We start from the raw sequence: 72089 nt of genomic DNA on the forward strand, positions 1-72089 counted from the left end.
GGGTTGAGTGGATCGGTTATCGATCACCTCGCGGGAGAATAACGGCTGGTACGTCGTTCGGATCTGTTCCCAAAATCCGAACGTTCGGCAGTTACATATCTCGTTTCTCTTTATATGAAAATAATAATGCATTGTTTTCTTTTGCGGGGAATAATGCATTGTTGGTGTAATGAAAAAAAAAAATCATAACTTGGCACTATGCAAATCGATGAGATTGCCGAGTGTCCTGCTCCTTGTTGAGTGTCTGCATTCTGTCGGGCACTCAACAAAGGCCCTTCTAAAACTGAGTGCAGTGGAAAAAGCACTCGGCACAAAGCCAACACTCACCATAGTCTTGCCTTTGCCAAGCGCAGACTAGAAAACACAACAAAGAGTCGGGTACTCGGCAAACACATGACACCTCTCCCAGCTCACGGCGGTTGACGGAGGGTTGACAATGTTATCGTGTCTGTCGATACAAGGTTTACATGGGAAACCCAGACACATACAGCAAATAAAAAACAACGGCCAACTTTTGATCGACATTTAAGCCGCACCTGAGGACTGAGTGCTGGACTATAAATTTTCACAAAAAAGAAGGACCATAAATATGTTGTGCACCTTACTGTATCAGCGTGATCTTTTGCATGAACTGGATTCAAAATTTAAACCCTTTTTTGAAAAAAAAATTGAAAAATCCAGCACCCCAAAAAAGGAGCTGGACAGTGGTATCCTTGGCCCGCCAGAGTTCAAGTTCTGGTGCTCGCATTATTCCTGGATGAGGCTTGCTTCGGTAGACCCCCCCCCCCCCCCAACAAAACGTAGAAGGGCAGAATGGGCATACGGAAGAAACGTATGCCCACCTCGTATTGTACGGCTCTGCCGGGCATACGTATACGCGGTTGAAAAAAAAACTACCCATCTGGTCGCCCGCCCGCGAAAACTACCCACGATCTAGGCCCGCCCCCATCTTCTCGCCCGCCCATCTGGTCGCCCGCCCGCCGATCACGGTAGTTCCAAAGTGGCCGATCGCCGCCACCGCGGATCGCCGTCGTCCGAACCCCGTCCGAGGCCACCCTCGCCATCCCAACGTCGCCCGCCGCCGCCCTCGCCGTCCCAACGTCGCCCGTCGCCGCATCTCACAGTCGTCCGACGACGCGGACGTGAAGGGCCCAACGTCTGACACCGCCCTCGCCGCCCGAACCCCGTCCAACACCGCCCTCGCCGTCGCAACGTCGTCCATCGCTGCATCTCACCGTCGTCGTCCTACGCCGGGGACGTGAAGGGCCCGACGTCTGACGCCGCCTCCGCAGCACTGTCGTCGAACGCCGGCGACGTCTACACCGCGGGCCAAGGTTTGTCATCTAAACCTAGCGGGCATGGGGCGGGCATGATGGATAGAAGTGAGGGCTAGTTCATGCATGTACTGATTTAGGGTTTAGGGTTCATCAAAACCTCCCGCCGCAGCGCCTCCTCTACGGACTAGGGCATGATTTACAGAACTAGCGTTGCTTTGGGCATGATGCATTGTACTAAACCTAACACACGATGTTTTGCAGTTCTGTGAGTTTGGCGTGTTGACATGGACGAAGAATCAGCATTCGGGAGGGACGAGAATGGTACTGATAAGGTGACTAAGACCGATAACGATAATTTGAACGAAGATGATGACAGCAGCGACAACGATTCCGTCTCGTCATATGATATCTTACCTCCGGAGGATTTTGATAATAATGAACATGGCGCAAATAGCGACAACGTAAGTGGCGTATATTTTGTTTTTATTTTTGAATTTGCAAAGTATGGCATGGCTAACTATATATTTTGTGTACAAATTTACAGGAAGATGTGGATGTTGACAATGTGCAACATAGTTGGCAGGAATCATTTGCAGATAACTTGAGCCAGGTTAGTTGTTAGATGTTGTACATCGATCAATAGTATGATTTAAATGATAGTAATTGACATATATATTTTCAAATGAATGTTGTAGGAGGAGTCAGATGGTCCTGTACTTGATGACGATGAGGGAGAGATTGATATTGAGGAGGCTCAAAGGGAGCAGAAGATGCTTGAGACACATTGGAAGGTCATGGCTATGACCTTTCGGTCGCAAGGAGATGCATACATATTCTACAACAATCACGCCAGAGAGCACGGGTTTAGTATCAGGAAACAGAAGGTGAAACGAGGTGCTTCGGGAATGATACGGTACCGGCGGTTTCTTTGCTCCAGGGCAGGGAGAAGGCAGAGCAAGTTCATAACCATGGAGGGCCGCAAGCGCAGGCTTAGACCGGAGACTCGTTGCGACTGCGGTGCACATATGGTGGTGAAGCTGGACAGAGGACGTGGCATTTGGTTCGTCGCATCATTCGTGGATGATCACAACCACGCGATGGCTCGGCTCGACGAGGTTTGTTTTTTGTGGTCACACAGACGGATTGGAGATGGCCAGAGGGCGGAGATATTGGCGATGGAAGCAGCCGGGATAAGAAAGCATATTATAATGGACAACTTCATCAACAGATACGGTTCGTACGATAAGTGCGGGCTTATCAGGAGGGACATTTACAATCTTTGTTGCAGAGAAAAAACGAAGCTCATTGCAAAGGGAGATGCAGAGACGGCAGTTGGCATTATGAGGAGCAGGAAGGAGAAGGACCCTGAGTTTTTTTTTGAGTATGTGCGTGACAAGGAAGGGCGATTGAAGAGTATGTTCTGGTGCGATGCACAGTCGCGGAGGGACTATCAGGACTACGGAGATGTGGTCATGTTTGATAGCACGTATAAGATGAACAGATACGGTATGCCGTTCGTCCCCTTTGTCGGAGTTAACAACCACTGTTGCACCACAGTGTTTGGTTGTGCCATCATTGCTGACGAGACGGAAGGGACATACGTGTGGCTGCTGCAGACATTTATGAAGGCAAACTGTCAGGTGAAGCCAAAGTCAATAATCACAAACGGTGACGCTGCAATGATCCGGGCTATTCGGACTGTCCTTTCAGATGTTTTCCATCGTCTTTGCTCCTGGCATATCGAGAAAAAATATGCAAAGGCACCTGCATTACAAGTCACTGGATGAGTTCAGATCGCTCCTGTACTATGCCACCTCTCAAGCGAACTTTGAGCAGAGATGGAAAGCTTTCTATGATAAGTGGAAGACGGATAGAACCGAAGAGTGGCTTGACAGGATGTACAGGAAGAGGAGACTTTGGGCAGCTTCATATCTTTCCGATGGTTTTTCCTTGGTATGCGAAGTAACCAGAGGAGTGAAAGCCTCAACTCCTGCCTTCACCTTCACCTGGACTACGGTATGACAATTGTTGATTTGGTGGTGCATTACAAGAACTGTATAGTTCGCCTGCGTGAGAACGAGGCGTACGATGACTGCGAGGCATTCCAGAAGGAACCACCGCCGGTTACTGAATATAAGGCCCTTGAGGAGCATGCCGCCAAAGTATTCACACCTGCTAATTTCTACATCCTGCAAGATGATTTGCATAAGATGGGTCAGCTGGAGATATTTGAGACGCTCGTGGGAATTGGGCGTCAAACATTCATGGTGACATGGAAGGATAACCACAAGTTCAGGTACAATGTTGTTTATGAACCAGGTAACTCAGAACAAACTATTACATGCAGTTGTCTTAGGATGGTTCGGAAAGGGCTGCCATGCAAACACATTCTGTTTGTTCTCCATCATCTGAACTTAACTGAAATACCAAAGTGTTGTGTCATGCATCGGTTGTCCAAACATGCGAGAGATGGGTTGCCTGTGCAGGGAAGAGTGATATGTTTGGATGGGGTTGGTCAGGGCCATTGGAGAGAGAACGGTATAGTGCAATAACCATTAAAACCGCAGAAGCTGCTCATGTTGCAGCAAATGATCCCTTCTTGTACGACGAGTTGATGAAGTGTCTGGACAACATAATAGCGCAGAAAAAGATTTCAGAGGAGGAACTTATAGGAAGTAGAAGGTATGCTATGCTGAAGAAGGAGGCAAGTCGGGCGCAACAAGTTAAGCTTGGTATTGGTGATCCTCAGAAAGTTTCGACGAAGGGTGCACCTAAGAAGGGGCGATCGAAGGGGGGCCCCGACGTTACAAAGAATGGTAGGCCAAAAGATTTTACAGAGAAGAAAAGTGGTCCTTTGTGCAGTTTGTGTGGTCTCCCAGGTCATAACAAGGCTACATGCAGTAAGAACGAGAAGTGAGTTGCAACTTTTTTATTTTTGTTATGTTGCTACTTTGATTTTACCAACTATATTTGCTCACCCATTTCTTTATGTTTTGTTCAGGAACTGGGCGTAGAGACGCAGCTTGGTTTGTAGGAAGAATAAAAGTGATCGCACAAGTCATATCTGAATAACCTATGCTATTTTTATTCGCACATGTGTGCCAGAAAACTTGATTTGTACTGTTACGTGATGATTTGTACTGTTATGTCTGAATAACCTATGCTATTTTTATTCGCACATGTGTGCCAGAAAACTTGTTTTGTACTGTTACGTGATGATTTGTACTGTTTCTATATGAAGTTTCGAAATTCTGTTTATTTGTACTGTTTGGAAATTATGTTTATTTGTACTGTTTGGAAATTATGTTTATTTGTACTGTTTCTATATGATTCCTAGGTGCATGCATGCAAAGATTGCGTACATTTTTTTAAATGAGTATATTTGTTCTGCACTTTCATAAAAGTAAAATAATATTTTTTAAAAATATTCAGAAAAAAAATATGCCCAACCACCGCAGCCGGGCCCATAGTGGGGAACAAATCATACACCCAAATCAAGCCCGAAAGGGGCGACTCGGGCGGCTGATAGAGCCCACTAATGGGCCCGGCAACGGGGTCCAACGGGGCTGCGGGCAGAGTGATAAGAGAGGAGTTCGAAAGAGGGGGCGGAGGCAGCTATTTAAGTCGCTCATCGCGCCCCTCCACTTTCGAGGTGGGACTAAACTGGCGTGAGTTCGGCAGCGCGCGGGGGAGGGGAGTGGGCGTGGGCCGTGGGAGGGGGCGAGTGGCGCCCTGCCTCTATGGGCCGAACTAGGCCGGCCGGTGACAGCGCCGAAAACGGCCTCATGAGCCCTGCGGCGGCCGCGTGCACTGAGGGAGGGGAGTGGGCGTGGGCCGGGGGAGGGGCCGAGTGGCGGCGTGCCTTCATTGGGCTGAACTGGGCCGGCCCGAGACAGTGCAAAATAGGCCTCCTGAGCCTTGCGGCGACCACGTGCAGTGTGGGGCGCGATGGGGACGCCATTTTTAGTCCCACCTCGGAAGCCGGGGGGCGCGAGGAGCGGCTTAAATAGCTGCCTCCGCCCCCTCCACCAAGCTCCTCTCTTATACATGCCCGCAGCCCTGTTGGACCCCGTTGCCGGGCCCATTAGTGGGCTCTATCAGCCGCCCGAGTCGCCCCCTTCGGGCTTGATTTGGGTGTATGATTTGTTCCCCACTATGGGCCCGGCTGCGGTGGTTGGGCATTTTTTTCTGAATATTTTTAAAAAATATTATTTTACTTTTACGAAAGTGCAGAACAAATATACTCATTTTAAAAAATATCATCACTCACAATGATGCAAATAAGAGTGTCACCGACAATGATGCAAATAAAAGTGACATTGAAAAATAGATATTGTAGCAAATACCGACCACGGCACATTTATTTAGTTGCGGAACATGCTAAACCATGCCACATTACAATATAGAGATGGTGTCTTAATATGAAAATTGTATCAAGTACCGACAACGACACGTTTATTTAGTGGAGATAATAGCCAACACCTCATCCTCCGACTCATTTCTTCTCCATGATCTTGAGGATCTTCTCTTTCACTACTTCCTTCGTGTTGCATTCTGAAAAAAGTATTTCAGCTAGAATGTGTCCCCTTGAAGCATTAACCTCATCTTGATCGAACTCAAATGTCCAATCATCTCCGTCCCAGCTTTGAACGCATTTCACCATGAAAAGACCACAAGAGACTCTGCAAGAAACCACAAGTCAATTATTGATGGATCATACAAGTACATACTAATTCAACATTTGCAATATACCCGTTTGTTTGTGATGGCATATCGTACTCCCTTATTGGCCAGGAAGATACGTCAGGATGTTTCGTTCCAATAAGAGCATTCACCTCGTTTGTATCATTAGCTATTTCTGCCCTCTGAAATAAAAATGAAAAATCCATATGAAGTACGTTTCGAATAACTATATATTGTTTTATGTATCGTTGTAAGCTTACTAGCTTAGCAATCTTTGCAAGAACTCTTTTGTTGCATTTACCAGTAGAGTTTAAAACTTGAAACTCTTTTTTCTTGTTGTGCATAAGAACTGTTATCCAATGACTTTCGTCCACATGAAAAGGAAAGTATGCCTACAATAAAGTTTATTCATGTTGGTGTACACATAGATGTACTACGAATGATCATACTAAACTGAAGTACCTTATCTTTGATGAAATAATCTTCAGTAACTCTAGACACCATTTTAGTTTGGTTTGTGAAATGATCCATAAAATGCCTCTTAGAGTTGTTAACCTTTCCATCACCATGAAGAATAAGCCAGTGGGACACCCAAGATGATAATATGTGACGGTCAGCACGAGGATTATGGGTCTGCATATGGTTGCAATAACTATTGATGACCTACAAAATAACATAACAGCAATACGCCTATTAGATAATTTATGTAAATGACATGTACAACTTAATAACTTAGTGCTAATACTTACACCGCCATGCAACCACTTTTTTGAAATGATGGCTTCAAGCATATCAGGTGTACATGTTTCCCCACCAATTCCCGTCATGTGCACAACAGTTTTTCTGCAAAGCTTCTCCGACTCTGCCAGTGTCCGGATATAAACCTTCGCGGCCTCTATGTGATCCTCATTAATGTAATCAGTACTAATCATAGCAGCTCTTATACCAAATAGACCTAAAATAGTAAGAAACAATGAGTTAATAAAGTGTGCATGCAAGGACAGAAGTATGTTGCAAGAATAAATTACCTAGCACTTACTTTTCTTTGCACGTTTACGTCCACCGTTCTGAAGAAAAGGTGAAAGACAATATTTTGACCATTTCCTCTTGCGTTTCCCATCATTCTCCTTCCCATCATTCTCCTTTTCATCATTCTCCTTTTCATCATTCTCCTTCCCATCATTCTCCTCAGTGCCATTTTCTTTCGCATTTTTAATACGGGTGTTCAGACTATCCATACTAAATTCCTCAGATTTATCGGCGCTAGACCCGTCTGACACTTCATTCATATTCTTGGGGGTTGAAGTAATAGCTGGAAAGTCATTCGTGTCTACCGTCGCAAGAGATGGGTTGGGAGAATTACCATTATCCTCAATAACGAAGGGGTCGCCTTCATCTCCTGTACCAGGTGTGTTGTGATGCACACCTTTCTCACGCGCCAATTTATTCCCGTTCCCAGTGGTGAAGGATGCGTCCACCCTGTTGTCCATATCTTCTTTTGCAGGAGTTGATTGTACATCTGGCCAATATTTTGATGGACCATACTTCCCCACCCAGTCTTCACTATGCTCCACATACTCAATGTCATCATCAGACCCCTTGTTTGGCTTGAAGACAAGACCTTTCTTCTCCAGCTTCTCCACTACTATCTTCAATGACACATTAATTGCATTAACTACATGCATAAATTATGAATAATCCAATGTAAACTGAAGTACACATCACTCATATTACCTCAGCACATTTTTGAGGGAGAAGTCTAATTTCTTTTTGCATATCTTTGATGCATTTCATCACCTGATCTAATGTACTATCCCTGCTCGATGAAGCCTCATCTCTATTATCTTTCTTTTTGTGGGCACGATCTTCCTGCTCTAATTCTTGCTGTAATTCTTCCTCCGCCTTTCTTCCTTGTTGAGCAATTAATGTCTGCCTGTTACTTCTCACTTATCACGTCATCAATCTGTAACAGGTAAATCAATTAAATTTTCTCAACATATAAATAGTAACTAAAGTGCATGGCTATTGTTGGGGAACGCAGTAATTTCAAAATTTTCCTACGCACACGCAAGATCATGGTGATGCATAGCAACGAGGGAGAGTATGATCTACGTACCCTTGTAGATCGCAACGGAAGCGTTGACACAACGTAGAGGAAGTAGTCGTGATCTTCTTCCCGATCCGACCGATCCAAGCACCGTTACTCCGGCACCTCCGAGTTCTTAGCACACGTACAGCTCGATGACGCTCCCCGGGCTCCGATCCAGCAAAGCTTCGGGGATGAGTTCCGTAGCACAACGGCGTGGTGACGATGATGATGTTCTCTACCGACGCAGGGCTTCGCCTAAGCACTACAACGATATGATCGAGGTGGAATATGGTGGCAGGGGGCACCGCACACGGCTAAGGAACGATCACGAGGATCAACTTTGTGTGTCCTAGGGTGCCCCCTGCCCCCGTATATAAAGAGCCAAGGGGAGGGGGCGGCCGGCCCAAGGAGCGCGCGCAGGAGGAGTCCTACTCCCTCTGGGAGTAGGACTCCCCCCCCCCCAATCCTAGTTGGAATAGGATTCCTCGGGGGGAAGAGAGAGAGGGGGCCGGCCACCTCTCCTAGTCCTAATAGGACTAGGGGAGGGGGGAGGCGGCGGCAGCCCACCTTGGGCTGCCCCTTTCTCCTTTCCACTAAAGCCCACTAAGGCCCATATGGTTCCCGGGGGGTTCCGGTAACCTCCCGGTACTCCGGTAAAATCCCGATTTCACCGGAACACTTCCGATATCCAAACATAGGCTTCCAATATCAATCTTTATGTCTCGACCATTTCGAGACTCCTCGTCATGTCCGTGATCACATCCGGGACTCCGAACAACTTCGGTACATCAAAATGCATAAACTCATAATAAACTGTCATCGTAACCTAAGCGTGCGGACCCTACGGTTCGAGAACAATGTAGACATGACCGAGACACGTCTCCGGTCAATAACCAATAGCGGGACCTGGATGCCCATATTGGCTCCTACATATTCTACGAAGATCTTTATCGGTCAGACCGCATAACAACATACGTTGTTCCCTTTGTCATCGGTATGTTACTTGCCCGAGATTCAATCGTCGGTATCTCAATACCTAGTTCAATCTCGTTACCGGCAAGTCTCTTTACTCGTTCCGTAATACATCATCTCACAACTAACTCATTAGTTGCAATGCTTGCAAGGCTTATGTGATGTGCATTACCGAGAGGGCCCAGAGATACCTCTCCGACAATCGGAGTGACAAATCCTAATCTCGAAATACGCCAACCCAACATTACCTTTGGAGACACCTGTAGAGCTCCTTTATAATCCACCCAGTTACGTTGTGACGTTTGGTAGCACACAAAGTGTTCCTCCGGCAAACGGGAGTTGCATAATCTCATAGTCATAGGAACATGTATAAGTCATGAAGAAAGCAATAGCAACATACTAAACGATAGGGTGCTAAGCTAATGGAATGGGTCATGTCAATCAGATCATTCAACTAATGATGTGACCTCGTTAATCAAATAACAACTCTTTGTTCATGGTTAGGAAACATAACCATCTTTGATTAACGAGCTAGTCAAGTAGAGGCATACTAGTGACACTCTGTTTGTCTATGTATTCACACATGTATTATGTTTCCGGTTAATACAATTCTAGCATGAATAATAAACATTTATCATGATATAAAGAAATAAATAATAACTTTATTATTGCCTCTACGGCATATTTCCTTCAGTCTCCCACTTGCACTAGAGTCAATAATCTAGATTACACAGTAATGATTCTAACACCCATGGAGCCTTGGTGCTGATCATGTTTTGCTCGTGGAAGAGGCTTAGTCAACGGGTCTGCAACATTCAGATCCGTATGTATCTTGCAAATCTCTATGTCTCCCACCTGGACTAGATCCCGGATGGAATTGAAGCGTCTCTTGATGTGCTTGGTTCTCTTGTGAAATCTGGATTCCTTTGCCAAGGCAATTGCACCAGTATTGTCACAAAAGATTTTCATTGGACCCGATGCACTAGGTATGACACCTAGATCGGATATGAACTCCTTCATCTAGACTCCTTCGTTTTCGCTGCTTCCGAAGCAGCTATGTACTCCGCTTCACATGTAGATCCCGCCTACGACGCTTTGTTTAGAACTGCACCAACTGACAGCTCCACCGTTTAATGTAAACACGTATCCGGTTTGCGATTTAGAATCGTCCGGATCAGTGTCAAAGCTTGCATCAACGTAACCGTTTACAATGAGCTCTTTGTCACCTCCATATACGAGAAACATATCCTTAGTCCTTTTCAGGTATTTCAGGATGTTCTTGACCGCTGTCCAGTGATCCACTCCTGGATTACTTTGGTACCTCCCTGCTAAACTTATAGCAAGGCACACATCAGGTCTGGTACACAGCATTGCATACATGATAGAGCCTATGGCTGAAGCATAGGGAACATCTTTCATTTTCTCTCTATCTTCTGCAGTGGTCGGGCATTGAGTCTTACTCAACTTCACACCTTATAACACAGGCAAGAACCCTTTCTTTGCTTGATCCATTTTGAACTTCTTCAAAACTTTGTCAAGGTATGTGCTTTGTGAAAGTCCAATTAAGCGTCTTGATCTATCTCTATAGATCTTAATGCCCTAATATGTAAGCAGCTTCACCGAGGTCTTTCATTGAAAAACTCTTATTCAAGTATCCTTTATGCTATCCAGAAATTCTATATCATTTCCAATTAGTAATATGTCATCCACATATAATATCAGAAATGCTACAGAGCTCCCACTCACTTTCTTGTAAATACAGGCTTCTCCAAAAGTCTGTATAAAACCAAATGCTTTGATCACACTATCAAAGCGTTTATTCCAACTCCGAGAGGCTTGCACCAGTCCATAAATGGATCGCTGGAGCTTGCACACTTTGTTAGCTCCCTTTGGATCGACAAAACCTTCTGGTTGCATTCATATACAACTCTTCTTCCAGAAATCCATTCAGGAATGCAGTTTTGACATCCATCTGCCAAATTTCATAATCATAAAATGCGGCAATTGCTAACATGATATGGAGAGACTTAAGCATCGCTACGGGTGAGAAGGTCTCATCGTAGTCAATCCCTTGAACTTGCCGAAAACCTTTTGCGACAAGTCGAGCTTTGTAGACAGTAATATTACCGTCAGCGTCAGTCTTCTTCTTGAAGATCCATTTATTCTCAATTGCTTGCCGATCAGCGGGCAAGTCAACCAAAGTCCATACTTTGTTCTCATACATGGATCCCATCTCAGATTTCATGGCTTCAAGCCATTTTGCGGAATCTGGGCTCACCATCGCTTCTTCATAGTTCGTAGGTTCATCATGATCTAGTAGCATGACTCCAGAATAGGATTACCGTACCACTCTGGTGCGGATCTTACTCTGGTTGATCTACGAGGTTCAGTAGTATCTTGATCTAAAGTTTCATGATCATCATCATTAGCTTCCTCACTAACTGGTGTAGGTGTCACTGAAACAGTTTTCTGTGATGTACCACTTTCCAATAAGGGAGCAGGTACAGTTACCTCGTCAAGTTCTACTTTCCTCCCACTCACTTCTTTCGAGAGAAACTCCTTCTCCAGAAAGTTTCCGAATTTAGCAACCAAAGTCTTGCCTTCGGATCTGTGATAGAAGGTGTATCCAATAGTCTCCTTTGGATATCCTATGAAGACACATTTCTCCGATTTGGGTTCGAGCTTATCAGGTTGAAGCTTTTTCACATAAGCATCGCAGCCCCAAACTTTAAGAAACGACAACTTTGGTTTCTTGCCAAACCATAGTTCATAAGGCGTCGTCTCAACGGATTTTGATGGTGCCCTATTTAACGTGAATGCGGCCGTCTCTAAAGCATAACCCCAAAACGATAGCGGTAAATCTGTAAGAGACATCATAGATCGCACCATATCTAATAAAGTACGATTACGACGTTCGGACACACCATTACGCTGTGGTGTTCCGGCTGGCGTGAGTTGCGAAACTATTCCACAATTTTTCAAATGTACACCAAACTCGTAACTCAAATATTCTCCTCCACGATCAGATCGTAGAAACTTTATTTTCTTGTTACGATGATTTTCAACTTCACTCTGAAATTCTTTGAACTTTTCAAATGTTTCAGACTTATGTTTCATTAAGTAGATATACCCATATCTGCTTAAATCATCTGTGAAGGTGATAAAATAACGATATCCGCCACGAGCCTCAATATTCATCGGACCACATACATCTGTATGTATGATTTCCAACAAATCTGTTGCTCTCTCCATAGTACCGGAGAACGGCGTTTTAGTCATCTTGCCCATGAGGCACGGTTCGCAAGTACCAAGTGATTCGTAATCAAGTGGTTCTAAAAGTCCATCAGTATGGAGTTTCTTCATGTGCTTTACACCGATATGACCCAAACGGCAGTGCCACAAATAAGTTGCACCATCATTATCAACTCTGCATCTTTTGGCTTCAACATTATGAATATGTGTGTTACTACTATCGAGATTTAACAAGAATAGACCACTCTTCAAGGGTGCATGACCATAAAAGATATTACTCATATAAATAGAACAACCATTATTCTCTGATTTAAATGAATAACCATCTTGCATCAAACAAGGTCCAGATATAATGTTCATGCTTAACGCTGGCACCAAATAACAATTATTCAGGTCTAATATTAATCCCGAAGGTAGATGTAGAGGTAGCGTGCCGACTGCGATCACATCGACTTTGGAACAGTTTCCCACGCGCATCGTCACCTCGTCCTTAGCCAATCTTTGCTTAATCCGTAGTCCCTGTTTCGAGTTGCAAATATTAGCAACAGAACCAGTATCAAATACCCAGGTGCTACTGCGAGCATTAGTAAGGTACACATCAATAACATGTACATCACATATACCTTTGTTCACCTTGCCATCCTTCTTATCCGCCAAATACTTGGGGCAGTTCCGCTTCCAATGACCAGTCTGCTTGCAATAGAAGCACTCAGTTTCAGGTTTAGGTCCAGGTTTGGGTTTCTTCTCTTGAGTAGCAACTTGCTTGCCGTTCTTTTTGAAGTTCCCCTTCTTCTTCCCTTTGCCCTTTTTCTTGAAACTAGTGGTCTTGTTGACCATCAACACTTGATGCTCCTTCTTGATTTCTACCTCCGCAGCTTTCAGCATCGCGAAGAGCTCGGGAATAGTCTTATTCATCCCTTGCATATTATAGTTCATCACAAAGCTCTTGTAGCTTGGTGGTAGTGATTGGAGAATTCTATCAATGACGCAGTCATCTGGAAGATTAACTCCCAACTGAATCAAGTGATTATTATACCCAGACATTTTGAGTATATGCTCACTGACAGAACTGTTCTCCTCCATCTTGCAGCTATAGAACTTATTGGAGACTTCGTATCTCTCAATCCGGGCATTTGCTTGAAATATTAACTTCAACTCATGGAACATCTCATATGCTCCATGACGTTCAAAACGTCGTTGAAGTCCCGATTCTAAGCCGTAAAGCATGGCACACTGAACTATTGAGTAGTCATCAGCTTTGCTCTGCCAGACGTTCATAACATCCGGCGTTGCTCCTGCAGCAGGCCTGGCACCCAGCGGTGCTTCCAGGACGTAATTCTTCTGTGCAGCAATGAGGATAATCCTCAAGTTACGGACCCAGTCCGTGTAATTGCTACCATCATCTTTCAACTTTGCTTTCTCAAGGAACGCATTAAAATTTAACGGAACAACAGCACGAGCCATCTATCTACAATCAAACATAAACAAGCAAGATACTAATCAGGTACTAAGTTTCATGATAAATTTAAGTTCAGTTAATTTACTTAAAGAACTCCCACTTAGATAGACATCCCTCTAATCCTCTAAGTGATTACGTAATCCAAATCAACTAAACCATGTCCGATCATCACGTGAGATGGAGTAGTTTCATTGGTGAACATCTTTATGTTGATCATATCTACTATATGATTCACGCTCGACCTTTCGGTCTCCGTGTTCCGAGGCCATATCTGTATATGCTTGGCTCGTCAAGTTTAACCTGAGTATTCCGCGTGTGCAACTGTTTTGCACCCGTTGTATTTGAACGTAGAGTCTATCACACCCGATCATCACGTGGTGTCTCAGCACGAAGAACTTTCGCAACGGTGCATACTCAGGGAGAACACTACTTGATAATTTAGTGAGAGATCATCTTATAATGCTACCGTCAACCAAAGCAAGATAAGATGCATAAAAGATAAACATCACATGCAATCAATATAAGTGATATGATATGGACATCATCATCTTGTGCTTGTGATCTCCATCTCCGAAGCACCGTCGTGATCACCATCGTCACCGGCACGACACCTTGATATCCATCGTAGTATCGTTGTCGTCTCGCCGAGCTTGTGCTTCCACGACTATCGCTACCGTTTAGTGATAAAGTAAAGCATTACAGCGTGATTGCATTGCATACAATAAAGCGACAACCATATGGCTCCTGCCAGTTGCCGATAACTCGGTTACAAAACATGATCATCTCATACAATAAAATTTAGCATCATGTCTTGACCATATCACATCACAACATGCCCTGCAAAAACAAGTTAGACATCCTCTACTTTGTTGTTGCAAGTTTTTACGTGGCTGCTACGGGCTTAAGCAAGAACCAATCTTACCTACGCATCAAAACCACAATGATAGTTTGTCAAGTTGGTGCTGTTTTAACCTTCGCAAGGACCGGGCGTAGCCACACTGGATTCAACTAAAGTTGGAGAAACTGTCACCCGCAAGCCACCTATGTGCAAAGCACGTCGGGAGAACCGGTCTCGCGTAAGCGTATGCGTAATGTCGGTCCGGGCCGCTTCGTCCAACAGTACCGCCGAACCAAAGTATGACATGCTGGTAAGCAGTATGACTTATATCGCCCACAACTCACTTGTGTTCTACTCGTGCATATAACATCAACATATAAAACCAGGCTCGGATGCCACTGTTGGGTTTCGTAGTAATTTCAAAAAATTTCCTACGCACACGCAAGATCATGATGATGCATAGCAACGAGAGGGGAGAGTGTTGTCTACGTACCCTTGTAGACCGCAACGGAAGCGTTGACGCAACGTAGAGGAAGTAGTCGTACGTCTTCCGATCCGACCGATCCAAGCACCGTTACTCCGGCACCTCCGAGTTCTTGGCACACGTACAGCTCGATGATGCTCCCCGGGCTCCGATCCAGCAAAGCTTCGGGGATGAGTTTCGTCAGCACAACGGCGTGGTGACGATGATGATGTTCTACCGACGCAGGGCTTCGCCTAAGCACTACTATGATATGACCGAGGTGGAATATGGTGGAAGGGGGCACCGCACACGGCTAAGGAACGATCACGAAGATCAACTTGTATGTTCTAGGGTGCCCTCCTGCCTCCGTATATAAAGGATCCAAGGGGGGGTGCGGCCGGCCTAGAGGAGGCGCGCAGGAGGAGTCCTACTCCTACCGGGAGTAGGACTCCCCTCCCGTTCCTTGTCCAACTAGGAGAGGTGGAGAGAGAGAAGGAAAGGGGGGGCGCCGCCCCTCCCTCCTTGTCCAATTCGGACTAGGGGGAGAGGAGGCGCGCGGCCTGCCCTGGCAGCCCCTTCCTCTTCTCCACATTAGGCCCATAAGGCCCGTTAACCCCCCGGGGGGTTCCGGTAACCCCCCAGTGCTCCAGTTTTATCCGAAACTTCCCCGGAACCCTTCCGGTGTCCGAATATAGTCGTACAATATATCAATCTTTATGTCTCGACCATTTTGAGACTCCTCGTCATGTCCGTGATCACATCCGGGACTCCGAACTAAGTTTGGTACATCAAAATGCATAAACTCATAATAACTGTCATCATAACGTTAAGCGTGCGGACCCTATGGTTCGAGAACAATGTAGACATGACTGAGACAAATCTCCGGTCAATAACCAATAGCGGGACCTGGATGCCCATATTGGCTCCTACATATTCTACGAATATCTTTATCGGTCAGACCGCATAACAACATACGTTGTTCCCTTTGTCATCGGTATGTTACTTGCCCGAGATTCGATCGTCGGTATCCAATACCTAGTTCAATCTCGTTACCGGCAAGTCTCTTTACTCGTTCCGTAATGCATCATCTCACAACTAACTTTATTAGTTGTAATGCTTGCAAGGCTTATGTGATGTGCATTACCGAGAGGGCCCAGAGATACCTCTCCGACAATCGGAGTGACAAATCCTAATCTCGAAGTACGCCAACCCAGCATGTACCTTTGGAGACACCTGTAGAGCACCTTTATAATCACCCATTTACGTTGTGACGTTTGGTTGCACACAAAGTGTTCCTCCGGCAAACGGGAGTTGCATAATCTCATAGTCATAGGAACATGTATAAGTCATGAAGAAAGCAATAGCAACATACTAAACGATCGGGTGCTAAGCTAATGGAAATGGGTCAAGTCAATCAGATCATTCACCTAATGATGTGATCCCATTAATCAAATAACAACTCTTTGTTCATGGTTAGGAAACATAACCATCTTTGATTAATGAGCTAGTCAAGTAGAGGCATACTAGTGACACTTTGTTTGTCTATGTATTCACACATGTATTATGTTTCCGGTTAATACAATTCTAGCATGAATAATAAACATTTATCATGATATAAGAAAATAAATAATAACTTTCTTATTGCCTCTAGGGCATATTTCCTTCATGCCACAACTATTCAATCGACATACACCAATCATCTTGTCACGGCTAGTAGAGGAGACACGTGCACACCATTGCCAGCCCGGCCTCCACTCCACGTGGTAAAGTTATTATGCGCAACACATCTAGTTAGGCTGAAAACCATACTCCTTATAGTGTCAAGAAAATCATACTCTTTATTGAGGAGGATTTTCCCATTGCAATGAAGTTATTGCTTAACAAACACAAACATAATCTTAGGGATCCAATACGAACTAAAGTATGACCAATAGTATTAATGAAACATACACAATCAATCATTGGTATTATTCGGACACCTCCATTACCGGCCTTCACTCCGCCGCCTCGTCGCGGACCTCGAAGAAGCAGAGGGCACCGCACCACCCCCATAGTGTCATGATGGAGGCCCTGAGCTTGTTGGTCTCCTCCTCAGTCAACTGCATCTCCAACACTCCATGAACTCTGCCTCGTCCGGGTCGAGCTAGAAGGCTAACAAATACATCATGGTCACCTGGTATCATGATACGGAGAAATTTGCATGTGCACTTCGTCTATGATAGCTTTGGCTTTCTTTGACGGATCCAGATCGACCATGGTAGAACAAATACTGGATGGACTCTCATCTGGTCGTGAAGGATGGACTCGGAAAGGTTGTTGACAAAGTACCCAATGATCCACGAGGTGTATCCCTTGAGAGAGATCAGCTTGTAGGCATTATTGATGACGGTGAGTCGAATGACCTCGAGCTCGTCATTGCCAGAAAAGCTTCCAGGCAGAGCCTTGTGTGAGGGCATGCCGACCACAATAACGCTCGACCAGATGGCCACCATGTTGTCCCCATGTTCCCCTATCATATATATATTCTAACAAAACATATTAATAGTTTAGTGATTTATAACATCTATTTGTATACAATCTTGTATAACTAGACGTACCTAGTGTACAATCTTGAAATGTACTCTGGCTTGGGAAATGTACATTCAAAGAAAATGCGGCTTGGGAAGAGATGAGGAGGATTGTGACCAACGAACCTGAACATCTCGAGTGTTCATGTCGAGCTCCTTGGCGAACAGGAAGCGCAAGTCTTGATGAGTCAATGTTGGTGCCCGAGCCGATGACATGGTGGACTGGAAACCCAGAAAGCTTCCAAGCAATGCCACTCATCACATCAACCAGGTTGGTCACTATCAAAAGAACGGCATCTGGGGACTATCGTGGCAGTTCGAGCACAATCTTCTTGAATATGTTATGGTTCCTCTATAGAAGGTCAATCGTGGCTCTCATCCTGATATTAGCAGTGATGATGACCAGTAGTGGCAGAGCTAGGCAACTCTCTCAAAACATCATTGTTTGGGGGGGGCACCGGCCCCCTGGAGCACACATAGTTCCGTCGTTGATGACAAGGTTAGATCCCTTAGTCACGGACATGTCTGTGCCTGACACCTGACCGGTAAGTGGCAAGACGAAGAGCGGTTTGCGTCCAAACCTAGATCCGGTTGTGAAACTAACTTTCCCATTCCTACCTACGACGATGTTGCTACTGCTTTTGTGGTGGTGGTGGTGACATCGGCGTTTGTGGATTTAGTGGAATAGTTATGAAGAGATGAACAAGCACACCATTCTGGGTAGCGAAGTGCTATATTTATAAGCTGGGACTTTTATCAAATTGGCCATCAATCTTGGTCGTTATTTACTCACTGCTGCCACCGATCCCACCATATAGCTATATTATGATGTGCTTGAGGAGAAACGATCAAGAAAGTAACCCTTGCAGAGAGCTGTGTAAGAGCCATGTGTCACACAGCCTTCACCGTTCCTTCATTGTGCATATCTTTATTGTGGGACCCAGAATTCTTTATATCCCCACATATCTTTAGTGTTGTCTACTACTACTAGTAGTACTCATATAAGGAGAAAATCAAAATAGTTGGAAATGTCATGTTGGGTGCATTTGTTTTGGGGTCAAAGTGGAACAGGACATGATCATCCCTGTTTTCGAGAATATGTCGGCCTTTGTTGCTCTTTTAATGAAGGGGTGACATGAGCCATTTTTTGTTTCGTATGAGGGATGAATGATGGACAGGGCGGCTTCATTTTCTGCTTGGGTAGATGGATGCGAAATGAACAAATAGATGATATAATGACCTCATTTTATAAAATGGTTTGGTTACCCCTAGTATATTATTTGAGTTCTTCTTTTCTATTCCCAGAACATTCTGATGTGCATCCTCAAGGTGTGCACCTAGCGATTCTGTAGCACTACAGAGGCCCACCTGCAAGTTCCATCTCCATCCAATACACACAACAAAATTTCAGAAAACAACAACTATTTGTGATCTCCTATCAGAAAAACTACAACTTTTGATGTCAATTTCAGATAACTACAAAAAAGTTATCTGGTACTACCTGTCATCCTCAAAATAACCTTGCTCATATGTGAGGCTGACATGTGGGGCCAAACACAAAAATTTAATTTTCCAACATAATGTGTCAAAACTGTTGTAATCTTCTAAAATTGGTGTCAAGATTAAGATTGAAATTTGTGCGTCTAACTCGCATATTTTTTGAAATTCACTGCTTCATTAATTTTGCAAGCCAAGATTCAGTTTGCCATTGCTTTCGTAATACTATTTTTTAAGAGTGAATTCTTGTTTTTACCCTATATTTTGACACTAATTACCCCATTTAACGGGATTTCATCCGTTTTACCCCATATAGCAAAAGTGTTGTCACAATTTACCCTGTTTAAATTTTTTTAGCGCTCTATCCGTCGATGAGTCTCGATTGTCGGTTCCAGCTGGCATGCCACATCGGCCGTTTTTTCCTGATGGTTTTTTTGCACGTCAAATCACATCACCTAGCTTCTTTCGATCGGCCAGACTTGATGGAGGCGCATGCATCAGAGTTAGTAAAATAGTATATTTACACCACTTTTAATCTTATCCACTGAATCATGCACACTTAAGGTCGTATATGATAATATTAAAGAAAAACATACATGATTTCAGATTATATCAGTAACATTTTCTCCTATATAATTTATTCAATGGAAACATGCCACGCTGATCAAGTATAATCATCTCATCACAATACTTCTTTGAACTGGAAACAAGTATCCTAAGCCCATCTAATATGCATCCCAGTCTGAGAGAAAATTTAGCCACAAAGAAGCTAACCACCAAGGGTGAGAAATAGAGGATGCGGTCAAAGGGAGAAGATTGCCGTACTAGCTGCCGCTCGCTTCGACGATCGCCAACGGCCACGCCTTGAAGTCTTGCCTGCCACTCGTCATCTACGTTGTCCTACCCCGCCTAACGATTGGAATGCGAGCGATGTGTGTCGTGAATAATGGAGGCCAGTGTGGTGTGTCCCCGACATGGGTGACTTGGCCATCGGACGCTGGCAAGCTGCTCTGGTGCGATCATATTGAGCCTGGTCAGCCGGAAGAAGTTAGGCGGTGCGGTTCGGCGTGCAGAAAAACCATCAGGAAAAAACCCGCAGATGTGGCATCCCAGCTGGACCTAATAATTGGGACACATAGGTCAGAACACTCACAAAATGTTAAACATGGTGATAGGCAAGATGTTCTCCTATGATAGGCGCAATATTTTTTTCTTCCACGCTGCTTTGCCACCTCATTTTTTCTCTCATCCTCCTTGGCTTCTCCTCATCCCGCATGCACCTCCTCCCAGCCCCCAGCCCTGGCAAGACCGCATCCTTCCACAACCACTGCTCACTGCCGTTGTCGCCACTAGCTATATCCTATGGAACATCATCGGAGTGCGCCGTCATGTCTTCCACAAGCGATTGAGCTCAATGAAACACAATTTTAAAGCGATACACCTACATTTTTCTACTCAATATCCCAAGGAAACTCTCGCAAAATTTTGAACGAGGATTTTTAGTTCTGAAAGCCGAATAGTTTCTACCTTCATACGTGGTCTGCATAGTGGTATGGTTTTAGGGAGTTGGCCAAAAGTGTGGTACAAAATAGTGTGGATGACGGCATATGTCCATGCTCGAAAAAACGATAGGGGACCAAGCACATAGGGGTAGTCGTATAGGATTTAGAAGCATAGAGAAAATATTTTTTAAACTAAAGCATAGAAAGTATGAAACGGGAAGAAGGCATGTTTGCAAAGATAAAGAGAATTCGGAACATATAATATTTGGGCAAGTGTGCATGCAAGAGAGAAAATACATGCGTTCATAAGGTGTTAAAGACTACGCGTGTGGTTAAAAGGAATGCATCAATGCAACATCCCTCAGATCAGCTCAAAAGTAGAGTTCTAGCTTTGTTATGTCATAAAATTACTCATACTAAATAAGACACCCTTTTTTGTTTGTCAGATTTATTTACATATCTACTACTATTATTGCACCTTGACATTACAAGTTTATTTATTATCATAACCTGGCCAAGAATGATACATATACAGTGACACAAACACGGCTCATACAACTGACATGTATGAAAAATATGTAATAAGATGCCACAAAACGACAACTTGACAAGAATACGCAAAAGTGCCAAAACACTCTCTTGACCACCCCTCGCCGTTCTTCTTCCCCCCCTCTTCTTCTCCGATGCCTCCCATCTCTCACCATCTACCGGCCTTTCCACGCCCTTCCTCCCTCGACAACCGCCTTCTCCTCGTGCTCCGTCGCGGCCTTCCTTTTCCACTCTCCTTTTCTTCTTTATTATATTTTCCTTTCTTCTTCCTCTTCGTGCCCGGCTACGCCATGGAGTGTGTTTGCAAGCCTGGCTAGATGGCTATAGTTTCCACTCGAGGTAAATTGGTGAAAAAACAGCTGTGGATGAAAGGTCTACGGTTAAGCGGTTAGCGACCAGCTGTTAACGTGACGCAGCATGCCGTTCTTGCGCGGTAGGCAATACTAGACGGCAATAGAAAGGCAATTCTTCCCCGCACCGCTTTGCTGCTACCTTTTCCCTCTCCCCCTCCTCGGCGCCTCCCCATCCCCACCCCCACCCGCGCCTCCGCCCAGCCGGACCCCTCCACCTCGGGCGAGGCCGCGCCCTTCCACCGCCGCCGCCGCCGCCGCCCTCGCCAGCCAATCCTCTGGAATAGCGCCGGAGAGGGGGCGCCACGGCAAGTCCATCCCATCCATGACGAGCCGCCCCCCCGCGCCGCGCCACCTCCCCGACATAGGGTTTGCCTCGCGCGCCGCCCTGCCATGCTAAGGCGGGGAGGAGGCGACCTGGTGTTACCCGGAGGAAGCTGGGGCGGGGCCTCGCCGGCGGATGGACGCCGATGAGGCTGCGGGAAGTAGCAGGAGGATGGATCTGAACCTGTACCTCGGCCTCCCCCGCGCCCCGCGGTCCCGCCGCTCCGACCTCGGCTCCGACCTCGCGCTCAGCACCCCGATGCCCTCCTCGCCCTCCTCCTCCGCCGCCTCCGTCGACGCCCCTCCGCCTCCGGAGCCCCCGCATGCCCCCTACTCCCCGTCTCGCGCCGACCTGTCTCCCCCGCCACCGGAGGTGTACTCCTCGTACCACCCCGAGGACGCGCACCTGCCGTACGCGCCGCCTCTGCCGCCGGTCATCCATGAGCTCCCGGACGACATCGGCTTCGGCTTCCACCCCCCGCCATCGCTGGTGCGAGCCAGCGAGTTCCTCTGGGAGGACCGCCCGTCTTCATCGACGGCCTCCTCCTCCTTTCTCCCCGACGCTGCAACAAGGTACAGGCAGCTGCTTGAGCAGACAGGAAGCCGGTGGCTCCGCTCTAGGCCCACCGGGCGGTTTAGATCGGACCTTCCACCGCTCAGCTCCGAGGCTCAACCCTTGGGGCATCATGATGCAGCAGTGCCGGTGCCACATCATGAGCCGACAATTGATGTCGTTGGAGATGATAAGGTAACCGGCAATGGAGTGGAAGTAGGTGCCTCGGAGGAGTCGGAGGAGCGGGGCAAGAGTGTCGCCACATTTGAGTGCAACATATGCTTTGAGATGGCCGGAGAGCCGGTGGTCACTTCTTGTGGCCATCTCTTCTGCTGGCCCTGCTTATACCAATGGCTTAATGTTTACTCCAACCACAAGGAATGCCCAGTCTGCAAGGGCGAGGTGACGGAGGCGAATATCACTCCTATCTATGGTAGAGGGAATTCTTGTTCAGATGCAGAGAAGGCTGTGGATGAAGGCAAGCAGCCAGGTCTTACAATCCCACCAAGGCCACATGGGAATCGTCTTGAAAGTTTCCGGCAGCAGTTCCAGCACTTACGTCCAATGTCAAGAAGGCTTGGTGACGCACATGGGATACTGTCATCGTGGAGGCGCCTTCTTGATCAACAAATCATGAGTAGTGTGAGTAGATTCGAAGGCCCGTCTGAACCAGCTGTGCATGAAACAGGTGACATTGCTCCACACACTGGCCGCCTAAGTAGATTGACCACAAGGATGAGAGCAAGACGGTTGTTGAGCGAGGTAGATAACTCTCCTGATGGTGCTTTTGTTGCCCCTGATAGTGGTCTGCCTGGAAATAGTGCGCCAGATGCACCTAGAGATGGTTCAAGCCCGGTTTTACCAGAAGGATTTGATTTGTTGCAACGGCTTACTCTTATTGGCATTGCAAATACAGAAAGATTGGCAACTGCCATGAGTGACCTTAGAAGGATAGCTACACCTGGCCAACACGGAGCATCTGCTTCATACCTTAGAAGGTTAGCTACACCTGGCCAATACGGAGGATCTGCTTCATCGTCGAACCCTTTGAATCCCGAGGCAACCGTCGACGGAACCCATGTTGGTGCAGCGCCTTCTACAGACCAAGCATCAAACTCGAGCACCATTGCAGTGATACAGGGGGATGCAGGTGTTTCTGAGACGGCGGGAGAGCCTAGTAACGCAGGTTCTTCGAGAACCCTGAGGAGGAGGGGGAGGAGCAGTGCGTTGGCTTCTTTAGATGTGGATGGTGCTCCCCCACAGCGCAACAAGAGGCGGAGGATGTAGACCTTCTCGGTCGCGGAGTTTCTTTGAACTTGATAATGTTGCTGATTCCAGTTATTCCATTTCGTTTCTTTGGATGGTATCCGCTGTGTTGTAGTGTAACAATGTTCTTTCCCTTTCCATTTTTTTACTAGAATGGTTCTGTTTAGTCCCCCTGGGGCCTGTTGTACCTCTTTAGTCTGTCAAACTGTTGGTCAAGCCAAATGTCGAGGGTTGTTGTGGGATGAAATTTTCCCTGTTGATTGGATGCCAAAATGTGCATTCAGAGCAATGAGATTTCTATGGACTGCTTATAATTCATAGAAACTCTGGTCATCAAAGTATCAAACTGAGAGGTTATATATGATGGTATATGAAATACCCAGAAAATGGATGGAAATATTGCCTTTGTTGCTTGAGAAGCCAAGCCTGATCTTTTATGCTCATTTATACTCCAACATAAGTTACTCTCAAAAGCATATATTTCATTCACTGATAGTTCTGGCGGCAAGCCAACTCATCATTTTCGCAATGTTTTTTGCTAGCAGATGATGAAATAGAAGTTCTTTTTCTCATGAGAGCAAGTTAAAACTTGGTACACTATTGCAAGTAGAAAACAACGAACTGGAAATGGAACCTCTAAAGAAACACCCAACTATGGCATTGTTTCATTTGATGGTTCGTGTAGTCTTCCTGATATTATGTTCCATTATCTTGGTTTTGCATTTATTCGCCGGACGTTTACAATGTGTATAGTGAGGTTCTTGGAGACCGATCACTCATTCCCGAGCAAAGAAACTACAGTTGCATAAGTATTCAATCGTCCACACACCAAGTAACTTGAAGATCATCAAATTGCATCTCATTTATTCATAATTTACAAAAACAAAAATTGTGCATTTGGAACTCACGTGTCTGAAGGGGATACAGAGAGGAGCAGGAGGGGAAAAAAGATGATCTAGACCCATATTTCTTGTAGTGTTCGTGGCCTATATATTGTATCGAACTCATACAGTTCAGAGCCCAGAGATCTACAGATACTCAGATAGATACCCTAGATACGGCTTATGTCACGGCCGAATATCATCGTGGTCAGCCAGTTGATAGCCACATAGAGCCTATTTCTCCAGCTGACAACACGAGTCAGGTACGCTGAGCGCCAGATGAACCAGCTTGCAAATCCTGCAATGGATATGCCCTTCGAGTCCTGCGAATAGGGAAAAGACACGCTCAGTTTGACTCCTGAGCGTCTAGTGAACTGCAAAGATTCACAAAGAAGGGAAGAGCAACCAACCTTGCTTTGCCTCAGGTCCACCAGAGCTTTGTACCTTCCAACGGTTGCCATACTCCCTAGATGCTTATACACAAACTTTGGACCTAGATCGACTTCGACCTGGGAATTTGCGTGCCCTCCTCCAGCTTTCATCACACGGTTGAGCAGGCGAGCGAGGTACAAGCCTTGCCGCTCGGCAACCTGTTCAGGAGTACAAGTGGGGAACAAAATCAGTAGAATGCATGACTGATATGCAGCATCGCAAAGAGATAGTCTAATGTCATGCCCAACAACCCAAGTGTCTGCAATTTGATGGGATGTATAACCATCTGTTCAATTTTATTTTATGCCATGTTTCTATTCCACCCAGTTCTATTGCACTTCAGGAAAGAGGAAACAATACAAAAGCCCTTTTTTTTTCTGAGACAGTAACTTGACAAAATGCTTTCATAATATTGAACTGCATCAAGATAGTTCATGAAGTTACCTGAGCTAAGGCTGGGAGAACTTCCTTGCCGGTGCTTTCAAGGAATCCACAGCAATCACCAATAGCAAATACATCTGGGACAGAAGGAACACGTAACCACTCATCTACACCGATCCTGCAAACAGTACATAACCTATTAAGAATCCTAGGGATTTGCACATGAGCCAACAGGCGACAGATTATAAGGTCCTACCAATCAATTATACCTTCCTCCGTGTGACTTGGGAAATGGCAATGACTTGACGAATGATGAAGCACCAACCCCAGTAGACCATACCAGCAAACCATAAGGAACCTCTTCTCCATTGTCCAGGATTAATTTGTCGGGTTGTACATCCTTCACGATTCCTCGTACAAGCCTAACACCTGACTGGTGGATGACCATGCAAGGGCAGGTTATATTCATATTCCAAATGATATGGGAGAGAATGATACACAGCTATTACAACTACCAACTATGTATATCATGGGACGATCTGAATGCCTTATTTGAAAACCTACTAGTCCCCAAGTCTTGGTTGATGATGGCTAAAGATACCGAACAAAGATTACTGACCTTAACTAGTTGGTTTACAGCATACTGCCTGAGGCGAACATCGAATGATGACAATATCTCATTTGCCTGAAATGAAAGCCGAATACCAGCTGTTAAGTCCCAAATTCAACAAGAGTAGGGAACGAATAAAAAAAATCAACAACAAAAACCTCAATCAGGGTCACATGGACATAATCTTTCACATGTGAGTAACGTTCTTTCACATCTCTGGTGATGAAATCACTAAGTTCCCCGCTAAATTCAACCCCTGTTGGACCACCTCCAACAACAACACAGTGCAATAGCCTGCGCTTTTCGCCCTCTGATATGCCTGTTTAACAAAATAGCATTGATCCATCAGCAATAATCAAATGGGTATTACTCCCTCCGTCCGAAAATACTTGTCATCAAAATGGACAAAAAAGGATGTATCTAGAACTAAAATACATCTAGATACATCCCCTTTTATTCATTTTGATGACAAGTATTTCCGGACGGAGGGAGTACATGTTTGTGCACACAAGCTATATTCTGAAAATGAAGCATATGAGACATAAAAAATTGATTTGCCCAAAATTCATCGATTAAAAAGTACGGTAAATGAAGCATATGCGAGGTGACATAGATTTATCCAAAATTCATCGAACAAAAAGTACATGCAACTGTATCCACTTGACTTAAGTAAAAAAAAACATTATATGGAGAACAACAAAGTGGGAAAGTAATAATTGACGACTTTGTGCTAGCAAAGGGTGATTAGAAACATATTGAGCTGTTACCATACCAGGTACATCAGACAGCATCAGATTCAGAAGGAGCTTCCTGCGGATCTCTTGAGCGTCATGAACTTCCCGAAGAAAGGTTGCATGTTCAGTAACACCACGTATACCGAAAGTCGATGCCTCAGCTCCACATCCAAAGACCAACTTGTCATACGAAACCTTGAATTTCCACGGCTTCAAGGTGTCTTTCTCACCTTCAGTAACTGTCTCACACTCAATCTGAAACCAAACGTGTCTGAGCAAATGTATGTAAAAGCTGTGGGGAGAAATGCTCATGTTGTTCGTAAAAAAATCATGCAATATGCCAAATCCCTCATAAGCAAATGTCTAGCGTTCGAAATTGTGAAGATCCATTCCCTTGTATAGTGATAGAGATGCCCAGCAGTGTTAGGCACTAAGCCAGCAGGAACTGTCTAATAAGTTGCGGAGTGAATTTTCTAATAGACAGGCTCCTGAGCAAGCAAAGTTACTTGATGCTACTGCATGAACAAGCCAAATGATATAGAAGTCTCATGTGCATACTGTGTGAATATGTAAGAAACAGAAGACCTGGCGTGTGATGAATGAATATAAACAAGTTTGCTTTTTTTTTTCTCTGCAGCTGATTTCCCCGTGTAACCGTGTTCAAGAGTTTTGGCCTAGGGGAAATGAATTCTAAGCTAGTACTGGTAAAGTTAGAAAATATCCACAAAGTCATAAATGAGTGGGAGCTGGTGACAAGTTTTCTGTCTCTCTCATTCCATTAGCATAGAGCTATGGAGAACCGTGCTACATAGCGCCATAGGCAAATAGACATGCAGCTCCTGCTGAATGGGAGTAAAGCGCAGATTCCTCTTCCTTTGCCCCATCCAATATCCAAAAAGACCGGACGTGGTTATGGACATCAGAAAAGGTCAAGCACAACTGCGCGCACAGTATCATCCCCTTCCACGAATCTCGGGGACACACATTCCACATCTGTAAAAGCGACCCCCGTTTGACAGGATCAACGCGCGCGGCGCCTCTCACCAACCAACCCAGGAACCGGGCTCACCGTGTGGGCGTCGGGGTCGACGGCGGTGCAGCGGGCGAGGAGGAAGTAGGAGCCCGGGGAGCTGGAGACGGCGGGCTGGATGCGCGCGAGCGGCTCGGCGACGGAGCGGAACTCGAGCGTGCCGACGCAGGTGGAGGCGAGCAGCGGCGTGAACACCATGTGGTTGCGCGGGGAGACGCAGACGACGTCGTAGCCGGTGGTGTCGAGGTCCTTCATGAGGCGCGACCCCGCCCACCCCGTTCCGAGCACCACCACCCGCGCCTTCTCCCCCTTGGCCGTCGGCCCCAGCCCCGCGAGCGCCCTCGGTAACACAGCAGCATCCCCCGCGTCGGCCGCCGCAGCCGCCGCGGCGGTGGAGAGCGGCGAGAGCGGGCCGCGGCCGTAGAACGCGGGCGCGCAGCCGCGGCGCGAGACGCGGGAGAGCGAGCGGAGCAGCGAGGACGCGGCCATGGCGAGACGACTCACGAGATGCGAACGCCACGGGAGCGAGTGCGAGGAGTGAGGCGAGTTAACGGGGGGCCGTTGGGCCCGCGGGCCCGGGCGGGCGAGCCGCCGGGCTTCCGCGCCGCTCGATCCGCGGCCGGGTGACGTCGGATCGCATCTGGACGGCCCGGGCCCATCCTCGGTGGCTCCGTCCCGTCTGCGGCAGGAAAAAACCGATAAATGGAAGGATGGAAAGTCTGTGTTCTCTAGCGCTTCTCCAGGAAAGCCACGTGTCGCGAACCCCATCCGGTGCCGTGCTCCGCCGCTCGGCCGCCACACGACCGCTGCCCCGCCAGCGCGGCCCTCCCTGGACCTGGTTCGCCAACGCCGTGGGCACGCGCCCGAGCCACCGGCACCGGGCCCAGCGGCGCGCGCGGACCATACGCCCGTGCCACCGCTCCGGCCTCTCCCTGTCAACAACTCCCCTCCCTCCCCTCGCTTCTCTCTCATCCCACGGTCTCCCCTCCGCTCATCCCCTCCCTCCCAAATTCGCCTCCGCCTCCGCCTCGCCGGCCGCGACCGACCATGGCCGCCTCCGCGTCCGCCTCCACGTCCCTCTTCGGGCCGTCTGCCCTCACCGCCAGGCTCGGGGCGGGGCGCCCGTCCGGCGGGCCCCGGCGGCGCGTCGACGCGCGCGGCCGCGGCCGCCTCTCGGTGGTGGCCGTGCAGACGGGCCCGCAGAAGCCGTCGCCGTCGCCGTCGCCGTCGTCCCCGGCGGCGGACGAGGCGGAGGCGCTGCAGAACCTGCTCAAGCGGGAGTACAAGTACGGCTTCGTCTCCGACTTCGAGTCCTTCTCCATCCCCAAGGGCCTCTCCGAGGCCACCGTCCGCCGCATCTCGGAGCTCAAGGCGGAGCCCGCCTGGATGCTCGACTTCCGCCTCGCCGCCTACCGCCGCTTCCTCACCATGGCGGAGCCCACCTGGAGCGACAACGTCTACTCGCCCGTCGACCTCCAGTCCCTGTGCTTCTACTCCGCGCCCAAGACCAAGCCCAAGCTCAACAGCCTCGACGAGGTCGACCCCGAGCTGCTCAAGACCTTCGACCGCCTCGGGATCCCTCTCGGCGAGCAGAAGCGCCTCTCCAACGTCGCCGTCGACGCCGTCATCGACTCCACCTCCATCGCCACCACCCACAGGGAGGCGCTCATGGCCAAGGGCGTCATATTTTGCTCCATCTCCGAGGCCATCCGTGAGTACCCGGACCTCATCAAGCGCTACATCGGGAGTATTGTGCCGCCTGGTGACAATTACTATGCTGCGCTCAATTCAGCCGTGTTCAGTGACGGATCCTTCTGCTATGTGCCCAAGGACACGGTCTGCCCCATGGAGATATCTACTTACTTCAGAATCAATGACAAGGAGACCGGGCAGTTTGAGAGGACTCTGATTGTGGCTGATGAGAGGAGCACGGTTAGCTATTTGGAAGGTTGTACTGCTCCAGCATATGACTCCAACCAGCTCCACGCCGCGGTGGTGGAGCTTGTGTGCGAAGAGGGGGCCGAGATTAAGTACTCCACCGTGCAGAATTGGTATGCTGGCGATGAGGAGGGCAAAGGGGGCATTTACAATTTTGTGACCAAGAGGGGGCGGTGCAAGGGGCGTGGCTCGAAAATCTCATGGACACAGGTTGAGACAGGGTCAGCAATCACCTGGAAGTACCCAAGTGTGGAGCTTGTTGGGGACGACACTGTTGGAGAGTTCTACTCCGTAGCGCTGACCAAGGATTACCAGCAGGCCGATACAGGGACGAAGATGATCCATAAGGGGAAGAATTCACGCAGCCGGATTATATCCAAAGGCATCTCAGCAGGGAAGTCAAGGAATTGCTACCGTGGGTTGGTCCAGATGAATTCAGGTGCAGAGAATGCTTATAATTCTTCGCAGTGTGATTCATTGCTGATTGGGGACAACGCTGCTGCTAACACCTATCCCACCATTCAGGTACTTTCCACTTCTTAATTACATGTTTAATTATCATAGCTTGGCGTGCAAGGTTCAGTTGCTGTCATGCTCTGTCTCTGTGCCTAATTTGTGGTTAGTTACTCTTAAGTGGTGAAACACGCATAGAATTGGGACCTCAGTGGCACACGTTGTAGATAAGATTTTCATGCTCTGTCTCTGTGCCTAATTTGCGGTTAGTTACTGTTAAGTGGTGAAGCACACATAGACTTTGGACCTCAGTTGCACACGTAGTAGATAAGATTTGAGGCAAAACTTTGCTGACATGATGTTGGAATGAAGGAGCTTTGGTAATTTCATTTTTTGAGGATACCATTTGTTATGGGGCCGTTTGTGCAGTGGCCGTGTGACAACCGGCAACAGCAAGAACATGGACTCAGCCTATGTGTGCAATAGCAGCCTCATGTTTGCGCATCCTTTAATGCATAGGATATGGCATGCTTAGAGATAGTCTTGAGAGAAGCATTCATGCTGTATAACTCTGTGAAGATCCAATTAAATTAGGAAAATAGAGTTATGGTTCTGTGAAGAGTTTGAGTTGTGCTCTAGCTTGTGGTTGCGTCAGTCACCTATATAAAGGGCAGTTGTGTAACTCTTCAACCAAGCAACAGATAATTGAACTTCAGTTGGAACTCATACTCCCTCCATTCCAAAATATAGTGCGCCCGCGCTTTCCGAGGTCGAACTTTGACCATAAATTTAACGAACGAGACCGATTGCGGCGGGAGAAAAAGTTACATAATTAAAAACTTCTTTTGAATACGAATTCACTGATATAACTTTTGCTCCCGACGCAATCGGTCTTGTTAGTTAAATTTACGGTCAAAGTTGAAGCACGAGGATAGAGGAAGCACTACATTGTGGAATGGAGGGAGTAATTTATTGAATTGCTCATGTAGATATAGTTCAATATCTGATACGTATATAAAGGGCCTATTCTCTGTCCTAGGTTAGTTTGGTACGCAAGGTTTGATTGCTGGCATAGGGCAGGCTCTGTCTCTGTGACTAATTTGTGGTTAGTTGCTAACAAGTATCGAAGTACATATAGAGTTGGGAGTTGGGACCTCTGTGGTACATATAGTATATATACAATTTGAGGCAAAACTATGCGCTGACATGATATAGGAATTAAGGAGCTTTGGTAATTTGGTTGTTTGAGGGTACCATTTGTTATGTGGGGTGGTTTCCGCAGCGGCCTGTCACAAGCCAGCAGCAGCAACATGGACTCAGCCTGTGTGTGCGTGTGCGATAGCAGCCTCATGTGTGCATATCCATTAAGGCACAGGATAGGGCAAGCTTAGGGTAGACAGTAAGAGAAGTATTCATGTTGGATTTGGATTAGATGGGTCTTTAGACTAGGAAGAGTCCAATTAACTTTGATAGAGTTATGGGTCTGTGAAGAGTTTGAGTTGTGCTCCGACTTGTGCGCAAGTTAGTCTCCTGTAGTCAAGCAATGAATCATCGATCATTCTAGTAGAACTCTTAATTTATCAAATTCTTCATACAATAGTTCAATATCTTCTATATAAAGGGCCTTTTCTCGTAACCACGAGAGGGATCATGCCCTGCAGGGCTAGTTGAGGGCACGTGTTGCCACTGGTCTTCAAACCCTTCCCAGGCTGATCCATAACAATTCCTAGCGTAAAATTAAATTTCTCTCCATTTAAGTTTTAGACATGCAAGATAAATGTTAATGGTATTCTGCCTAATTCCGAATTGAACTCCCACATGTACTGGAACTCAGAAGGTATCAGTATCTTGATATAGCATTGATCTGTGCAACCTTATAAACACTCCTGTCATTTGCATACTAAAAGCACACTCAGAAGTTGTCATGATAATGATGGAAGAAAATAATAGGGTAGGATTTCTTGCATTGACTTAGAGAGAGAGAGAAACTTGGCAACTCATTGATGGAAGTTTTATGGTTAGACTGATAAGGCATATGAGCCATATAATCATTAATCAAAACAAGTTTAATAGGCATTATGGGAAGTTCAGTGCTGAATTTCATAATGTTCTCCTTCACACCTAACTTTTTTTTAGGTATATACAGATATACCAAGCAAATATATGAATTATCTTTTATTAGTTTTATTAGTGCACTTCCAGAATCTTACATATACATCCATGCTAAATAGACTTCTATAGCTGGCTGAATTACTCAATTAGGTCTACCGGTCAATCTTGATGCTTCGTCTGATGTCCCTATAATCTCAAGGGGCACATGCGCATTGTCATGCTTATTCTTATTCTAACTTATGCAACCACTTGCATAAGCTGCACGAATATTGGGATCAACAACTCCTATCTTCCGCAGGCCTAAGCTGCATGTGTATCTCATACTGCACTTGCATAAGTGTGCATCCAATACTATATTTACATGACCTCCACATGCTAACAACAGTTCTTTCTGACAAGTAGTCATACCAGTTTTTTGGTTACCATCATTTTAATAACAGTTCATCAGAAAACCTCATTTATAGTATGATTTTGACCCAACTTTCGTGGCAACAGGTGGGTTGCACTAGTGGCCGTGTTGAGCATGAGGCAAGCACATCCAAAATTGGTGAGGATCAGCTATTCTACTTTCAGCAAAGAGGGATAGATCATGAAAAGGCCGTTGCAGCCATGATCGGTGGGTTCTGTAGGGCTGTCTTTGAACACCTTCCTTACGAGTTTGCCCAGGAGGTGGATGCACTTATGAACCTGAAGCTGGAGGGATCAGTTGGCTAAGTTCTTGGTTCAACAAGTCTGCGAAATATCACCCGATAATTATCTGAAATACCATACGATGGTTATCTAAGGAAGTCCATGTGACCATGTACAGCAGCAGTATGAGACTGAGAAGAATAAGTTACATGATAAAATGACGTTTCATGGCTTGTATAATCGTCCACGACAACGAAGAGAACCGCGGCGCTTCTCTTTTGTTGTCCATTTTTGTTTCTGGTTCCTCTGCTGAACGAGCTCATGTTCGGATGCCAATACAAGAAATAGAAACTGTCGTCTTCATGTATTTCACTGTGGATCATGTATCAATGTATGTATGGGCAAACTTGATTCTGCCATGTTTTGATGGGAACAACCTCTTCTGGGGTGCTGAACACATGATGTATTCCAGCTTCATTTTGTTCATCGCCAGGCAAGGAAGCTTTAAACATTGATAATCTTTTTTTTGCTCCTGCATTGATAATTTTGTATAATAAACTGTGATTTAATCCCTGGCTTACTGATTCGCATTTTTGCAACCGGATATGACTTGGCCAATTGAATAAACTGCCGCAGGGCAGCATCCTGTACGAGACGAAGACGCCACAAGTCCATGAATTCCAGTGGCCTGGACAGGAAGTGTACATCTGATGTCGTTGATCCATGTGTTACTATTTGAGAGTGCCTCGGCCACAGATCTCGTCTTGTATCATTTGAAAATGATTGGCGCGTTCTTCTGAATTACAACCTCTGGGACCAAGCTGTTTGTAAGATGTTTTTGCAAGCTGTTTTAGCTTAAAAAACCATTTTATATTATGGGAGGGGGAGTATGATTTAATGACTGTAAGTCCAGGAGCAGAACACTGTAGATGTGACAAATAATCCTTTTATTCGATATAAATCCCGCTGCGTGCACAGATAAATCAACTACGCCAATTGCCAGACCACACATGCGCCACAACTATACACACACTGTCGATGCCCATAACCCGAATCGTGCAGGAATGCGATCGATCATCAAATCATCATCAGACGGCGTTCTTGATGGCGGAGCTGTAGCCGTCCTGGTCGTCGTAGAACTTTGACCACAGCATCACCCCTCCGTACTTGCTGGAGCCCTTGAGCGCCGGGAGCACCTGCGACTCCAGGCTCCCCGCCGGTATGAACCCGCTCCCCGCCGCCGCCGGAGCCGCCGGCAGCCCGAGGAAGATGTACTTGGCGTGGACCCCCGACGTCCACTGCTTCCACGAGTCCATGAGGTTGGCCGTGTCCCCCTGCACGTACTGGCACGGCGGGTTGTTGTAGAACTGCACCCACACGTAGTCGAAGAGGCCCGTCTCGAGCGCCTTGCCGACCCACTGGTCCGGGAACGGGCACTGCGGCGCCGCCGACAGGTACACCTCCTTGCTGCCCCCCTTGCCCTTGCCGCCGTAGGCCTTGAGGTGCGCCGCCAGCGCGCCGTAGTAGTCCGGGTTCCCTCCCTCGATGTCGAAGTCGACGCCGTCCAGCACGGCGGCGCCGAGCGGCCGCTTGGGCGAGCTCCCGCCGAGGAAGCTGTCCCAGATGTACTTGGCCAGGTCGGCCGCGTCCTGCTCGGAGTTGAGCGTGTACCCGCCGGCGCCCCCGCCGATGGAGAGCATCACCTTGACGCCCTTGGACTGGCAGAGGTTGATGTCGGCGGTGAGGTTGGTGCAGGCGTCGGAGTAGGGGTCGCAGTGGCCCGCCAGGTTGAGCTGCGGGGTCTGCTGGGCCGACCCGAAGCTGCAGAGGAAGGCGATGTTGACGAAGGCGTAGTTGCCGGTGCTGCAGGTCTCGGCCAGGGTGCCCTCGTTGCCGTTCTGGCCCCAGTAGATGGCGATGCTGCCGCCGTGGCTCCGTGGCGCCGAGGAGAGGAGGAAGATGGCGGCCAAGAGGCAGGCCATGGAGAAGGAGCTGCTGGCTTTAGCCGGGACGGCCATTGTTGGCAGCTAGGCAGCTAGCTCTTTCGTTCACAAGGCAGAGGGGCTTGCTTCTTGCTTTGGATATGGGACGCTGCTGCTACCTGCTTGATTTATACTACTCCGGTGATCCGGTCTCGTCAGAAACTGGGGCGTGCCCTCGAGGTAACGCTGGAGCCATATCTTTGTTTGTTTAAGATCCTGAACATTCTCAACACGTAGTTCGGCCCCGATCTTGTTTTTTTTTGGAGTTCATGCATCTCCATCTGCTACGGCACGTTGCTAATTTTAACTGCGTGTCTGAGATACTCGTTCAAACCCTGTACTCACTTGTTCATATCTCAAGCCTCTCGAACTGTTTTTTTTTAACACAGTACAGATGCAAACGCTCATATACACACGCATACACTTATTCCTATGAACGCACACATGCACACCCTATTCCTATAAGCACCTTTGAGCGACTGAGCCGACATATCATCTTGAGATTTACGAAGTTACCGTAAGCGCCTCGTCGTCGACGGAAAAGTCTTCTCCCACTGAAAGCACATCGCCGAAAATTCTGAAATAAATCCAGGAACACTTCCGCTTCGGTAGACCCCCTCTAACACAAGGAGGGCCGAGATTGCTCGATACCCCTTCGTAACGAGGGGCATGATGGGCATATTTTTTAAAAGTGCCCACCCGCCCGCCCGCCCGGCCGCGGCGTATACGTATACAAATACAACGGGTTATTTTTTCCGGGATTGACATAGCGTCAATTACGCCGCGGGCGAGCATGCATGGCGCTGTTATCGTGCCGCTTCCATTGCGCTGCGGGCGTGCATGCATGCACGGCGCTGTTATCGTGCCGCTTCCCCCGCTGAGGCGCTGCCGCGCTGCCCGCCTGCCCCGCTGCCGGCTGCCGCCTCGCCTGCCCCGCTGCCGCGCTGCCGGCTGCCGCCTCGCCTGCCCCGCTGCCGCCTCGCCTGCCTTGCCTCGTTCGCCGCGCCCGTCCAACGCCCCCGACGCGTCTAACCACCCCGACCCCGCCTCTCCTCTTAGAAACCGCCCCGACCCCGCCTCTCCTCTTAGAAACCGCCCTCACCCCGCGCTGTCCGATCAATCTCCGGCGGCGCAACTCTCTCCGGCGTGATGCCTCGTGGGCATGGATGTTTCGGCCGGCGTTGGTTCGGTTGGGGGGGGCGGCAGTGGAGGCGCAGGGAGCAGTCGTCGGGCGGGAGGCGGCGGTGGAGGCGGCGGCAGCGGTGGTGGACGCGGCGCCGCGCCCGGCGGTCTGTGGCCCTCTAGCCTCACCGGGCCGCAGACCGTGGATATCTACCGGCACGGCATCCCCGTGCCGCCGTCGTGTCGCCTAGCACACGGCTGGCACGTGACGAGCACCGGCTATGCCACGCCTGGGCCGGCACAACCCGGTCCATGGAATCCCGAAGGTCGCCTGAACTTTTGGCAAGGCCGCGACTTCGACATCGTGGTCAGCTTCTACAAGTCTCGGGGCATCCGCGCGGACGCTCCAAACGCGCCCCTCGCGCCCCCCGCCGTCCCGGTCGTGCAGGCCCGTGCCGGTCGGCGCGCTCGCGCAGGCGCCCCGGCTAATCCCGCCGCCGCGCCCGCTGCTCCATCAGGCGCCCCTGAGTTTCAGATCCCGCCGGAACTAGCGGCGATGCAAGAGGAGGGCGACCCGTTGGAGTCGCCGGGTTTGATCCGCGCGATCCGGAACTCCACGTCGGAGACCGGTTGGATGCCGCCGGCGGATATTGTTGACCCGAGGGACCCGGCAGACGAGCCGGGATACTGGCAGGCGATTAGGGACTCGACCGATACACTAGCGCAGGAGTCGGCTACCTTGGAGGAATTTTTCGGATACTTGGGCAGTTCCGATGACTCAGACGGCGGCGAAGACGGCGGTGAAGACGGCGGCCAGACCGTAGTGGTTGATCTTCTGAGTAGCGAGGAGGAGTAGTTAGATTTGTTTTAGTGTTAATCTTTTTTCATGTAAAATTTCATTCGAATGTAAAATATCCTAAATATGAACGAAATTATGTTGCTTCAATGAGTAATGGAATGGTTGTATAATAAACAGGTCTTCGAATAGTAGACGCCCGGTGATAAGTTGAGCTCTCACGGAATCAATAAAAAGCCCCACACCACTGACATTTATCGAAAGCACGCACCACCGACGACAGCGCACACATATGCATGTGCCATGCACGCAAACGCACGCATACACCACGGGGTGCACCTAACAGCACCAAGCGCACGTGCATGCGCCATGCACGCAAACACGAGGGTACGCCACAGGGTGCACCTAATACGAACACTGCACTGCACGCAACCTCAGCAGGAAAAGATGAAGTAAACACATGAAAATTGTTATTAATGGGATATTTTGATTTTGTAAAAATATGAAGTAAACACATGAAAGTAAAAATATGAGGCAAACACATGAAATACCGGCAAAAAAAATGTTATTAATGGGATATTATGATTTTGTAAAAATATGAAGTAAACACATGAAAGTTAAAAGATGAGGTAAACACATGAAATACCGGCAAAAAATTTAAGTTATTTAAAAAAAAGCCCAACCACCGATGCTGAGCCATAGTAGCTTACAGAATATACCCATATCAAGCCCGAAGGCGACTCGGGCGGCTGATTGAGCCCACTAAAGGGCCCAGCATCGGGGTGCAACGGGGCAGTGGTGAGTAATAGCAGATGAGTTCGAAAGAGGGGGCGGAGGCAGCTATTTAAGTCGCTCCTCGCGCCCCTCCGCTTCCGAGGTGGGACTAAAATCACGCTGTGCACGCGTCCCTCAGTGCAAGCGGCCGCCGCAGGGCTCATGAGGCCGTTTTCTGCGCTGTCACCGGCGGCCCAGTTCGGCCCATAGAGGCAGGGCGCCACTCGCCCCCTCCCACGGCCCACGGCCGACGCCCCTCTCCCCTCGCCCGCGCGGGGCAACACTACACGTTGCGGGAGACGTGTTGGAGGCGTGCATGGGGGCGGGGAGATCGAGGAGGATGCGGTCGGGCGGCTCAGAGTCGCTGGGCGCGGGGAGCGAGGCTGATCCGGTCGGTGCGTGGTGGCGGGATCCGAGGGAGGCGCTGGTTGGGCAGCTGGGATCCGAGGGAGGCGCTGGTTGGCTGGCATGAGGTAGGTTCGATTCGGTGGGTGCGATCTTCTGTGCATGCGCGGGTTTGTGGCGACGTGTATGTGAAAAACATGCATGAGAGAATAATAACACGGCAAAAACATGGCATGAGACACGGCCGGGTGCGTTTTTTCACCACGTCGGTCAGTCCAGGTAATATAACACATACAATGGCATCATCATCATGAAACGACAGCAAACAAAATAAACGGAATTTTGAAGCTTCAGACTATTTCACATAGGACAGTACAAAATACAAATTTATTACATAAATATTTTGAGAAAACGTAAAGAAATCACTTATCAAGTTTTGTGGCACGCACTTACGAATAAAAAACAGCATAGGTTATTCAGACAAAACTCGGGCAAGCACTTTCATTCTATGTGAAAAAAGTTTGGAATAATTAATGTGGAACAAACACATGAAATACCGACACATGCAAGATATGGACGGTGCTGGTTGCACTAGGGGTGCGTGATCGCATGCATGAAATGAAATAATTTTTTCCGAGGGTGTGTGCATGCCCAATGTAGGCCCTCACGCAAGATATGAACGACATCGGACACCCTAACGCATGTCGCGTCACGTTCGGGCAGTGTTTTAGGGTATTTTCACCGCAAAAACCGTAGAAAATGCATCAGACATCAGAAAATAATGAAAATTGTCGTGAATGCTCCCGATGGTGCCTGGAGTACGTGGAAAAAGTTGGGGGTCATTCGGTGTAGGCGAAAATAAAACGGCTTTGAGAGTAGCCAGACTGGCACACCCAAACAGAGCTCGTTGCACAAGGTGTACGTGATCGCATGCATGCAATTGCACGAAAGTGTGCAGATATGTGGGCACTGCCGAGTAGGGCCCCACACAAGGTTGGAACGAAAACTGACACAAAAAAAAACGTTATGTCACGTTCGGCGAGTGTTTCTGGCCATTTTCACCGGGAAAATCCTAGGAAATGCATCGAGCGCCGGAAAAATATGAAAATTGGCGTGGGTGCTGTCGAGGGTGATGGAAACGTGTGTAAAAAGTTTCGTGCCATTCGGCGGAGTGAAAAAGAAACGTAGTTGGGAACCCCCCCCCTCCGGCAGAACGAAACCAGAGCTGGTTGCACTATGTCTACGTGATCGCATGCATGCAATTGCACCAAAGTGGGCGGACATGCGGGCACGGCCTACGTACGGCCCCACGCAAGACTGGAACGCAAACGGACACAAAACGAACGTTGCGTCATGTCCGGCCAGTGTTTTACGACATTAACACAGGGAAAATCCTAGGAAATGCATCGAGCGTCGGAAAAATATGCAAACTGGCGTGGGTGCTGTCGAGGGTGATGCCAACGTGCGAAAAAAGTTTCGTGCCATTTGGTGGAGTCAAAAAAAAAGTAGTCGTGAACCCCCCTCCGGTAGACAGAAAAGAAGCTCGTTGCACTGGAGGTACGTGATCGCATGCATGCAATTGCACCAAAGTGGGCGGATATGCGGGCACGGCCTACGTAGGGCCCCACGCAAGGTTGGAACGCAAACGGACACAAAACGAACGTTGCGTCACGTCCGGCCAGTGTTTCTGGCCATTTTCACCCGGAAAATCCTAGGGAATGCATCGAGCGCCGGAAAAATATGAAAATTGGCGTGGGTGCTGTCGAGGGTGATGGAAACGTGTGGAAAAAGTTTCGTGCCATTCGGCGGAGTGAAAAAAAAACGTAGTTGGGAACCCCCCCTCCGGCAGAACGAACCGGAGCTGGTTGCACTATGTCTACGTGATCGCATGCATGCAATTGCACCAAAGTGGGAAGACATGCGGGCACGGCCTACGTACGGCCCCACGCAAGGTTGGAACGCAAACGGACACAAAAACGAACGTTGCGTCACGTCCGGCCAGTGTTTTACGGCATTAACACAGGGAAAATCCTAGGAAATGCATCGAGCGTCGGAAAAATATGCAAACTGGCGTGGGTGCTGTCGAGGGTGATGCCAACGTGCGGAAAAAGTTTCGTGCCATTTGGCGGAGTCAAAAAAAAAGTAGTCGGGAACCCCCCTCCGGTAGACAGAAAAGAAGCTCGTTGCACTGGGGGTACGTGATCGCATGCATGCAATTGCACCAAAGTGGGCGGATATGCAGGCACGGCCTACGTAGGTCCCCACGCAAGGTTGGAATGCAAACGGACACAAAACGAACGTTGCGTCACGTCCGACCAGTGTTTCTGGCCATTTTCACCGGAAAAATCCTAGGAAATGCATCGAGCGCCGAAAAAAATATGAAAATTGGCGTGGGTGCTGTCGAGGGTGATGGAAACGTGTGGAAAAAGTTTCGTGCCATTTGGCGGAGTAAAAAAAATTATCTATCAATCAATGTATTTTCGATAATGATTGTTTTAAAAAACAGACGCAAGTAATGATTGGGAAAAAACTAATAAACGGGTTCTTAGAAAAAAATGAATAAGCCCGTGTACATGCATATCCATCGGGGGTCAAAGCCGCCTCCACGCCTCCACGATTTCCAGTCCACGCCGCCTCCACGCCTCGACGCCGCCTCCACGATCGCCTCTCCCGACGCCATCTAGGGCAAACGCCGCCCCCGACGCCACCTCACACCGCGTCCACGATCGCCTCCCCCGACGTCATCTGCGGCCGACACCGCCCCCGACGCCGCCTCACGCCGCCTCCACGATCGCCTCCCCCGACGCCATCTGCGGCCGCCACCGCCCCCGACGCCAAGTCACGCCGACGCCGCCCCAACGCCCGCGACGGCCCTAACGCCATCTGCCACCGACGCCAGCTCACGCCGACGCACCACAGAGCGACTGCCCCAACACGATCTGCCCCGACGCCATCTGCGGCCGACGCCGTCGCCCCCGTTGCCACGTAACGCCGACGCCCCCAAGTTGGTGAACACAGATTCAGACTTACTTGCATGTTTCATGTGGTTTATCATGTATAATCTTGATTGTAGAATTTTTTGTCCTAGATCAGTACAGTGTGTAGTTAGAGTTTGTTAGTTGATTGAGAGCGTGCTGCATGTGCCAGTCATTAAGTTAGTGCAGTAAGTACTGTGTAAATACATGCATGCATGAGTGGCTGATAGTTTTTCTTAGTTCTGTGAAAACCACCTAAGTGTTTGGCTATAGTGTAGTTTTGCTATAGTTTTGGTCATAATTATGCATGCATGACAGCTGATTCTAATTCAGTTTTTCTAGGTATATACAGCAGAAAAACCATGGTATAAAAAATAGTATGGCATCTTAAACCACACGTACCTGTTCTAGTCCAAACACCTCAAAGTATTACATACCAAAGATTTTTTCAGAAATCATAGTGTTTCTAAAAAAACTTTAAAATTATTTACAGGTTGCGACCGACGCCATCTGCCACCAATGCCACCGCGCCGTCGTCCCCCAGGGCCGGCCCTGATCCCATGGCACGAGGTACTATGCATTCATCATGTTTATCATGTGCCCATATAAAGTAGCTAACATTATTTTTGCTCCTATTCGTAGCGACGGTGGAGTACGGAGAGATTTTTTGTTCGGTTGAGAAGTGGTGTCTGTTGGTCAACAAACTAAACTCTAGGCAGAAAAAGCGTTTTGCAAGCACTAGTCTTGGAAAAATGCTGATGATACCTAGTGTGCTCATGCGCAAATGTTTGCTCAAGTTCATTATTAAATCGTATTCGTTGGACAGAAAAAGGTTCATCATGCCATCAAAAAATGGTGCGATATCATTGCGCACCGAAGATGTGTTTGACATTTTCGGGCTACAGAACAAGGGCAAAGATGCCATGAAAGCGCTAGGAAAACGGGGGGTTAAAGGCGAAGGTGAAGGTGCCTAGTCGCTTTTTAGATTCCAATACGGGGGAAATGATGATAGACGACCTGATTGAGAACATCGTTGCCAGTGGCACATACGATGATGATTTCCTCCGTAGAATTGTTCTGGTTCTTCTAGGCATGGTTCTTGCACCGCAGTCCACGATAGAAGTTCCTAATGCTTATTACAAGTTAGTGCACGATGTGGAGGCCATCAAAGCATATAATTGGAATGCGTTTACGTTACGCGTTTGCGTGGAAGGCATCACAAAGACCTTATCAGATCTTACAAAATTTACTTGGCTGATCGGAAACCTTGCGCTCCTACAGGTAAATCTTATGTTATATTTGTTTCTTTCGAACTATAGTTTGTGAAATTTTTTTGCTAATATACTTCATGTTCATGCAGTACATGTTTTGGGAGAAAGTGCAGCCACTGGATGATGAGGCATTTGATCCATTAGCTAATGAGTATCCATTGATGCTTAATTGGTCAGAAGATGAGGCTAAGAAGCGTGACGCGTACGACACGGCATACGGCCGTGGTAATGGGACGGTAAGTTACTATTTATGTGTTACTATTGAAGGAAATATGCCCTAGAGGCAATAATAAAGTTATTATTTATTTCCTTATATATCATGATAAATGTTTATTATTCATGCTAGAATTGTACTAACCGGAAACATAATACATGTGTGAATACATAGACAAACAGAGTGTCACTAGTATGCCTCTACTAGACTAGCTCGTTAATCAAAGATGGTTATGTTTCCTAACCTTGAACAAAAGAGTTGTTATTTGATTAACGAGATCACATCATTAGTTGAATGATCTGATTGACATGACCCATTCCATTAGCTTAGCACCCGATCGTTTAGTATGTTGCTATTGCTTTCTTCATGACTTATACATGTTCCTATGACTATGAGATTATGCAACTCCCGTTTGCCGGAGGAACACTTTGGGTGCTACCAAACGTCACAACGTAACTGGGTGATTATAAAGGAGCATTACAGGTGTCTCCAAAGGTACATGTTGGGTTGGCGTATTTCGAGATTAGGATTTGTCATTCCGATTGTCGGAGAGGTATCTCTGGGCCCTCTCGGTAATGCACATCACATAAGCCTTGCAAGCATTGCAACCAATGAGTTAGTTGCGAGATGATATATTACGGAACGAGTAAAGAGACTTGCCGGTAACGAGATTGAACAAGGTATTGGATACCGACGATCGAATCTCGGGCAAGTAACATACCGATGACAAAGGGAACAACGTATGTTGTTATGCGGTCTGACCGATAAAGATCTTCGTAGAATATGTAGGAGCCAATATGGGCATCCAGGTCCCGCTATTGGTTATTGACCGGATACGTGTCTCGGTCATGTCTACATTGTTCTCGAACCGTAGGGTCCGCACGCTTAACGTTACGATGACAGTTATTATGAGTTTATGCATTTTGATGTACCGAAGATTGTTCGGAGTCCCGGATGTGATCATGGACATGACGAGGAGTCTCGAAATGGTCGAGACATAAAGATTGATATATTGGAAGCCTATGTTTGGATATCGGAAGTGTTCCGGGTGAAATCGGGATTTTACCGGAGTACCGGGAGGTTACCGGAACCCCCCGGGAACTATATGGGCCTTAGTGGGCTTTAGTGGAAAGGATAAAGGGGCAGCCCAAGGTGGGCCGCGCGCCTCCCCCCCTCCCCTAGTCCTATTAGGACAAGGAGAGGTGGCCGGCCCCCTCTCTCTCTTTCCCTCCTCGAGGAATCCTATTCCAACTAGGATTGGGGGGGGGGGAATCCTACTCCCAGAGGGAGTAGGACTCCTTTGGCGCACCCTCCTTGGCTGGCCGCCCCCTCCCCCTTGGCTCCTTTATATACGGAGGCAGGGGGCACCCTTGGACACACAAGTTGATCCTCGTGATCGTTCCTTAGCCGTGTGCGGTGCCCCCTGCCACCATATTCCACCTCGGTCATATCGTTGTAGTGCTTAGGCGAAGCCCTGCGTCGGTAGAACATCATCATCGTCACCACGCCGTTGTGCTGACGGAACTCATCCCCGAAGATTTGCTGGATCGGAGCCCGGGGAGCGTCATCGAGCTGTACGTGTGCTAAGAACTCGGAGGTGCCGGAGTAACGGTGCTTGGATCGGTCGGATTGGGAAGAAGACATACGACTACTTCCTCTACGTTGTGTCAACACTTCCGTTGCAATCTACAAGGGTACGTAGATCATACTCTCCCCTCTCGTTGCTATGCATCACCATGATCTTGCGTGTGCGTAGGAAAATTTTGAAATTACTGCGTTCCCCAACAACTATTTCGTACTACATGCACTTAAGTTACTATTTATATGTTGAGAAAATTTAATTGATTTTACCTGTTACAGATTGATGATGTGATAAGTGAGAAGTACAGGCAGACATTAATTGCTCAACAAGGAAGAAAGGCGGAGGAAGAATTACAGCAAGAATTAGAGCAGGAAGATCGTGCCCAAAAAAAGAAAGATAATAGAGATGAGGCTTCATCGAGCAGGGATAGTACATTAGATCAGGTGATGAAATGCATCAAAGATATGCAAAAAGAAATTAGACTTCTCCCTCAAAAATGTGCTGAGGTAATATGAGTGATGTGTACTTCAGTTTACATTGGATTATTCATAATTTATGCATGTAGTTAATGCAATTAATGTGTCATTGCAGATAGTAGTGGAGAAGCTGGAGAAGAAAGGTCTTGTCTTCAAGCCAAACAAGGGGTCTGATGATGACATTGAGTATGTGGAGCATAGTGAAGACTGGGTGGGGAAGTATGGTCCATCAAAATATTGGCCAGATGTACAATCAACTCCTGCAAAAGAAGATATGGACAACAGGGTGGACGCATCCTTCACCACTGGGAACGGGAATAAATTGGCGCGTGAGAAAGGTGTGCATCACAACACACCTGGTACAGGAGATGAAGGCGACCCCTTCGTTATTGAGGATAATGGTAATTCTCCCAACCCATCTCTTGCAACGGTAGACACGAATGACTTTCCAGCTATTACTTCAACCCCCAAGAATATGAATGAAGTGTCAGACGGGTCTAGCGCCGATAAATCTGAGGAATTTAGTATGGATAGTCTGAACACCCGTATTAAAAATGCGAAAGAAAATGGCACTGAGGAGAATGATGGGAAGGAGAATGATGAAAAGGAGAATGATGGGAAGGAGAATGATGGGAAACGCAAGAGGAAACGGTCAAAATATTGTCTTTCACCTTTTCTTCAGAACGGAGTACCTGGAGGTTACCGGAACCCCCTGGGAACTATATGGGCCTTAGTGGGCTTTAGTGGAAAGGAGAAAGGGGCAGCCCAAGGTGGGCCGCGCGCCTCCCCCCTCCCCTAGTCCTATTAGGACAAGGAGAGGCGGCCGGCCCCCTCTCTCTCTTTACCCCCTCGAGGAATCCTATTCCAACTAGGATTGGGGGGGGGGAATCCTACTCCCAGAGGGAGTAGGACTCCTTTGGCGCGCCCTCCTTGGCCGTCCGCCCCCTCCCCCTTGGATCCTTTATATACCGAGGTAGGGGGCACCCTAGGACACACAAGTTGATCCTCGTGATCGTTCCTTAGCCGTGTGCGGTGCCCCCTGCCACCATATTCCACCTCGGTCATATCGTTGTAGTGCTTAGGCGAAGCCCTGCGTCGGTAGAACATCATCATCGTCACCATGCCGTTGTGCTGACGGAACTCATCCCCGAAGCTTTGCTGGATCGGAGCCCGGGGAGTGTCATCGAGCTGTACGTGTGCTAAGAACTCGGAGGTGCCGGAGTAACGGTGCTTGTATCGGTCGGATCGGGAAGAAGACGTACGACTACTTCCTCTACGTTGTGTCAACACTTCCGTTGCGATCTACAAGGGTACGTAGATCATACTCTCCCCTCTCGTTGCTATGCATCACCATGATCTTGCGTGTGCGTAGGAAAATTTTGAAATTACCGCGTTCCCCAACAGTGGCATCCGAGCCTAGGTTTTATGGTTTGATGTTATATGCACGAGTAGAACACAAGTGAGTTGTGGGCGATATAAGTCATACTGCCTACCAGCATGTCATACTTTGGTTCAGCGGTATTGTTGGACGAGACGACCCGGACCAACATTACGCGTACGCTTACGCGAGACCGGTTCCCCCGACGTGCTTTGCACATACGTGGCTTGCGGGCGACTGTCTCTCCAACTTTAGTTGAACCGAGTATGGCTACGCCCGGTCCTTGCGAAGGTTAAAACGGAGTCAAATTGACAAACTATCGTTGTGGTTTTGATGCGTAGGTGAGATTGGTTCTTGCTTAAGCCCGTAGCAGCCACGTAAAACTTGCAACAACAAAGTAGAGGACGTCTAACTTGTTTTTGCAGGGCATGTTGTGATGTGATATGGTCAAGGCATGATGATGAATTTTATTGTATGAGATGATCATGTTTTGTAACCGAGTTATCGGCAACTGGCAGGAGCCATATGGTTGTCGCTTTATTGTATGCAATGCAATCGCGATGTAATGCTTTACTTTATCACTAAACGGTAGCGATAGTCGTAGAAGCATAAGATTGGCGAGACGACAACGATGCTACGATGGAGATCAAGGTGTCGCGTCGGTGACGATGGTGATCATGACGGTGCTTCGGAGATGGAGATCACAGGCACAAGAAGATGATGACCATATCATATCACTTATATTGATTGCATGTGATGTTTATCCTTTATGCATCTTATCTTGCTTTGATTGACGGTAGCATTATAAGATGATCTCTCACTAAATTATCAAGAAGTGTTCTCCCCGAGTATGCACCGTTGCCAAAGTTCGTCGTGCCCAGACACCACGTGATGATTGGGTGTGATAAGCTCTACGTCCATCTACAACGGGTGCAAGCCAGTTTTGCACACGCAGAATACTCTTGTTATACTTGACGAGCCTAGCATATGCAGATATGGCCTCGGGACACGGAGACCGAAAGGTCGAGCGTGAATCATATAGTAGATATGATCAACATAATGATGTTCACCATTGAAGACTAATCCATTTCACGTGATGATCGGTTATGGTTTAGTTGATTTGGATCACGTGATCACTTAGAAGATTAGAGGGATGTCTATCTAAGTGGGAGTTCTTAAGTAATATGATTAATTGAACTTAAATTTATCATGAACTTAGTCCCTGATAGTATCTTGCTTGTTTATGTTGATTGTAGATAGATGGCTCGTGCTATTGTTTCGTTGAATTTTAATGCGTTCCTTGAGAAAGCAAAGTTGAAAGATGATGGTAGCAATTACACGGACTGGGTCCGTAACTTGAGGATTATCCTCATTGCTGCACAGAAGAATTACGTCCTGGAAGCACCGCTGGGTGCCAGGCCTGCTGCTGGAGCAACACTAGATGTTATGAACGTCTGACAGAGCAAAGCTGATGACTACTCGATAGTTCAGTGTGCCATGATTTACGGCTTAGAATCGGGACTTCAACGACGTTTTGAACGTCATGGAGCATATGAGATGTTTTAGGAGTTGAAGTTAATATTTCAAGCAAATGCCCAAATTGAGAGATATGAAGTCTCCAATAAGTTCTACAGCTGCAAGATGGAGGAGAACAGTTCTGTCAGTGAGCATATACTCAAAATGTCTGGGTATAATAATCACTTGATTCAATTGGGAGTTAATCTTCCAGATGATTGCGTCATTGACAGAATTCTCCAATCACTGCCACCAAGCTACAAGAGCTTCGTGATGAACTATAATATGCAAGGGATGAACAAGACTATTCCCGAGCTCTTCGCAATGCTGAAAGCTGCGGAGGTAGAAATCAAGAAGGAGCATCAAGTGTTGATGGTCAACAAGACCACTGGTTTCAAGAAAAAGGGCAAAGGGAAGAAGAAGGGGAACTTCAAGAAGAACGGCAAACAAGTTGCTGCTCAAGAGAAGAAACCCAAGTCTGGACCTAAGCCTGAAACTGAGTGCTTCTACTGCAAGCAGACTGGTCACTGGAAGCGGAACTGCCCCAAGTATTTGGCGGATAAGAAGGATGGCAAGGTGAACAAAGGTATATGTGATATACATGTTATTGATGTGTACCTTACTAGAGCTCGCAGTAGCACCTGGGTATTTGATACTGGTTCTGTTGCTAATATTTGCAACTCGAAACAGGGACTACGGATTAAGCGAACACTAGCAAAGGACGAGGTGACGATGCGCGTGGGAAACGGTTCCAAAGTCGATGTGATCGCGGTCGGCACGCTACCTCTACATCTACCTTCGGGATTAGTATTAGACCTAAATAATTGTTATTTGGTGCCAGCGTTGAGCATGAACATTATATCTGGATCTTGTTTGATGCGAGACGGTTATTCATTTAAATCAGAGAATAATGGTTGTTCTATTTATATGAGTAATATCTTTTATGGTCATGCACCCTTGAAGAGTGGTCTATTCTTGTTAAATCTCGATAGTAGTAACACACATATTCATAATGTTGAAGCCAAAAGATGCAGAGTTGATAATGATGGTGCAACTTATTTGTGGCACTGCCGTTTGGGTCATATCGGTGTAAAGCACATGAAGAAACTCCATACTGATGGACTTTTAGAACCACTTGATTACGAATCACTTGGTACTTGCGAACCGTGCCTCATGGGCAAGATGACTAAAACGCCGTTCTCCGGTACTATGGAGAGAGCAACAGATTTGTTGGAAATCATACATACAGATGTATGTGGTCCGATGAATATTGAGGCTCGTGGCGGATATCGTTATTTTATCACCTTCACAGATGATTTAAGCAGATATGGGTATATCTACTTAATGAAACATAAGTCTGAAACATTTGAAAAGTTCAAAGAATTTCAGAGTGAAGTTGAAAATCATCGTAACAAGAAAATAAAGTTTCTACGATCTGATCGTGGAGGAGAATATTTGAGTTACGAGTTTGGTGTACATTTGAAAAATTGTGGAATAGTTTCGCAACTCACGCCAGCCGGAACACCACAGCGTAATGGTGTGTCCGAACGTCGTAATCGTACTTTATTAGATATGGTGCGATCTATGATGTCTCTTACAGATTTACCGCTATCGTTTTGGGGTTATGCTTTAGAGACGGCCGCATTCACGTTAAATAGGGCACCATCAAAATCCGTTGAGACGACGCCTTATGAACTATGGTTTGGCAAGAAACCAAAGTTGTCGTTTCTTAAAGTTTGGGGCTGCGATGCTTATGTGAAAAAGCTTCAACCTGATAAGCTCGAACCCAAATCGGAGAAATGTGTCTTCATAGGATATCCAAAGGAGACTATTGGATACACCTTCTATCACAGATCCGAAGGCAAGACTTTGGTTGCTAAATTCGGAAACTTTCTGGAGAAGGAGTTTCTCTCGAAAGAAGTGAGTGGGAGGAAAGTAGAACTTGACGAGGTAACTGTACCTGCTCCCTTATTGGAAAGTGGTACATCACAGAAAACTGTTTCAGTGACACCTACACCAGTTAGTGAGGAAGCTAATGATGATGATCATGAAACTTTAGATCAAGATACTACTGAACCTCGTAGATCAACCAGAGTAAGATCCGCACCAGAGTGGTACGGTAATCCTATTCTGGAGTCATGCTACTAGATCATGATGAACCTACGAACTATGAAGAAGCGATGGTGAGCCCAGATTCCGCAAAATGGCTTGAAGCCATGAAATCTGAGATGGGATCCATGTATGAGAACAAAGTATGGACTTTGGTTGACTTGCCCGCTGATCGGCAAGCAATTGAGAATAAATGGATCTTCAAGAAGAAGACTGACGCTGACGGTAATATTACTGTCTACAAAGCTCGACTTGTCGCAAAAGGTTTTCGGCAAGTTCAAGGGATTGACTACGATGAGACCTTCTCACCCGTAGCGATGCTTAAGTCTCTCCATATCATGTTAGCAATTGCCGCATTTTATGATTATGAAATTTGGCAGATGGATGTCAAAACTGCATTCCTGAATGGATTTCTGGAAGAAGAGTTGTATATGATGCAACCAGAAGGTTTTGTCGATCCAAAGGGAGCTAACAAAGTGTGCAAGCTCCAGCGATCCATTTATGGACTGGTGCAAGCCTCTCGGAGTTGGAATAAACGCTTTGATAGTGTGATCAAAGCATTTGGTTTTATACAGACTTTTGGAGAAGCCTGTATTTACAAGAAAGTGAGTGGGAGCTCTGTAGCATTTCTGATATTATATGTGGATGACATATTACTGATTGGAAATGATATAGAATTTCTGGATAGCATAAAGGGATACTTGAATAAGAGTTTTTCAATGAAAGACCTCGGTGAAGCTGCTTACATATTAGGCATTAAGATCTATAGAGATAGATCAAGATGCTTAATTGGACTTTCACAAAGCACATACCTTGACAAACTTTTGAAGAAATTCAAAATGGATCAAGCAAAGAAAGGGTTCTTGCCTGTGTTACAAGGTGTGAAGTTGAGTAAGACTCAATGCCCGACCACTGCAGAAGATAGAGAGAATATGAAAGATGTTCCCTATGCATCAGCCATAGGATCTATCATGTATGCAATGCTGTGTACCAGACCTGATGTGTGCCTTGCTATAAGTCTAGCAGGGAGGTACCAAAGTAATCCAGGAGTGGATCACTGGACAGTGGTCAAGAACATCCTGAAATACCTGAAAAGGACTAAGGATATGTTTCTCATATATGGAGGTGACAAAGAGCTCATCGTAAAAGGTTACATTGATGCAAGCTTTGACACTGATCCGGACGATTCTAAATCGCAAATCGGATACGTGTTTACATTAAATGGTGGAGCTGTCAGTTGGTGCAGTTCTAAACAAAGCGTTGTAGCGGGATCTACATGTGAAGCGGAGTACATTGTTGCTTCGGAAGCAGCAAATGAAGGAGTCTGGATGAAGGAGTTCATATCCGATCTAGGTGTCATACCTAGTGCATCGGGTCCAATGAAAATGTTTTGTGACAATACTGGTGCAATTTCCTTGTCAAAGGAATCCAGATTTCACAAGAGAACCAAGCACATCAAGAGACGCTTCAATTCCATCCGGGATCTAGTCCAAGTGGGAGACATAGAGATTTGCAAGATACATACGGATCTGAATGTTGCAGACCCGTTGACTAAGCCTCTTCCACGAGCAAAACATGATCAGCACCAAGGCTCCATGGGTGTTAGAATCATGACTGTGTAATCTAGATTATTGACTCTAGTGCAAGTGGGAGACTGAAGGAAATATGCCCTAGAGGCAATAATAAAGTTATTATTTATTTCCTTATATCACAATAAATGTTTATTATTCATGCTAGAATTGTATCAACCGGAAACATAATACATGTGTGAATACATAGACAAACAAAGTGTCACTAGTATGCCTCTACTTGACTAGCTCATTAATCAAAGATGGTTATGTTTCCTAACCATGAACAAAGAGTTGTTATTTGATTAATGGGATCACATCATTAGGTGAATGATCTGATTGACTTGACCCATTTCCATTAGCTTAGCACCCGATCGTTTAGTATGTTGCTATTGCTTTCTTCATGACTTATACATGTTCCTGTGACTATGAGATTATGCAACTCCCGTTTGCCGGAGGAACACTTTGTGTGCAACCAAACGTCACAACGTAAATGGGTGATTATAAAGGTGCTCTACAGGTGTCTCCAAAGGTAGATGTTGGGTTGGCGTACTTCGAGATTAGGATTTGTCACTCCGATTGTCGGAGAGGTATCTCTGGGCCCTCTCGGTAATGCACATCACATAAGCCTCGCAAGCATTACAACTAATAAAGTTAGTTGTGAGATGATGCATTACGGAACGAGTAAAGAGACTTGCCGGTAACGAGATTGAACTAGGTATTGGATACCGACGATCGAATCTCGGGCAAGTAACATACCGATGACAAAGGGAACAACGTATGTTGTTATGCGGTCTGACCGATAAAGATCTTCGTAGAATATGTAGGAGCCAATATGGGCATCCAGGTCCCGCTATTGGTTATTGACCGGAGATTTGTCTCAGTCATGTCTACATTGTTCTTGAACCGTAGGGTCCGCACGCTTAACGTTACGATGACAGTTATTATGAGTTTATGCATTTTGATGTACCGAACTTAGTTCGGAGTCCCGGATGTGATCACGGACATGACGAGGAGTCTCGAAATGGTCGATACATAAAGATTGATATATTGGACGACTATATTCCGACACCGGAAGGGTTCCGGGGAAGTTTCGGATAAAACTGGAGCACCGGGGGGTTACCGGAACCCCCCGGGGGGTTAACGGGCCTTATGGGCCTAATGTGGAGAGGAGGAAGGGGCTGCCAGGGCAGGCCACACGCCCCCTCTCCCCCTAGTCCGAATTGGACAAGGAGGGAGGGGCGGCGCCCCCCCTTTCCTTCTCTCCCTCCACCTCTCCTAGTTGGACAAGGAACGGGAGGGGAGTCCTACTCCCGGTAGGAGTAGGACTCCTCCTGCGCCTCCTCTAGGCCGGCCGCACCCCCCCTTGGATCCTTTATATACGGAGGCAGGAGGGCACCCTAGAACACACAAGTTGATCTTCGTGATCGTTCCTTAGCCGTGTGCGGTGCCCCCTTCCACCATATTCCACCTCGGTCATATCGTAGTAGTGCTTAGGCGAAGCCCTGCGTCGGTAGAACATCATCATCGTCACCACGCCGTTGTGCTGACGAAACTCATCCCCGAAGCTTTGCTGGATCAGAGCCCGGGGAGCGTCATCGAGCTGTACGTGTGCCAAGAACTCAGAGGTGCCGGAGTAACGGTGCTTGGATCGGTCGGATCGGAAGACGTATGACTACTTCCTCTACGTTGCGTCAACGCTTCCGTTGCGGTCTACAAGGGTACGTAGACAACACTCTCCCCTCTCGTTGCTATGCATCATCATGATCTTGCGTGTGCGTAGGAATTTTTTTGAAATTACTACGAAACCCAACATGGCATGTGACGAGATGATTGCATTTGTGATAGTTGTTGTATGTTATTGTACGTGTTCATACAGTTTCACATGAACAGTTTCAGTTGTTGATTTGTTTGTTATATACTATTGGGTTTGTCATTGCTGAAAAGAATGATGGTACTGTACATAACATTTGCGATTCTGTGGTAGATCGGGTTTAAATTTGGAATAAATATTTCTATGTTCCACAAACCAAACATAGAGTTATTAGAAAGTTGCTATGGGTATTCCATTTTGCTGATGCAACTGTGTTTATTGTTGTCCTCGACTAGATCATGTTCAAAGGAAATTGGGTTTTTAACTCTTCTATTGTTATGGGTGCTTGAGTGATACAAAATAGCTTAGAATATGATAGACTAGCATGCTATTAGATGACCACAAATGAGTATTTTCTTGGTACCGACATTAGGTTGTACTATACTACATGAAGAGAGTTTTAGCTATGGTCACTCTAATTAGATTGCAGTTAAAATAATGTCATTCTAAAAAAGGTGAAATATTAACTATATACGTATGCAGCAAGCACCCAACATAGATATCGTGTCCATGAGAGCACAAAACTTGGTAAAATAAAATTAACGTATAACTCACATGCATGAACAAGTGATATGACATGGCAGCACTACATGGACATACTAATGCAAAAATGTAACATATAACTTACATGCATTGCTTGCTGATGTGGCATGATTGTATGTAGGAAAAATAGGTAGTGTGTTGTAGGTATTTATCAATAGAGAAAAGGAGTGTCATTTCTAAAAAAGTGAAGGGTCAACTATATAGGTATGCTCCAAGCGCTCAACACATACCTTGTCTATAAGAGCACAAAATGCAATACAAAAAATTAACCCATGACTTACATGCATGAACTGATGATGTGGCATGGATACGCTAATGTAAAAAAGTATAACTTATAACTTACATGCATGACATGCTGATGTGGCACGGTTGCATGGGTAGAAAAAATAGGTAGGGCGACGCTGGCGATGGTGATTGCGCGGCCCGCGACGGCGCTGGCCTCCGGCGCCTGCCTTCCCTGCCCCGCCGGCCCCTCCCAGCTCGCTTCCCCTGCCGGTGTCCCCTCCCTAGCTCGCCCCCTCCGCCCCTGCTCGCCGTACCTCCTCCCGCAGCCCTCGGACTGCTCGTGCTGGGCGGACTTGGCGACGGAGGAGGACCGGGCCCAGGCCGCAGCGGCTGCGGCGGGCATCCCTCGTCCTCCTCGTCGTTTCGGCGACCGACTCGCTGAGTCCCTCGCGCCTGTGCTGGGCCTTCCAGCGACGACGCCCGCCTCCTCCCCCCTCACCTTCCCTTGCCGACGCTGCCACCAGCCCGTCGGGCACCACCTTCCCCACCACCACCGGTACCGCGCCGGGAGGCCGGTCACCGCAGTTGTGGGGCCCGAGCCCATGCTTGGGGGGTGGCCGAAAGGTCCGACATGGGCATGGCGGCGTTCTCCGGCGCAGCTCTCCGGCGTAGTCCCAGCGATGTGGACCCTGACATCGACCAAGCCCCCTTCTCTGGACCTCCGCGGACCGCGATTCTGCCCCTTCCGCTCGTCATCGGCGACTCCGGCTAGCGTGGTCGTCGCGGCGATGGCTCCTGCCAGACAGCGGGAAGCCCTACCCTCCCTCCCCCCCTCAGGATGGGCTGGGCCGTCTCGGGCCCGCTGGGCTGGCTGGGACGGGGTAGGTGTTGGGCCCCGGGAGGCTTCCTGGGCCGGCCTGCATAGGAATTCCCCCCGTTGGGCTGTGGCCCCTTCCCCGCTCGACGGCCCACCTTCGCTAGGGTTATTGGGGTAGCCCCTCTCCTCATCCAGCCCGTCCGCGTCGCATCCCCCTGGCTCTCCTTCCCCGCCGCCATCTCGTCCGCTCCGCCTTGCCGCCCCCTTGCTCCCCTCCCCCAGCACCCATCCTCGCACGGCGGTACCGGACATGACCCGGGTAGCCGGAGATGGGATCCCCCGCCCCAAACGTCGGGCTGGCGGACAGGAGACAACGGCTCCGCCCGAGGCTCGCCACCCATCCCCGGACGGCTCCCGTCGCGAGGCGGAGCTCCGTGACGGCCTGTTGCGCAGCCAGGGCCCGACTGAGGCCGATGCCGCTTCCTGGCGTTCCTCTCGCGCCCGCGACCCTCCCCAGAGACGTGGCGTGGCCGTGGACGCGACCGCGAGCGGGACCGGCGGACTCCCCCTCGCCGCTCTCGCTCTCCTCCGCGGTCTGACCGGGCGGCTGCCTCCCCCCGCGACGCTATGACCCCCCTCATCGCCAAGATCAATTCCCCCTGTCTGGTTCCAACAACAACTCCAACCGCAATGGGCAGGGGGGATTTGCCAAGAAGAAGAAGAGGGGTGTCCAGCCCCAACCGAGTGGTCCGACATCTTCGGCCACGAACCTATCGGTGATGACGGCACCTCTTCCATCTGAGGCCACGTGCTTCAACTGTGGGGTGGCCGGGCACTGTCAGGTGGACTGCCCTAAGCCTCCAGCCTGCTACATGATGCGTCTCCGTCGTATCTACTTTTCCAAACACTTTTTCCCTTGTTTTGGACCCTAACTTGCATGATTTGAATGGAAGTAACCCGGGTTGACGCTGTTTTCAGCAGAATTACCATGGTGTTATTTATGTGCAGAAACAAAAGTTCTCGGAATGACCTGTAACTTCACGGAACAACTTTTCGGAAATAATAAAAAATCCTTGCAAAAGATGAAGGCTAGGGGGCCCACCACCTGTCCACGAGGGTGGGGGCGTGCCTGCCCCCTAGGGCGCACCCCCTATCTCGTGGGCCCCTTGGAGCTCCTCCGACCTCAACTCCAACTCTATATATTTGGTTTCGGGGAGAAAAAAATTAGAGAGAAGAATTCATCACGTTTTACGATACGGAGCTGCCGCCAAGCCCTAAAACCTCTCGGGAGGGCTGATCTGGAGTCCGTTCGGGGCTCCGGAGAGGGGAATCCGTCACCATCATCATCATCAACCATCCTCCATCACCAATTTCATGATGCTCACCGTCGTGCGTGAGTAATTCCATCGTAGGCTTGCTGGACGGTGATGGGTTGGATGGGATCTATCATGTAATCGAGTTAGTTTTGTTAGGGTTTGATCCCTACTATCCACTATGTTCTAAGATTGATGTTGCTATGACTTTGCTATGCTTAATGCTTGTCACTAGGGCCCGAGTGCCATGATTTCAGATCTGAACCTATTATGTTTTCATCAATATATGAAAGTTCTTGATCCTATCTTGCAAGTCTATAGTCACCTATTATGTGTTATGATCCGTTAACCCCGAAGTGACAATAATCGGGATACTTACCGCCGATGACCATAGTTTGAGGAGTTCATGTATTCACTATGTGCTAATGCTTTGTTCCGGTACTCTATTAAAAGGAGGCCTTAATATCCCTTAGTTTCCGTTAGGACCCCGCTGCCACGGGACGGTAGGACAAAAGTTGTCATGCAAGTTCTTTTCCATAAGCATGTATGACTATATTCGGAATACATGCCTACATTACATTGATGAACTAGAGCTAGTTCTGTGTCACCCTAGGTTATGATCGTTACATGATGAACCGCATCCGGCATAATTCTCCAGCACCGATCCATTGCCTACGAGCTTTCCATATATTGTTCTTCGCTTATTTACTTTTTCGTTGCTATTGCTATCATCACTACAAAATACCAAAAACATTACTTTTGCTACCGTTACCTTTTACTACCGTTACCACTACTATCATATTACTTTGCTACTAAATACTTTGCTGCAGATACTAAGTTGCAGGTGTGGTTGAATTGACAACTCAGCTGCTAATACTTGAGAATATTCTTTGGATCCCCTTGTGTCGAATCAATAAATTTGGGTTGAATACTCTACCCTCAAAAACTGTTGCGATCCCCTATACTTGTGGGTTATGAAGACTATTTTCTGGCACCGTTGCCGAGGAGCATAGCTCTATTCTTTGAGTCACTTGGGATTTATATCTGCTTATCATTATGAAGAACTTGAAAGATCCAAGAACCAAGATTTATCCCTCAACTACGAGGGGAGGTAAGGAACTACCATCTAGCTCTGCACTTGATTCACCTTCTGTTTTGAGTAAGCTTGCGACACCTAAACATGCTTCTGCTGTTCGTGCTGATATGTCGCATGTGTATTCATGATGCCACTTCTGCTATACATGATACTTATGATGAAACTACTTCTATGCTTGATACTACTGTGCCACTTGGTGAATTTCTTGATGAACAACTTGCTAGGGCTAGAGAGAATGAAAATATTGAATCTGATAATATTGATGAAAGTGATGATGAAGACTCACCTGTTATTCCTGAGGGTTATGTTTTTGATAAGGAAGCTACTTTAGCTATTTTAGTTTGCAAAGATAGATACGAACTCAAGAGGTTATTAGCTAAATGGAAGCAACAATCTCTTAATGCTAGAATGAAACCTGACCCTGCTTTTGCTACTTCACTTATCTTTGTTACTGATAAGGATTATGAATTCTCTGTTGATCCTGATATAATTACTTTGGTTGAATCTGATCCTTTTCATGGCTATGAATCTGAAACTGTTGTGGCACATCTTACTAAATTAAATGATATAGCCATCCTGTTCACTACTGATGAGAGAACTCGTTACTTTTATATCCTTAAAATATTTCCGTTCTCATTAAAGGGTGATGCTAAGATATGGTTTAATTCTCTTGATCCTGGTTGTGTGCGAAGTCCCCAGGATATGATTTATTACTTCTCTGCTAAATATTTCCCTACTCATAAGAAACAAGCTGCTTTAAGGGATATATATATAATTTTGTGCAAATTGAAGAAGAGAGTCTCCCACAAGCTTGGGGGAGGCTTCTCAAGTTACTTAATGCTTTGCCCGATCACCCTCTTAAGAAAATGAAATACTTGATATCTTTTATAATGGACTAACCGATGCCTCCAGAGATTACCTGGATAGTTGTGCTGGTTCTGTTTTCAGGGAAAGAACACCGGATGAAGCTGAAATTCTATTGAATAATATGTTGACAAATGAAAATAATTGGAAACTTCCTAAGCCAGCTCCGGAGCCAATTCCTGAGCCTATTCCTAAACCAACTCCGAAGAAGAGGGGTATTCTATTTCTCAGTCCTGAAGATATGCAAGAGGCAATGAAATATATGAAAGAAAAAGGTATTAAAGCTGAAGATGTTAAGAATTTACCTCCTATTTAAGAAATACATGGTATTAATTTACCACCTGTTGAAGAAGTACATGGTCTTGATAACCCGACATAGGTAGTAAAGGTAAACTCTCTCTATAGATATGATAAAGCTGAAATCCATTTACTAAGTTTGCTAGCCCATGCTTAGATGAGTTTGATAAATTTATGGTTAAGCAAGAAGACTTCAATGCTTATTTTGGTAGACAATTGAAATACAATTCAAATATGCTTGAACACTTGGGTGATTATACGGCTAATGTCAAAGGTGAACTTAAACTTATTAGTAAACATGCTTCTATGGTTACCACTCAAGTAGAACAAGTACTTAAAGCTCAAAATGATTTGCTCAATGAACTGAACAGTAAGAAGAATGATTATGCTGTTAGAGTGGCTACTAGAATTGGTAGAATGACTCAGGAACCTCTGTATCCTGAAGGCCACCCTAAGAGAATTGAGCAAGATTCTCAGAGAAATAATGTGGATGCACCTAGTCCTTCTAAAAGGAAGAAAAAGAAAAATGATAGGACTTTGCATGCTTCTAGTGAACCTGTTATTGAAACACCTGAGAATCCAAATGATATTTCTATTTCTGATGCTGAAACACAATCTGGTAATGAACCTGAAACTAGTGATAATGTTAATAAATATGTTCATGATGATGCTCAACCTAGTAATGATAATGATATAGAAATTGAACATGTTGTTGATCTTGATAACCCACAATCAAAGAATCAACGTTATGATAAGAAAGACTTTGTTGCTAGGAAACACGGTAAAGAAAGAGAACAATGGGTTCAGAAACCCATACCTTTTCCTCCCAAACCATCCAAGAAAAAATATGGTGAGGATTTTGAGTGCTTTGCTGAAATGATTAGACCTATCTTTTTGCGTATGCGATTGACTGGTATGCTTAAAATGAATCCTTATGCTAAGTACATGAAAGAAATTGTTACTAATAAAAGAAAGATACCGGAAGCTGAAATTTCCACCATGCTTGCTAATTATAATTTTAAGGGTGGAATACCAAAGAAACTTGGAGATCCACGAGTACCCACTATACCATGCTCCATTAAAAGAAACTATGTTAAAACTGCTTTATATGATCTTGGAGCCGGTGTTAGTGTTATGCCTCTCTCTTTATATCGTAGACTTGATTTGAATAAGTTGAAACCTACTGAAATATCTTTGCAAATGGCTGATAAATCAACTGCTATACCTGTCGGTATTTGTGAGGATGTGCCTGTTGTAGTTGCAAACGTTACTATTTTAACGGACTTTGTTATTCTTGATATTCCCGAGGACGATAGTATGTCTATTATTCTTGGAAGACCCTTTTTGAATATTGCAGGGGTTGTTATTGATTGCACTAAAGGCAATGCCACTTTTCATGTTAATGGTAATGAGCATACGGTACACTTTCCGAGGAAACAACCTCAAGTTTATAGTATCAACTCTATTGGAAAAATTCCATCGATTATATTTGGAGGTTTTGAATTTCCTCTTCCTACTGTCAACAAGAAATATGATATTCTTATTATTGGGGATGTGCATATCCCCGTTGAGGTACCATAGTGTTATTCGAAATTTCTCCGGTTCCATGTTATTCGGAATGAGTTTGTTAACAAGACCTAATCAACCTTGTTAGTGGATTCCTTTTGATGAGCATGAGATGGATGAAACTAGAAGGCACAACCCTCTGTACCCTCCTTTTACTTTCTGTTATTTATATTCAATAAAATAAAAATATTATTTTTCTGTCTGTTATCTGATTATCCGTGCAATATAAAAATACCCCGAAAATAAAAGTTCTCCAAATGCCCTGAAATTTAAATATGACTTTTTCTGGAATATTTGAGAATATTTGGCACTGAGAACACAACAGGAGGAGCTGGCACCTGGCCACAAGGGTCAGGGGCGCGCCCTACCCCCGTGGGCGTGCCCCCTGCCTCGTGGGCCCACGGTGGCCCTCCTCCACTTATTTCTGCACCCACACACTTCTTCCTCCCACAAACATGAATATCCAGCTCAAACCCGAGTCCAAGCTCATTTTGCTGCCATTTTCGATCTCCTTTCTCAAAGCACCTCTCACAAAACTGCTTGGGGAGATTGTTCCTTGGTATGTGACTCCTCCATTGGTCCAATTAGTTTTTGTTCTAGTGCTTTATTCATTGCAAATTTGTGCTGCTTAGGTGACCCTGTTCTTGAGCTTGCATGTCAAATTTATATGGTCAAAAGTAGTTTTGATGCATGATATAGGCCCTAGGCACTTGTAGGAGTAGTTGTTATCAATATTATTGAGTTTGGTTTACTTTTATTTTGAAGTTACTAAAAATTTCAGAAATTTTTCAGAGGAAGAAATATGCTTAGGAAAATGTTCCAAGGTGGTTCTTCAAGGAAGCAAGGACCCAAGCTTGCAATGCGTGATGCTGATGAAGAGCCACCAAGAGACGCTCCAGTGCGTCCTTGTGAGTGGCCTTCTGAAAACTTTATGGATCGAGCGGGAATTAAGAAAGAATTTAACGCATATTTGCGTAACACTGATCTTGTGAGCTTCGAGGAAGAAAAGTGCAGCCAGTATCACTATCTCACTAGTTCCTTTGTGAGGAGGTTTGAATTTTCATCTTCACATAATTCTCCAACTGTCTTGTTTGATCTTTATGAAAAAATAACACTATGTACTTAGAGGATTTTACCACTGCTTGCAAACTTCCACAATGGGGTAGTATCAGGGATCCACGCAAATCTGAATTTAGAGATTTTCTTGCTAGTATAACTGTGGGAGAATGTAGAGGTATAACACAAGCTACCATAGGGAGCATTCACTTTCCTGCTATACATTATTTTGCTCTCTTCATAGGTAGATGCATTAATGGTAAAGATGAGGCATGTCACATGTGTGTCCCTGACCTCAATATTCTTAGGAGTGCTGTGTTAGGAGACAAATCTTATAATTTGGGAGCCATTGTTGCACGTAGGTTGCATCTTAATAGATTTAATGGAGATTTCTTTGGTGGAATTTATGCAACCCGCATAGCTAATTTTCTTGGTATAGCCATACGCGAAGATGATATTGAACTACCTCCTACTTACCTAGACTTTAATGCTATGGTTCACCACCAGTTTGTTGAGAGGAATGAATCACCTCTCCAGTATCGTTTAATCTTTGACAGACGCCGTGCTGTCCATATTACTCTCCCTGCTCCTGCCTTATTTGATTATCAGGCAAAAGGAAGATATGTTATTACCAGAGAGGAGGCAGATGAGTACGAGAGGAGGGCGGAGGCCGCTCGTCGCCACGCTGCAGCTCAGGAGGCGATAGCCGCTGCATCTCAGTACGATCCCAACTTTTACTATGGATATCCGCCAGGCCAGCCGTGGCCATAGACCAACTTAGGCCAAAAGCCTAAGCTTGGGGGAGTACGTATTTCTCACCTACATTACATTTATGTTCACACACTCATTGCTTGATGTCGGTGCTCATACCTTTTCATTGTATCATCCATGCTAGTTTATTTCCCTTTTTATGCTTTCTTCTTGTGTGTTTGATAAACCTTAATAAAAACCAAAAAAATTAGTTGTAGCTTTTAATTAGTTTACTTTCCATGCTTGTAGTAGTAATTAAAAAGAAAACCCAAAAATATTTCCTGTTCTTCTTTTGCTTGTTGGGAGCTTTCCCGTGTAAATAGTTTTATTTCTTTTCTTTTCTTTGGGGGTCGATAGGAGAAGACCATAATTAAATTGTTGAAGTGGCTCTTATATGCATTATTGTTGATCTTACAAAAGAGCCCATATTGCCTTGTCTTCTCCTGTTTATTGAATGCTTGCAGATTCCAGCTTAGTCCAATGCACGTGCACTATTATTATTATTCACACTATTCGGTCGTGCAAGTGAAAGGCAACTATGACGATATATGATGGACTGACTGAGATGAGAAAAGCTGGTATGAACTCGACCTCTCTTGTTTTTGTAAATATGATTAGTTCATCGTTCCTGATTCAGCCTATTATGAATAAACATATTTGCAATGACAACTAGAGATCATAGTTCTTGTGCCATGCTTGATTAGCTAGGAGCTTATAATGGTTTACCTTGCATGCCAACATGCTATTAAAATGGTTGTGATGTGGTATGGTAGGGTGGTATCCTCCTCTGAATGATTTAAGTGACTTGACTTGGCACATGTTCACGCATGTAGTTGAAACAAAATCAACATAGCCTTCACGATATTTATGTTCATGGTGGATTATATCCTACTCATGCTTGCATTCGGTGTTGACTAATTTTAATGCATGTTCATGACTGTTGTCGCTCTCTAGCTGGTCGCTTCCCTGTCTTTTGCTAGCCTTCACTTGTACTAAGCAGGAATACTGCTTGTGCATCCAACTCCATAAACCCCAAAGCTATTCCATATGAGTCCACCATACCTACCTATATACGGTATCGACTTGCCGTTCCAAGTAAATTTGTATGTGCCAAACTCTAAACCTTTAAATAAATATCCTGTTTTGTATGCTCGAATAGCTCATGTATCAACTAGGGTTGTCTGTATCTTCCATGTTAGGTGGGTTATTCTCAAGAGGAGTGGACTCCGCTCCTCACTCACGAGAAAGTGGCTGGTCACCAGGGATGCCCAATCCCATGCTTTATGTAAACTAAATCAAAATAATTACAAACAAAACTCCCCCTGGGACTCTTGTTAGTTGGAGGCACTCGTTGTTTTGAGAAAGCCATGGATTGATGCTTGTTGGTGGAAGGGGAGTATAAACTTTACCATTCTGTTTGGGAACCGCCTATAATGTGTGTAGCATGGAAGATATTGCCATCTCTTGGTTGTTGTGTTGACAATGAAAGTATACCGCTCAAAATATTATTCACCTCTATTTCAAAACTGTGCTCTGGCACCTCTACAAATCCCTGCTTCCCTCTGCGAAGGGCCTATCTATTTACTTTCATGCTGAGTCATCATCCTCTTATTAAAAAGCACCAGTTGGATAGCACCGCTATCATTTGCATTCATTACTGTTAGTTTACATTGAGTATGACTTGACTGGATCTCTTCTACCATGAATTACAATGTCTAGTCAGTCCTTGTTCTTTAAAGGTGCTCTGCATTTATGTTTTGCGGTCTCAGAAAGGGCTAGCGAGATACCATCTTGTTATATCATATTATGATTATTTTGAGAAAGTGTTGTCATCCGACATTTATTATTATTGCTCGCTAGTTGATTATTCCATTGATATGAGTAAACTTGAGACCTAAGCATTATTGTGAATGTGGTTAGTCATAATCTTTGCTGAAAACTTGAATGCTGGCTTTACATATTTACAACAACTAGAGAAAACAGAGTTTGTAAAAGTTTTCTTTATCACTTTCAGTTTATCAACTGAATTACTTGAGGACAAGCAAGGGTTTAAGCTTGGGGGAGTTGATACGTCTCCGTCGTATCTACTTTTCCAAACACTTTTGCCCTTGTTTTGGACTCTAACTTGCATGATTTGAATGGAACTAACCTGGACTGACGCTATTTTCAGCAGAATTACCATGGTGTTATTTATGTGCAGAAACAAAAGTTCTCGGAATGACCTGAAACTTCACGGAACAACTTTTCGGAAATTATAAAAAATACTTGCAAAAGATGAAGGCGAGGGGGCCCACCACCTGTCCACGAGGGTGGGGGGCGCGCCCCCCCTACCTCGTGGGCCCCTTGGAGCTCCTCCGACCTCAACTCCAACTCTATATATTTGGTTTCGAGGAGGAAAAAATCAGACAGAAGAATTCATCACGTTTTACGATACGAAGGCGCCGCCAAGCCCTAAAACCTCTCAGGAGGGCTGATCCGGAGTCCGTTCGGGGCTCCGGAGAGGGGAATCCGTCGCCATCGTCATCATCAACCATCCTCCATCACCAATTTCATGATGCTCACCGCCGTGCATGAGTAATTCCATTGTAGGCTTGCTGGACGGTGATGGGTTGGATGGGATCTATCATGTAATCGAGTTAGTTTTGTTAGGGTTTGATCCCTAGTATCCACTATGTTCTGAGATTGATGTTGCTATGACTTTGCTATGCTTAATGCTTGTCACTAGGGCCCGAGTGCCATGATTTCAGATCTGAACCTATTATGTTTTCATCAATATATGAGAGTTCTTGATCCTATCTTGCAAGTCTATAGTCACCTATTATGTGTTATGATCCGTTAACCCGAAGTGACAATAATCGGGATACTTACCGGTGATGACCGTAGTTTGAGGAGTTCATGTATTCACTATGTTTTAATGCTTTGTTCCGGTACTCTATTAAAAGGAGGCCTTAATATCCCTTAGTTTCTGTTAGGACCCCGCTGCCACGGGAGGGTAGGACAAAAGATGTCATGCAAGTTCTTTTCCATAAGCACGTATGACTATATTCGGATGCCTACATTACATTGATGAACTGGAGCTAGTTCTGTGTCACCCTAGGTTATGATTGTTACATGATGAACCGCATCCGGCATAATTCTCCATCACCGGTCCATTGCCTACGAGTTTTCCATATATTGTTCTTCGCTTATTTACTTTTCCGTTGCTATTGCTATCATCACTACAAAATACCAAAAACATTACTTTTGCTACCGTTACCACTACTATCATATTACTTTGCTACTAAACACTTTGCTACAAATACTAAGTTTCCAAGTGTGGTTGAATTGACAACTCAGGTGCTAATACTTGAGAATATTCTTTGGCTCCCCTTGTGTCGAATCAATAAATTTGGGTTGAATACTCTACCCTCGAAAACTGTTGCGATCCCCTATACTTGTGGGTTATCACTACCTCTGCAAGAGGACGGATCACCCCGCCGCCCTCTGCCCGATGCACCAGCCTCCTGGGACACTTGGGTTGTTTGGCTATGTGCTGGATGATCTGGGTTTCTTTCAGATGGACCTTCCTGAGGCCTAGGCCACCCCGCCCATGACCGCTCTCATCTCGGTCCTGGATGACCGGACGGCTTCACCGACCATCATCTCTGAGGAGCTTCGCCACCTGTTCAACCCGGATTGGGATTGGGAGGTGACCCCAATCTTGGACCGGGAGTTCACGACAATCTCCCCCGACCCGATCAGTTTCCGCTATGACACCCACAGTGCCAGACTCACGCTCGCCCTCAACCAGCTCTCTGCCCGCATTTTGGTCCCCTCGGTGGACCCTTTGGCGGTGGCCTCCCTGTCCATGGTTTGGGTGCAGATTCGTGGGCTTCACCCACCTGCTCGTGACGAGGGTGTACTCCGCGGCTTGTCCCGCATGTTGGGCAAGTTTGTGGCGGTCGACAGCGCCTCTCTGCCCAAGGGCCCGGCAGTGCGGATGCAGATCAAGTCCCCTAACCCCTCCAAGCTCAAGACGACGATCCGGATGTTCTTCAATGACGCTGGCTACGACCTGCACATCTCCGTTGAGGGTGGGACTCCCATTGATCCCCTCAACCCGGAGGCGGGAGATGGCGCCGCTCTTGGTCCGGATGGGGGCCTGATGCTCGGGGCTCCCCCCGAGGCCCTCACTGTCACTCTCCCCGCTCTGAGGACTCCGACGACGACTCGACGGACTCTGGGGATGATGTTCCCCTAATGGCTCCTCTCACCCTCGACCTCTCACAGTGTGGGTCAGGGCCCCCTCGACACCGATCCCGCGGATGAGTCTGAGGACACTGCGGGCATCGCGGCCATGCTCGACGAGGCCGCCACCCTCCCTCCTTCCTTCCTCCCTCTGTTTTTCCATATCTGAGGAGGAGGGGAGCGAGGTCAGCCGGAGCAGCATGGAGGTTCGCCCTCCGTCCTCCCCGCGGCTGGTGTCTCCAGCGCCAGGCCAGGAGGACCTCTCGGCGCCGACGCCTACGGAGGTCTCCGTGGTCCCGCTTCCTCTGTATCCCTCCAGGCCACCTAGATCCCGGGGCCGCCCTCGTTCAGCCTCTACCCTGGTGTCGTCTGCCCCGAAGAGTGATAGGCTTGGGGCGGCGACAGGACTGTCCGGGACCTCCCTGAACACGGTGGAGAAGGCTTCGCGACGTGCCGCCATCCTCAACCTCGACATAGGTCCGTCCGTTTCCCAGGTCCATTGTTCTGATTTCGATGATATCTGTGATGCGTCCTTCTCCGCTCTTGCTGGGGTTCCTCTTGGTCACCTTGCCAAGGTAGCGACTGATTCAGCTATTATTTTTCGTGGCGAGAAGGGCCCGGCCCTTGAGCAGCTTGCGTCCCTCCAGGCCAAAGAGATCCTGGAGGGCCACCTCGCAGCCACTAGGGCTCGTGAGGTGGCAGCAGCTGCGGAAGCCCCCACCCCTCCACCCCGCCGTCTCCACAGTCGGGTCCTCTCTGAGGCCGACCCAGGCAAGGTTCGTGGCCGGACTTGTTCTCGTACTGCTCAGTTATGTCGTGCTCTTAGTGTTGCCTCCACAGTTGGGTCCAGGGAGGCCCCGTTAGGCGAGTGATCATGCGCGCTCTTTTTTGGAACCTGAGGGGCTTCAGCCATGATGGCCGCCGCAGGCAGTGATACGTCTCCGTCGTATCTACTTTTCCAAACACTTTTGCCCTTGTTTTGGACTCTAACTTGCATGATTTGAATGGACCTAACCCAGACTGACGCTGTTTTCAGCAGAATTGCTATGGTGTTATTTATGTGCAGAAACAAAAGTTCTCAAAATGACCCGAAACTTCACGGAACATCTATTCGGAAATAATAAAAAATCCTTGCAAAAGATGAAGACCAGGGGGCCCACCACCCGTCCATGAGGGTGGGGGGCGTGCCTGCCCCCCTAGGGCGCGCCCCCTACCTCATGGGCCCCCTGGAGCTCCTTCGACCTCAACCCCAACTCTATCTATTTGCTTTTGGGGAGAAAAAAAACAGAGAGAAGGATTCATCGCGTTTTACGATACGGAGCCGCCGCCAAGCCCTAAAACCTCTCGGGAGGGCTGATCTGGAGTCCGTTCGGGGCTTCGGAGAGGGGAATCCGTCGCCATTGTCATCATCAACCATCCTCCATCACCAATTTCATGATGCTCACCGCCGTGCGTGAGTAATTCCATCGTAGGCTTGCTGGACGGTGATGGGTTGGATGAGATCTATCATGTAATCGAGTTAGTTTTGTTAGAGTTTGATCCCTAGTATTCACTATGTTCTGAGATTGATGTTGCTATGACTTTGCTATGCTTAATGCTTGTCTCTAGGGCCCGAGTCACCTGTTATGTGTTATGATCCGTTAACCCCGAAGTGACAACAATCGGGATACTTACCGGTGATGACCATAGTTTGAGGAGTTCATGTATTCACTAGGTGCTGATGCTTTGTTCCGGTACTCTATTAAAAGGAGGCCTTAATATCCCTTAGTTTCCGTTAGGACTCTGCTGCCACGGGAGGGTAGGACAAAAGATGTCATGCAAGTTCTTTTCCATAAGCACGCATGACTATATTCGGAATACATGCCTACATTACATTGATGAATTGGAGCTAGTTCTGTGTCACCCTATGTTATGATTGTTACATGATGAACCGCATCCAGCATAATTCTCCATCACTGATCCATTGCCTACGAGTTTTCCATATACTGTTCTTCGCTTATTTACTTTTACTTTTCCGTTGCTATTGCTATCATCACTACAAAATACCAAAAACATTACTTTTGCTACCATTACCACTACTATCATATTACTTTGCTACTAAACACTTTGCTGCAGATACTAAGTTTCCAAGTGTGGTTGAATTAAAAACTCAGCTGGTAATACTTGAGAATATTATTTGGCTCCCCTTGTGTCGAATCAATAAATTTGGGTTGAATACTCTACCCTCGAAAACTGTTGCGATCCCCTATACTTGTGGGTTATCAGGCAGCTCATAGGATACATGCGTGGCGAAGCCATAGATGTAGTGGCCATCCAAGATACAATGCGCACTAAGTTCTCTCTTGTAGAACTTGAGCGTCTCAGTAGACATCTTTTTGCCTGGCACTGGCTGCCATCTAGTGGGGTGACAGGTCACTCCGGTGGCATCCTTTTAGGTGTGAAGGATGCCACCTTTGAGGTGGGATCCATGGACCGTGGCGCCCACTTTGTTAGTATGGAAATTTGGGAACGCGGCGTGAACTTCAAATGGGAGATCATCGTGGTCTATGGCCCGGCCGATCACAGTCGCTCCGCCGCTTTCTTAGCGGAACTTCATGCCAAGATTTCTTCCGCAACCCTCCCGGTCGTGGTTGGAGGCGACTTCAACCTCCTTCGGTCCACCGAGGAGAAGAATAACACTCGGGTGGACCTGGCAGAGATTCATCATTTCAATGACTAGGTTGCGGATTTGGGTCTCCTTGAGCTAGATAGGGTCGGGGCGAGATTTACCTGGACTAATAGATAGGTTTCCCTGACCCTTAGTGTGCTGGATCGGGTGTTTGTTTCCCCCGATTGGGAACTCGGGTTCCCTTTGGCATCTCTCCAGACTAGTACCCGTATTGGGTCGGACCACGTTCCTCTCCTCTTAGCTTCTACGGATGAACGACCGCGCCCTCCCCCGTGGTTCCGTTTCGAGAATTTCTGGCTCCGGCAACTAGGCTTTATGGAAGCCATCCAGACCCACTGGGTCTCAGCTTGTGCTGAGCCCCATAGGCAGATGTCGATCCTCGATGAATGGCATCATTTGTCCAAACGATCCTGACAGTTTATGAAGGGATGGGGGGCGAACATTGGGAGGGATCTTCGGATTCAGAAGACCTCCCTCCTCGAGGAGATCCATGCGCTTGACCTCCGTGCAGATATCGCAGGGATCTCCGCTGAGGAATGGATGCATAGATATAATTTGGAGGACTCCCTCATGGAGATTTACTCCAAGGAGGAAGAGTTTTGGCGCCAACGCGGCTCCATTAACTGGGTGCTGTTTGGGGATGCCAACACTGCTTACTTCCAGGCTATCGCCAATGGTCGTAGGCGTCATTGTTCCATCCCCCTCCTTTGGGAGGGTGGACAGCTGTTTCAGGACCCCCAGGCTATCCGCCTGCTAGTTGACGACTTTTACAGGTCTCTATTTCAGGGGCAGCCGCGAAATGGTGTCGCCCTTGCCGACCACATCTGGTCGCGCGACCAACAGATTTCCCCCGAGGAAAATGCGGCCCTGCTTGCCCCCTTCGATGTCGCGGAAGTTGAGACATCTGTCAAAGCTATGAATATGACTGAGGGAGTCCTGGATTAGGGGGTGTCCGGATGGCCGGACTATACCTTCAGCTGGACTCCTGGACTATGAAGATACAAGATTGAAGACTTCGTCCTGTGTCCGGAAGGGACTTTCCTTGGCGTGGAAGGCAAGCTTGGCGATGCGGATATTCAAGATCTCCTACCATTGTAACCGACTCTATGTAACCCTAACCCTCTCCGGTGTCTATATAAACCGGAGGGTTTTAGTCCGTAGGACAACATACACAACAATCATACCATAGGCTAGCTTCTAGGGTTTAGCCTCTCCGATCTCGTGGTAGATCTACTCTTGTACTACCCATATCATCAATATTAATCAAGCAGGACGTAGGGTTTTACCTCCATCGAGAGGGCCCGAACCTGGGTAAAACTTCGTGTCCCTTGCCTCCTATTACCATCCGGCCTAGACGCACAGTTTGGGACCCCCTACCCGAGATCCGCCGGTTTTGACACCGACATTGGTGCTTTCATTGAGAGTTCCTCTGTGTCATCGCCGTTAGGCTTGATGGCTCCTACGATCATCAATAGCGATGCAGTCCAGGGTGAGACCTTCCTCCCCGGACAGATCTTCATCTTCGGCGGCTTCGCACTGCGGGCCAATTCGTTTGGCCATCTGGAGCAGATCGAAAGCTATGCTCCTGGCCGTCAGGTCAGATTTGGAAGTTCAAACTACACGGCGGATATCTGCGGGGACTTGATCTTCGACGGATTCGAGCCACTGCCGAGCGCGCCGCCCTGTCACGATGGGCATGATCTAGCTCTGCCGTCGAACAGTGCCCTGGAGGCCGCACCCGCATCGGCTTCGACCCTTAATTCGGAGCCAACTGCCAATCGAGGATGAGTGGTTGGACGCCGCCTTGGGGGCTGCGATCCCAACGGCGATCGAGCCGAACACCAGCCCCGCGCTCCGCGAGACTCGTGACTCCAAGGAGCTGGACTCCTCTCCGGACTCCGAACCCTCCGCGCCCCTGCCGATCGACTCTGATTGGGCGCCGATCAGGGAGTTTACTGCCGCAGACATCTTTCAACACTCGCCTTTTGGCGATATTCTGAAGACACTAAAGTCTCTCTCTTTATCAGGAGTGCCCTGGCCGGATTATGGTCAGCAAGGTTGGGATGCGGACGATGAAGAAATTCAAAGCCCACCCACCGCCCACTTTGTAGCCACTGTCAACGATTTAACCGACATGCTCGACTTCGACTCTGAAAACATCGACGGTATGGACGACGATGCGGGAGGCGAAGAATGGGCGCCGAACGTCCACCTCATCATGTGACGTATAAATGGTGGACGCACCAAAAGATGACGACGAGGAACGGAAGGATGCACCGAAGGCTTGTTACCTCGAGAAGCAGTCAAAGCGGCGACGTAAGCGCCGCCCCAAATCCCGCCTCGACAGAAATAACGATCACACAGACCCAGCGCTGGAGCAGGGCGAACCGCTGCCGGACAACGACAATCCGGATAATCAAACCGAACAAACAAATTCCATCAAGGATAATAGTCCGGACGACATAACGCCGGACAGGCACCCAGAGCAGCAGAATGCCCGTAAAAGGCTTGTTGCCACCATGAGGAGTCTTAAAAAGCAGAAGCGAAGGCTCAAGGCTGCGCAAGACACACTCCAAATCAGATGGAGTAAAATACTCAACACAGCAGCGAGGTACTGCGACAATCGCCCCTCCAAGAGCTACCCAAAGCGGAAGCTGCTACCTGAATTTGATGAGGAGGCCTCAGACCCCCCACAACCAAATATCAAAGCAGTCACCCGGCTGGATAGACGACCCCACTGCCAACACAGAGCGGCAAACAATGCCACTCACAATATAACACGCGACCCATGCGAGGGCTCGCACTCAAAGGATGGCGCAACAAGATCCATCTATGGACCACGCAAGCGTGCCCCAGCATACAATGCAACACAAACATCCGAACATAATGGCACACCCAGATACAGGGGTGCCGCACACCCCCTATGTTTCACCAATGAGGTGCTGGACCATGAATTTCCAGAGGGATTCAAACCCGTAAACATAGAGACATACAACGGAACAACAGACCCTGGGGTCTGGATTGAGGACTACATCCTTCATATCCATATGGCTCGAGGAGATGATCTCCACGCCATCAAGTACTTACCCCTCAAGCTCAAGGGGCCAGCTCGTCACTGGCTTAAAGGCCTCCCCGAAAGCTCCATTGGAAGTTGGGAAGAGCTCGAAGACGCCTTTCGGTCAAATTTTCAAGGGACTTATGTCCGACCCCCAGATGCGGATGATTTGAGTCATATAACTCAACAGCCCGGAGAGTCAGCCCGAAAGTTTGGAACAGGTTTCTTACTAAAAAGAACCAGATTGTCGACTGTCCGGACGCCGAAGCCTTGGCAGCTTTTAAGCATAGCATCCGTGACGAATGGCTCGCCATACACCTCGGCCAAAACAAGCCGAGAACGATGGCCGCATTAACAAGCCTCATGACCCGCTTTTGCGCGGGTGAGGACAGCTGGCTAGCCAGATGCAGCACCAGCGACCCCAGTACATCTGAAGTTAGAGATGGAAACGGGAAATCATGGTGTAACAGCAATAACAAACGCCGGAATAAAGAAGACAGCACGAAGGGCACGGCAGTAAACGCCGGATTCAAAAGCTCTCGGCCAGGTTAGCAAAAGCCACCCTCTAAAGGCACCAGGGATGAACTGTCCAGCCTCAACAAAATTCTGGACCAAGTATGTCAGATCCATAGTACCCCTGGTAAACCTGCTAATCATACCCACAGAGAATGTTGGGTCTTCAAGCAATCCGGCAAGACTAACGCCGTACACAAGCGGGAGGATACACCAAGCGAAGACGAGGACGAGCCTCCCAAGCAAAACACTGGGGAACAAAAGAAATTTCCACCAG

General features: G+C 47.3%; 4 protein-coding genes and 1 pseudogene across 4 annotated transcripts; 2 read left to right on the top strand and 3 right to left on the bottom strand.

The window, feature by feature from the left end:
* Nucleotides 1-17027: 17027 nt before the first annotated feature.
* Nucleotides 17028-17979, bottom strand: LOC125546995 (annotated as a pseudogene).
* Nucleotides 17980-21639: 3660 nt separating this feature from the next.
* Nucleotides 21640-23957, top strand: LOC125545191. Its single transcript, XM_048709072.1, has one exon. It carries the CDS (start codon nt 21959-21961, stop codon nt 23660-23662), a length of 1704 nt encoding a protein of 567 aa, XP_048565029.1. The 5' UTR covers nt 21640-21958; the 3' UTR covers nt 23663-23957.
* Nucleotides 23958-24474: 517 nt separating this feature from the next.
* Nucleotides 24475-28237, bottom strand: LOC125545190 (internal alternative NAD(P)H-ubiquinone oxidoreductase A1, mitochondrial-like). Its single transcript, XM_048709071.1, has 8 exons — nt 27749-28237; nt 26718-26934; nt 26104-26264; nt 25955-26020; nt 25605-25768; nt 25399-25513; nt 24933-25112; nt 24475-24845 (listed from the first exon to the last, which is right to left on the bottom strand). The coding sequence occupies exons 1-8, from the start codon at nt 28196-28198 to the stop codon at nt 24693-24695; spliced, it is 1506 nt and encodes a 501-aa protein (XP_048565028.1). The 5' UTR covers nt 28199-28237; the 3' UTR covers nt 24475-24692.
* Nucleotides 28238-28670: 433 nt separating this feature from the next.
* On the top strand, nt 28671-33362 carry LOC125545193 (UPF0051 protein slr0074). Its single transcript, XM_048709073.1, has 2 exons — nt 28671-30172; nt 32708-33362. The coding sequence occupies exons 1-2, from the start codon at nt 28757-28759 to the stop codon at nt 32924-32926; spliced, it is 1635 nt and encodes a 544-aa protein (XP_048565030.1). The 5' UTR covers nt 28671-28756; the 3' UTR covers nt 32927-33362.
* Nucleotides 33363-33489: 127 nt separating this feature from the next.
* On the bottom strand, nt 33490-34905 carry LOC125545194 (acidic endochitinase-like). Its single transcript, XM_048709074.1, has one exon. It carries the CDS (start codon nt 34858-34860, stop codon nt 33931-33933), a length of 930 nt encoding a protein of 309 aa, XP_048565031.1. The 5' UTR covers nt 34861-34905; the 3' UTR covers nt 33490-33930.
* Nucleotides 34906-72089: the final 37184 nt, after the last annotated feature.

Source organism: Triticum urartu, chromosome 3 (genome assembly GCF_003073215.2).
Source record: "Triticum urartu cultivar G1812 chromosome 3, Tu2.1, whole genome shotgun sequence".
NCBI lineage: Eukaryota > Viridiplantae > Streptophyta > Magnoliopsida > Poales > Poaceae > Triticum > Triticum urartu.

What these genes read in the sequence shown, in the direction of transcription:
- LOC125545191 (XM_048709072.1), top strand. Translation starts at nt 21,959, where the DNA reads ATGGACGCCGATGAGGCTGCGGGAAGTAGCAGGAGGATGGATCTGAAC.
- LOC125545190 (XM_048709071.1), bottom strand. Translation starts at nt 28,198, where the DNA reads ATGGCCGCGTCCTCGCTGCTCCGCTCGCTCTCCCGCGTCTCGCGCCGC. An exon ending in GATGCTGTCTGATGTACCTG is followed by an intron (nt 26,265 to 26,717) that starts GTATGGTAACAG and finishes TTTGTTAAACAG; the next exon opens with GCATATCAGAGGGCGAAAAG. An exon ending in CTGTAAACCAACTAGTTAAG is followed by an intron (nt 25,769 to 25,954) that starts GTCAGTAATCTT and finishes GTCATCCACCAG; the next exon opens with TCAGGTGTTAGGCTTGTACG.
- LOC125545194 (XM_048709074.1), bottom strand. Translation starts at nt 34,860, where the DNA reads ATGGCCGTCCCGGCTAAAGCCAGCAGCTCCTTCTCCATGGCCTGCCTC.
- LOC125545193 (XM_048709073.1), top strand. Translation starts at nt 28,757, where the DNA reads ATGGCCGCCTCCGCGTCCGCCTCCACGTCCCTCTTCGGGCCGTCTGCC. An exon ending in ACACCTATCCCACCATTCAG is followed by an intron (nt 30,173 to 32,707) that starts GTACTTTCCACT and finishes TCGTGGCAACAG; the next exon opens with GTGGGTTGCACTAGTGGCCG.